Source organism: Centropristis striata, chromosome 14 (genome assembly GCF_030273125.1).
Source record: "Centropristis striata isolate RG_2023a ecotype Rhode Island chromosome 14, C.striata_1.0, whole genome shotgun sequence".
Lineage (NCBI taxonomy): Eukaryota > Metazoa > Chordata > Actinopteri > Perciformes > Serranidae > Centropristis > Centropristis striata.
Window position 1 is genome coordinate 31,039,254 of NC_081530.1, and position 72,089 is coordinate 31,111,342.

At 36.2% G+C, this 72,089-nt stretch overlaps 1 protein-coding gene across 1 annotated transcript; it reads right to left on the reverse strand.

The window, feature by feature from the left end:
- Positions 1-23,797: 23,797 nt before the first annotated feature.
- Positions 23,798-37,917, reverse strand: LOC131984345 (voltage-dependent calcium channel gamma-6 subunit-like). Its single transcript, XM_059349212.1, has 6 exons — positions 37,714-37,917; positions 34,434-34,544; positions 34,115-34,223; positions 27,421-27,495; positions 24,791-24,928; positions 23,798-24,021 (listed from the first exon to the last, which is right to left on the reverse strand). The coding sequence occupies exons 1-6, from the start codon at positions 37,915-37,917 to the stop codon at positions 23,798-23,800; spliced, it is 861 nt and encodes a 286-aa protein (XP_059205195.1).
- Positions 37,918-72,089: the final 34,172 nt, after the last annotated feature.

A 72,089-nucleotide genomic window follows, 5' to 3' on the forward strand; every position in this document is an offset into this window, starting at 1 on the left:
TATTTGGTAACTTCAGTAGATATCAAAAGTGGGTCCCCATGATGGTGACCAATCAGTATGATAATAATATAATATATTCACTGTATTGACCTTGACCTCCAATGTAAAAATGAAAAATTTAGAAAAAAATATGCAAGAAACAGTCGTATAAACAGTTATTCTTTAGTGACGAGGCGAACTTGACTATGACGGCATATTAGGGCCAAGTATGAATAAAAATACAAACCAGGGAGGGGGAAATTGTTTCAAGAAAAAAGTTGCAAATTTACCAGATTAAAGTGGCAAATCTACAAGATAAAAAGTTGCAGATTTACAAGAAAAAAGTGAAAAAAAGCAACTTTTTTCTTGCAGATTCACCACTTTAAATCTCATAAATCTGTGCATTTTTTTCTTGTAGATTTGCAACTTTAATCTCGTAAACTTTTTTCTCAAAATATTACCCCCTCCCCCAGGTCCGTATGGTTTTTTTTTTACACATTCTGGCTGTATGTAATATCCTCCAATATTCTCTAGGGTTGAAATTTGGAATTTGCAAGTATTTCAATGAGTGCCCGATTAAGGGTTAAAAGTTTTTAATCCAACACTATAGTCAGATGAGCATCTTAATACTGGACAGTACTTGCAGGTTTTTTTATTAGAATGAACTTTCCGTCTCACTACATAAAGAAAACCCCTCTGCAGCATTGTCCAATATTTAAAGATTCTGGGCCGTTTTTATCTTTGCACATAATGCAACACAAAGAGTTATGGTAGCCTGGGAACTGGACAAATCTGCCACGCTCATGTTTTATTTGCTCTGACAGATTCTCGTTCAGACAGACTTCCAGACTTCATCAGACAATCACAGCTCACAGGACTCAGATCAAACTGTCAAACTAGGCAGCGCTGATCAAATATTTAGTCAAGAACTTGTTCCTGCTCAAATGTTTTCAGAAATATATTTTAGTGCCACGTTTAGCTGTTTAGTTTGAGAAAGTTCACGACCAGGCCGAAAGGTTTCTCCTGCTACTTTTTAATTTTTTAAAGATCGAAAAGAAGACTCCACACCCGGCTTTAATAGGTTAATAAATCAAATTGCAACACGTGCCAGTGATTTAAGCCAGTCACCAAAAAATAACACAAATGGTGGGAAAAAAGACAGTAGTTTCTGGGGGGAAAACGTTCTTTTACACCCAAAAATGTCAGCAGCTGCTCAAGATTTATGATCATTTAGTGTCAGAAGAGTAGAAGTGCTTGTAAAGATGGACTATAGTGTGCTCAATGTGCTGTTTAATCTCCATTCCAGGGTTCGTATGACTGTTTATGAGGTGTTTCGATGCCGAAGGCTCCGAGGAAGAGTCCGCTGAGAGTCCCTGCAAAGGGCTGCAACCGCAACAGGCGACAGGGTGGGGGTCAATTCACGTTACACTCAGGGGGTGGAGCTTTAGTTAGATCAGAAGGTAAACATTTAAACTCTAATATGAAATATCAACCACTATATCAAACCTTGACTTAGTCTTAAAATATAAGCACATTATTAACTAAGTTATCTTAACGGAAATTCTGAGTGCAGTTTATATTTTTGAGGACATTTCGAGGAGAGAAAATAATTCTTTAATGGACACACTGCTCAACATTTTGGACTGAAACCGTTCACATTTGACTATCTGACTATCGGACTCACAAACTGAACTGTGAATGCACTTCTGGATCAACTAAATAATGAGTTCGGAGGAGGAGGAGGGAGAAAGAAAGGAGCACATCAGCTTCCCTCTGTCTCTCTTTCAGCTATAACTATATAGTATTTCACAAAACTAGAATAATAAATGTATTATTGAGTATATTATCGATCCATCCACTTCAACAAAAGCACATAATGTCTGTAAATGGTAATCTTTGGGTTGTCTTTTCATTCCGAGTGATTGATGATCATCTCTAGGTTACATGGGGATTGTACCTCCTTGAGTATTAATATCATGTTGCTGGTGTTTCTATGATCGTAATGGTTATTGCAGGGTATTTATACATTTTAAAATATTTTTCCTTTTTTGTAATTTTTTTATATTCCTTTCAAGGACTTTTTTTTCCCTGGTTTTCTTTCTCTTGCTTGTGTACACTAAAGTCAGTGGTGTCACGTGGAAAGCATGTGCACAACAGTGAGAGGGTGATAATGTGTAAATTCATCGTTAGATTTTTTTTTTTTTTTTGTCATTATTGTATAAATGTTTTATTTCATTTATTTCTGTGCAGGGAGAGTTGACTGAGCGTGCATGCTCTTTATTCAGCAACACCCTGCTCCGGCTTTACTCACACACTAAAAACAGGCACCCGCCCAGTAAAACCAGTCTGGTTCCTGAGCAGCTTCCCTGCAACAACTGGGAGCTCCGTGCCTTGCTCAAGTGCACATTGATAGTGTTTGCCATTTTATTTTCTTCCATTTTGGTCGTTCTAATGTGCAGCCTTGTCTTATTTCTTTCAGATATGACTTTAAATTTTACTGTGTACATTGATTTTTAATGTGAATGTTATTTTTTCGCTGATTTTCTTTTCTATTTTCGTGCACTTATTTATTTTTTTACCTATAATTTCTCTCTCTTTTTTGTATCCTGATAATTATATTTTTGTGCTGATTTTCTTGTCTATTGTTCATATTTATTTATTTATTTAGAATTATTAGTCTTTATGTATTTTTTATTTATTTTTGGTTTTTATTTATTTTATATTTTTCCTTTTTCCTACCGTTGTTTTTTTCTTGGGTTTTTTTTGTATTTATTTCTGCAATGTCCGATACCAATCATTTTTTTTTGCACTGATTTTCTTGTCTATTTTTATGAAATTAGTCTCTTTTTTTTTCAAATTTATTTAATGTTTTCTCCATTTACTTCCATTTTCTTTTTTCTTTTTTTAAATTTATTTCTGTTATGTTTGTATCCCAATAATGTTGTTTTTGCACAGATTTTCTTGTCTATTTTTATGAAATTAGTCTCTTATTTTTTTCGGAATAATTTCTTCTTATTTCTTTCTTTTTTAAATTTCTATCAAATTCATTTTATAGTTTTCCCATTTCCTTCCATTTTCTTTTTTTAATTTATTTCTGTTGAGTTTGTATCCCAATAATGTTATTTTTGCATAGATTTTCTTGTCTATTTTTAAGTAATTTTTATATTTTTAAATAATTTCTGTCTTAATTATTTTTTCATATTTTTATTTATTTATTTAACATTTTTCCTTTTTTTCCTACTGTTTTATTTTTCTTCAATCTTCTCCATTTCTAATCATTATCGTCTTTTAATTTGTGCGTATTTCTATTTTTTAATCAGCTTTTTTCTTGTTGCTCTCTTGATATTTAAATATTTCTTACTTCTGCTCTTCCATCATCATTTTGTTTTCCTTTCCTTGCAGGCTATTGTTTACCTTTAATTTATTTTCTAAACATTACCAACGTAGCCTAATAATCAGTGTTTTTTAATGTTCTGACTAGTGTATAACTGTTGGCGATAGAATTTATATTACTCTATTTATTTTCGTGGTGGTATGTATAGATATTCTCAATGTTCTATTGTTTCCTACACCTGTAACTTTGGGCTATAAAGGTGTTGTCAGTAGCCTGAGTGCTGGGAGAGTGGGCTCAATGTGTCTGTGTTGCTGTTGTCAGTGGTTTTTACCTGGTAAACAATAAGTACAACATCAGTCTCATGCTTCTGACAAACACGTGAGTTGTTATAAAAATCACTAAACAAGTCCTGAGCTTCTATTTTACCTTTTGTAAAGTGTTTGTGAGAACATGCTCGAAATGTTCTGTTCCTTTTATTTTCTGTTTGTATCCTGATGTGAAAGCCATTTTTAAAGCCAGCGTGAGTCACCGGCTCCTTTTCCCAACACTTCGGCTACTGATGACAGTCAAACACACGGAGAACTGGTTTATTTCCACTCAGCAGACCGAAAACATGTAAAGGACAATAAGGAAAAGGGGAAGCAATACAATATACTGATCCTCGCTGGAAAAGACAAAAAATATAAGGTATATATACATATATATAAATATATAGATATATTCATTAAAGTTCTATATGAAAGTTGTGTTGTGTCACGTGAGTTATTGAGTTCTGTGTTCATGCACCAACAACTTCATTACAAGAAGGTTAATGAGTGATTTCTGACCTGACTCATACAGAATGAAAGATCAGATTTTATGTTTAAATGACCACAAAAAATGACTAAAATGACGGTTAAAAACTAAATTACTTAAAAAAAAGACACAAAATTACCAAAAAAAGACATAAAATTACTAAAAAAGACACAAAATTATCAAAAAAAGACATAAAATTACCAAAAAAAGACATAAAATTACCAAAAAAAAGACACAAAATAACCAAAAAGATCAGATTTTATGTTTCCTTAGTTTCTTTTGGGTTCAAAATTTTAATCAAGTAAGTCGAAGTTAAAAAAATAATTCTGTGTCTTTTTTGGTCATTTTGTGTCTTTTTTTTTTGGTCATTTTGTTTCTTTTTTAAGTAACAAGTCCTGAGCTTCTATTTTACCTTTTGTAAAGTGTTTGTGAGAACATGCTCGAAATGTTCTGTTCCTTTTATTTTCTGTTTGTATCCTGATGTGAAAGCCATTTTTAAAGCCAGCGTGAGTCACCGGCTCCTTTTCCCAACACTTCGGCTACTGATGACAGTCAAACACACGGAGAACTGGTTTATTTCCACTCAGCAGACCGAAAACATGTAAAGGACAATAAGGAAAAGGGGAAGCAATACAATATACTGATCCTCGCTGGAAAAGACAAAAAATATAAGGTATATATACATATATATAAATATATAGATATATTTATTAAAGTTCTATATGAAAGTCGTGTTGTGTCACGTGAGTTATTGAGTTCTGTGTTCATGCACCAACAACATTACATATTATATTATATATATTATATATAATATTTGCAATATTTAAAATTCTGTGTTTTGAAACATAATTTTCAAGATCAAATTTTATGTTTAAAATTACCAAAAAAATGAGTAAAAATGACACAAAATGACAGTAAAAAACTAAATTACTTTTTTAAAAAAAGACAATATTACCAAAAAAGACATAAATTGCTTTTTTTTTAAAGACACAAAATGACACAAAAAAGACACAGAATTACCAACAAAACTAAATTACCTAAAAAAGACACAAAATTACAAAAAAGACTCAAAATTACTAAAAAAGAGACACAATTATTAAAAAAAAAAAAAAAATTACCAAAAAAAACCTAAATTATCTAAAAAAGACAAAATTACCAAAAAAGACACTATATTACAAAAAAGACACTAAATTATCAAAAACCTAAATTACCTAAAAAAGACAAAATTACCAAAAAAGACACTAAATTACAAAAAACTAAATTACCAAAAAAAGACATGAAATTACAAAAAAAAGACACAAAATTACCAAAAAAAAAAGACACAGAATTACTTAAAAAAGATGCAAAATTACCAAAAAAAAGAGACACAAAATTACCAAAAGTGAGGTTGCACTGAAAAACCTGATAGATAGATAGATAGATAGATAGATAGATAGATAGATAGATAGATAGATAGAAGAATCTTTTGTCAAGCGGAACCTAAAAAAGGAAGCAGCAGACGGTGACAGGCAGTAATTAAGACTGTGGGTCTCTTAGTAGTGCTGAGACGTCTTCTCCTGAGAGGAACACAGGGAGGGACTGTAAGCCCAGGGGAAATGTGACAGTTTTTAATCCCGCTGACAATAGATCTGCTGGCAGAGCACACTGGAGACGGAGATGTGTTTGGTTGAAGCAGCGAGGAATGTGATTTGGTGTCAAAGTTTTAATTAGTTGGCCTCTCTGTCTGAATCCTCCTGACGCTCCGGTGTCGTCTCCGTGTCTTTGTGCAGCAGGAACAGGCAGCAGGACGCTCTGAACAGGCAGCAGGACGCTCCGCATTTCTGCAGGTCTCTGTAACCATGAACACGACTCAGGAACACTGATCATTCTCACTGCAATGGCTGGTATTTTCTAATGCACACCTGCTTATTGTCCTCAGTGCAACCATCAGTGTTTCTGAACATCAGTATTTCAAATTAGTTTTACTTTCTGCCTGTTTGATTGACACCTGTCCCTCCTTTCACTAGTGCTCCCTTTGCCTTTCGTCTGATAATTGCTCCATGTGTTAGAAGTTCTGCCTGTTCTCCCACACTGCAAAAAAAGAAAAGTTGGGTGAACTCAAACTTTCAAGGCAACAAACTTTTGATAACATTTTAAGTTGGACAATTAAACTAAATATTTTAAGTTTTGTTTTTGAGTTTGCTCAACTCTGAATTTCTCTGGCACGATTGTAACACCGCTATGAAATGTCAGCTAATGTTGTGACCACAATTTTGAGTTAGCATTGATACGCTAATGGCTACTCTTGTAGCTGTAACAAGCAGCACTGCTAGCATCAGTTAGCCGCTAGCGACAGTTAGCCGCTAACGTCAGTTAGCCGCTAGCGTCCGCTAATGACCGAATTTCATAACAAAGAAATAAGAGTTAGCAGAACTATTGTCCCTTGTTGTGAACCCCAACTTAAAGATATAAGTAACAACAACTCACCAACTTGTTTTTGAGCAGACAACTGGCTTCCTTTGTTGTGCTAACTTACATTATTGCCTTAAGTGTCAGTAATTTATATTTCCAAGTTTTACCAAATTAAATCACTGTTTTAGGCCAAAAAATACAAGTTGGCTTTTTTTCAGTGCAGTGTTTCAGAGTTCCTGGCTTTTCCTGGTGTCCTGATTTTCAGTTTTGCCTCTGATACCTGCCTAAAGGTAAAAGACTAGTGGTAGTTTGTTGTAGCAAGCAATACTTTCATATTTCTTGTTAAAATCAATCAAATTTTGGCTTTATTTGCACAAATAATTTTTCCACCATTAAATCATTGAGTACTGCTGCCACCTCATCAGTTTTTTCTGCATTTGGGTTCAAACCTGCAAATCCTTTCATTTTAATTTCCAATGATGCTGGGATTGAATTTATTTAACTTTTTATTTATCTAACTGCCTCTATATTACATTTCCATTATTAGTTGTTCTATATGATGTACATTTATGAAATATTACTGCTGTATAATGATACCTGAGAATCATCTCATGATCACGTACCAAACTGTATTTGCAACTACAGCTGCATCTCAATAAATTAGAATAGCATAGAAAGTTTATTTATGTCATTAATTCAATTCAAAAAATGGAAATAACACATTATATAGATCCATTACACACAAAATGAAACATTTCATGTCTTACTTTATTTAATTTCTTCTAATTATAATGATTACTGCTTACATTTAATGAAGACCTAAAATTCAGTTTCAATTCAATTCTCAAATTTTTTAAAATCAATTTAATTTAATAAAGTATGTTTATTATAGAAAAATTGGCCTCTGAAAAGTATGTCCAGTTATATGACTCAATACTTGGTTGGGGCTGTTTGACTTGAACTACTGGAAATTGACTTTTCCATCATATTCTAATTTAATGAGATGCAGCTGTGTGTCTTTCTATGCATTTACCTAAACATCATAATTTGAACATTGGTGTTTTTTCACAAAGAAAGCTATTTTAATCAGAATAAGGGATGAATCAATTTAACCTGTGTTCATGCAAAACGTTCTCGTCGACTCAGCAGTTTGGATACAGGTTCCCTTTAGAGAAACACAAGGTAATTATTATAATAATGATTAAGGCGGCTGAGGTTAAACTGCGCTGCTGGTCACGTGGTCGGGGTGTAAGGTTAGTTAACCACCAGCTGTGCTCTCATTAAAAAGCTAATTCACCTGGTCACATGTGAGACAGCAATTCAAAAAGCAGCCAATGAATTATTGATTGCTTAAACCAATTAAAATGTGAAAAAAGTGAGCATGCAGCACATTGTGTGCAGGTTAGCCCCTTACATATAATGAGGTGTACTGTCTTAGACTGAAGGATGAGCGTAGAATAAGATATTATGATACTGATAAACAGTTTATCTCTGTGTTTTCTGTCAGCTTGCAGCATGTGGAGAGTTCACCATCCTCTTTGACTCAAATTTAAATTCTCCAGAAGTGTGAGTTGTTATCTTACCCCACAATGAAACTGTATTCTTAACCCTCTGGAGTCCACAAAAGCGCTCGACTTCTTCATGACGTCACAACGTAAAAACCAAGCAGCATGTTTCCCTGCTGTCAGCTGAACTCTAAAGTTTTGGCTTTTCCACAAGTTTCCATGTCCCATTTAATGCATCAACCCACCTTGAGGTGTATTCGCATGATTTTACTTTTTTTTTTGATTTTTCTAATTTAGCTTTGTGCATTTAGCATTTGTAATGCAATCTTTTGTGTTTACTGTTTGTTTTTGTTTTTTGCAATTTCTTTGTGTTTTTTTTTTTGGTGTTTTTTATGTGTGTGTTTTGTAATTTTTGTGTGTTTTTTGTATTATTTTTTTTTATTTGTATTATGTTTTTGGTGTGTTTTGAGTGTGTTTGTATTTGTTTTTTGTAATTTTGTGTTTTTGTGTGTGTGTTTGGTTAGTTTTTCATGTTTTATGTGTTTTATGTGTGTTTTTTGTAAGAAAAATAAAATAAAATAAAATTAAAAAAATGTGTTTTTGTGTGGTCAAAATGTTGATCCATCAAGTCAAAATGAAAAAAATAACCAGGTCATATAGGTGAGGTTGTGCTGAAAACAATGATACCAACACGTCATGGTAAAGATTTTTAAGTGGTTTATATACAGGCAGAATGAAAAGTAGTCAAAAACCGACAAAAAAGCCTCAAACTCCAAAGGGTTAAGTAATGTGAATGCCTAGACTTCTAAGGATTAATTACATTTCAATCAAGAAAGACAAGCGAATGAAGTGAAGATAATGGTTCATTACAACAGATGTTTTGTCATATTGAGTCTTGGGGGCTTGGACTCTACAGGGAGAGTCCTAATTGAAGGCAGCCGCCAGATAAATCCCCCCGTGGAGGCCAGACAGTGGTGGAGGTGCTGATGATCCTGAGACTGATACGCTGATGAGGTGGAGAAATGAAGAAGCTGATGAAGCAGCGTGAGAGAGTCGTATTAGAGAGAGGCAGCAGTGAGGTGGCGAGGTGCTGGCTGAGTCTCTGTGGGACGGGATGGATGAGACGCTGATGAGAGCAGCTGATAACGTGACAGACGGCCGCAGATAATGTCAGCAAGGAAATATGAACGAGCAGGCAGGAGAGGAGTGACTAGCTGAATGAGTGAGGAATAAAACTACAAGCCAAGGCACGTAAAACAGCAGTTCTCCTGTAGAGAAATGTATTATCTGGATTTTAAACACATGGCTGACATTGTGAAAGTTAACTACCTGGTTAGGTTTATGAGGAGGTCGTGGTTCGGGTTAACCGGAGCACGATTTCTTCATGACATAAAAACGAAGCAGCATGCAGCCCTGCTGTCAACTTTTCTCAGAATTTTTGCCTTTTCTAGAAGTTTCCATGTCCTTTGTTTCAGCAAAGGTAAAAAAATAAATAAATAAAAACACCTCGACCAAGTGTAGTAACATGATTTTACTATTTTTATTTTATTTTTTATTTTAGATTTTTCTAATTTTGCAGTATGCATTCAGCCTTTTTCATGCAATCCTCTGTGTGTACTGTTTCTTGTGGGGGGGTTTGTAATTTCTTTGTGTTTTTTGTATTTTTTATGTTTTTGGTGTGTTTTGAGTGTGGGTTTTTTTTTTTTTTTAGTTTTTTTTAAATGTTTTTATGTGTATTTTTTGTGTTTTTTGTGTTCAAAATGTTGATCCAGTAAGTCAAAATGAAATAATAATAATAATCAGGTCATATAGGTGAGGTTGTGCTGAAAACAATAATAGCCCCAAACTCCAAAGGGTTAAACTAAGCACGTTTGTTACATAACTGTTGGCTAAAACAAACAACAGTTGACATAAGCTTGTATCGTGGATCAAATTAGCTGGTGAAGCTGTTTAGCAAGTTAGCTAGTTTACATATCCACTCAAATAATATGTTGCACCAATAGCACTACAGAAAGAAGAAGCAAGCTAAGGAACAAAAGCCCCAAAAAAGGTAAATAAGTTTTCTTCCGAGCTTTAGGTAATTTTTAATCAATGAAACCAAAAAAACTCTGCCTCATTTTGAATCGCTCCTTTCGCAGAAGCCGTGATTCTATTAAACTCTAATCAAATTTGAAGCAAGATTTTTGAAATGTTGCATTAAATAGAATGTGAATTAGTTTCCATCAACTGGTTTTGAGCAAATAAACAAAGCTGCAGTAACGTACTTTAGTCAGAAGATGGCAATGTAATGTGTTGCTGCAGGCTAATCCTTCAGTAAACAGAAGAAGAAGAAGAGAGAAAACAACAACAAAAAAGAGGCTGCCGATCTGACACATCTGGCCCCACGAGGGAAGACCAACAGCGGAAACAGCTTCTTCTTCTTCTTCTTCTTCTTCTTCTTCTTCTTCTTCTTCTTTTGGGTTCTCCAACAGACTGGAAACAGCTGATCAGTCATGTGAGTTAAATGTTTGCTACGTCAGAACTTATACGTAAAAAAGAATTTCCACCGTTTAGTGCATTAACTATTTTTCAGAAAAAGACAAGAACCACCCCAAGCAAGCGTGAAAACTTTTATGCACATGTTTGCACAAGTTTTATAAAATTTTAGTGTTTGTTTCCATCAAGCTTTCTCGTGCAAATCTTCAAATGCACAGAGAAATTAGTTGATGGAAACATGGATAGTGTTGCACATTGTAGAGGAGCACAAAGAGACACAAGACAAGAAGAGGTTCATCATAAATATTACATCCTTTTAGATTTTCCCAGCAAAGCCGTTACAAGTCCCAAGGTCTCTAAACCATTCACAATCCATGCAAACATTAGCAATACAAAGCAATATACACTACCGGTCAAAAGTTTTAGAACACCCCAATTTTTCCAGTTTTTTATTGAAATTCAAGCAGTTCAAGTCAAATGAACAGCTTGAAAGGGTACAAAGGTAAGGGGTGAACTGCCAGAGGTAAATAAAAAAAAGGTAAGGTTAACCAAAACTGAAAAATAATGTACATTTCAGATTTATACAAGTAGGCCTTTTTCAGGGAACAAGAAATGGGTTAACAACTTAACTCTATGGAGTCTTGGGCTATTTCGTCCATTTTTTAATTCTTTTCATGTCTTTGTAAGTCATTTTGTGTCTTTTTTTGGTCATTTTGTGTCTTTTTTTTAGTCCTTTAGTCCAACATAAAATGTGATTTTGAATCTTTTTTTTACTTTCAAAACACTATTATGCTCAATAAAGAATTTTAAATTGCAATTTAGTTGCAAATGTGCATTAATTTCAGAGTACACTGAGACATTAAACTGCATAATTTTCAATTCAATTCTGGAAAAGTTGGTGTGTTCTAAAACTTTTGACCAATAGTGTATATATATATAGAGAGAAAGAAAATGTTACACATACTCTTCTCTACGTGAACCTGTGGGGGTTTAATTAGAAACCAGAGAAAATACGTCTCTGCCAGAACATTATTGACAATCCAAAACAACATCCTGTTATTCATCTCAATGTAAAGACTGGAAGGAGCAGGCTGATTGACTGTAAGAAACAACGAGCATTGACTCGAGGAAACAAACCTGGAGGAGAAAAATAATAATAAGTGTGTGAGCTTCCTTTGATGGATTAATAGGCACCATATTGGAGTTATTAAATCCTTCCGACAACCCGGACACAGAGTGGATCTGTGGCTGAGGGGAAGAAAACACAGCCAGATATCACTGTGTGACCAGTGTCCAGCATTTAATAAAAGCCCAGAACTCTGTAACCCTTTGCAGCAGAGTGGTGTTTACACTGGGGTTCTCCCATGGTGCACCTGGCTCTGCTGTATTATTGTGTCTGAAGCTAGCAGCACCGTTGTCGTACATACAACACGCTACAATAATAGCTACCCCCTCGTGTCGGCTTTCATGAGTCAACAGGAGTCTGCCACCTGTGAAGACATTCTGCATTTTGTGTCTTTTTTTAGTCATTTTGTGTCTTTTTTGGTGATTTTGTGTCTTTTTTTAGTAATTTTTTGTCTTTTTTGTCATTTTGTGTCTGTTTTAGTCATTTTGTGTGTTTTTTTAGTCATTTTGTGTCTTTTTTGGTGATTTTGTGTCTTTTTTTAGTCATTTTGTGTCTTTTGTGGGGGGCTTTTGTCATTCTTTCTTCTCATTTTGTGTCTTTTTTTAGTCATTTTGTGTCTTTTTGTCATTTTGTGTCTTTTTTGTCATTTTGTACCTTTTGTGGGGGGGTTTCTGTCATTCTTTCTTCTCATTTTGTGTCTTTTTTTAGTAATTTTGTGTCTTTTTTTGTCATTTTGTGTCTTTTTTTTAGTCATTTTGTGTCTTTTTTGGTCATTTTTCAATCAATCACTGTGTGACCAGTGTCCAGCATTTAATAAAAGCCCAGAACACTGTAACCCTTTGCAGCAGAGTGGTGTTTACACTGGGGTTCTCCCATGGTGCACCTGGCTCTGCTGTATTATTGTGTCTGAAGCTAGCAGCACCGTTGTCGTACATACAACACGCTACGATAATAGCTACCCCCTCGTGTCGGCTTTCATGAGTCAACAGGAGTCTGCCACCTGTGAAGACATTCTGCATTTTAATTTCCTCTCTTCATTCAGGCTGGAGCTGGCTGTCTGGCTGCGTCTCCTCCCGGGGCTCTTTGGTGGGAAAAGAGCGCATGCCTGCAGTGGCTGATAAGAGCTGCAGGCTCGCTGACAGACGTCCGTGTGCCGGCGGGGAGGTCTGTCACTCAAGATTACACTCTCATTTCCTCTCGGCCTCAAATCCTTCCTCACTCCCAGAGAGGGAGATCCCGAGACAGGAAACCTGGGCTGTCTGAGCAGCACCGTCTGCACTAAAAACTCACTTCAAAGACAGGGTTCAAACTTTATTTCAGATCCAGATGATTTCATTTTTCAAATGTCCGAACTGCAGATTACAAACATTTTTAGGGTATCACAATCACCAACAACTTTAAAGACTTGCAGGGATTTTTCTGTCATTGATTAAATCATTATGCAGCAATAAACATTTCCATTGAAACAAACAAATTGTTGGATCTATTCATGCAGTGGCTGAATCTGAAATGCCACACAACAATCAATCAAGGTAAAAGACGTCCAACAGGCTGATCAATTTTATCCCAACAGGGAAATTCAATATTGCATGTTTTGTGTTTAAAAGTCAAACACTCACTCGTAGAATAGTGATTTTTAGAAAGCAACAAGCATTATCCTAAAGGGTCCCGGAGTGTTTGTGTCCTATTTACTTAATTCTGTCTAAGTATTAATTACAGCTATGTATTTATATATTTGTTGCTCAGGGAATCTGACAGTAGAGGTGTTCAGAACCTGAACAAACAAGTCTTTGAGAATGAATCTTCGAGGGGTATCTGACTTCTGAATCATCTTTTGTTCAAAATCACTGTTTTAATCCGTAAAACTACTTCTAAAGTCATTGGTTAGTCTAAAAGCAAGCAAGTAAAAAAGACCATTCCAGCTGGATTTCCATCATTCTTGCATTCATTTTCTGGTTTTAATCTGTGTTGAGCAAATCTAAGTTTTCTAACACATTATGGAATACTTGCTGCTTTTTTTTTTTTTTTTAGGTTTTTAGTAAATGTTCTGAAACAAATATCTAAATATAACTTTAAGTCACAGAGTGAGAGACAACTTCAAGGCCAGAGATAACTGTGGGAGCTTCTTTAGTTTACTGTGTCTCCCAAAAAGTATAAACTTTGTATGAGCCAAGAAAAACACCTCTGTTTTCAATCCATTTTTCAGCAAATAAAATCTTTTATTAAATGGTTTTAATTTGTTGAAAAAGTTCAAGAAGAAAAAAGATAATTTCTTTCAACATTCAAACTATTGGACAAATCAGACAGCAGAGGAAGATGATTGTAAATAGAGATACAGATTTTTCTTCTCCTGTATGTGTGTGTAGTTGTTTATAAATCACAAAATATAACCCTAATCACACTACATACAGTCATATTGTCCGACTCAGCAACATAGCCTCACAAACAGGTTCATATGATGTCCTACAAAACATGACATTAGCATTAAAAACAAGGCTTTGAAATGAAACTTTTCGATTAAGTTTCGGCAACAAAACTACCTAGTTCAGGTTAGGAAAGAAGAAAAGGGTTTTGGGTCAAATAATTACCTCTGTGCGTAGATGACACAGAAGGTGACGAGAACGTACAAATAGACGAAGGAAAGTTAATTTAGAAGTTAACTTAACTTAACTTTAAAGGTTACATAACGACCCTAACTTTTACTATCCTCTTGGGTAAAAGTCTGAGCTTCTGTACCATAATAAATACTAAAAGTGAATGAAAGTCAGACTTGTTTACCTCTGCAGAATGACCTGTGTCAGTAAACCGTCCTCTACGATCAGAGCCTGCCTGCTCTGTGAGTATATTTATTTATAAAGTCATCTGATATTCACTCATACATGAAGATGTATTTGTAGGTGAGCTTTAAAAGGTGCAATAAAAGTCTTTTATTAGCTCATTACTCATTGCGCTTAAAATTTACGGCGGTCGTCTAGACGTGTGCGACATTCTTTAGATCTTAATTTAATATCTCTGTGATACTGCAGACATGTGCAGTAGCCGTCCGGGCGGTTTCAGCTACTAAAGCTGCAAATATTTAAGAGCTTGATATCAGTTTTCCTCGAGTACTCTCTTTACTCGTCCAGCTCTCATATTTATTGGAGGAGTGTACTTTCTTTCCGGTGGATTGGATGGCGGTGAGAGTGAATTACTTACTCAAATCCAGGTCTGACTGTGCAAACGCCAACTCGCCGACATTACATGCAAACATCACCGTTTCAAACCGTGTTGCTGTGCAGAGGTCACATGGTTCAGTGTCAGTTAGCAGATCTAGTAGAGGTCTTGCACTCAGCGCCTTGATATGTGAGGAACATGAGACGGAGCTCGTCTATCCTCCATCATCCAAAACATCTGCACTCTAAATGCAGGTGCATCGGTCAAAAAGACACTCAATCATACAGACGACAAGAGGAAGCAGCTTTCAGATGCATATGTATCAGAATATTTGGTAACACTTTACAATAACTATCATTTTTAAATGGTAAACAGATTTAATCATCATTTATAAACCATATAAAGGCCATTTACAATGGTAAATACTCATTTTTATTAATGTTTAACTAACTAAATCATTTATAATTGACAAATAGATGGTATATTAATGTGTTTCTAGTTTCTTTACCATTAACAAACAATTAAATTATAAATAATAGTTTATTAATAGTTTTAGTTATACTCATAACACTTTTAACACAATATTAAGTATGTTAATGATTTTGAAATGATCAATATATACCTTTAAGAAATTGGTTGAAAACATTTATAGATTAAATATGTATAGCACTTTGTAAATGGTTAATAATTGGTTTATAAACCATCTATAAACATCACTTAGTTGGTTACCGTGTTACCGAATATTTATTTAGATCATTCTTCTTTCTGGTATTTTAACCCTTTATAGGGCATTCCTGGGAATTGAAAACATCAACCCTGAAGTGTTATTGGAGGATATTACAAGACTTTTTGCAAAATGTTTCATTTTTATATTGCAAATCGAGGTCAATTGAGTCATTATTATTATTATATTTATTATAGTCTCTTTCCCACAGCAACCCTAAATAGACAATAACACATCATTTGCATCCATCACCACTTTATCTTTTACCTTTAAACTATTTATCATGTTTTTAGACTACTTATTACATATGTGTAATGTCTGAATGCACACGTAAATTTAGTTGTATACATTTTAAATACAATGACATTAAAAGAAAGCTTGAATCTTGTATGATTTACTGATTGGTCCGATGCCACAGTGTTACTATCTGTGATGTAGAAATCCATGTGGTTCTATGAGCTCACAGAGAGCGAGGAGACCTGTTATTGAAGTCTCAAGACTCAAGTTACCAAATACACTGCAATAAATTATTCTGTAGTCATTTCATTTTACTTAATATATTTGATAAAATGTATTAAATATAAATGCGTCCTTGATTTTGAGGCAGTTGTTTAAGTAACTTTATTATAAAAATGTTTGAGATAGAATCCACTTATTTTGATCACATTAAATATAATCTTTATGTGTTTGTAATTCTAAATCAAGACCATTTTGAATGAATCCAACATAATAGAATTAGTCCGTTTTTAAATGACAGGCACTTCCTGTTAAGTTGTTATTAACTTGTAACGTAGTTAGATTTAATTAATAATATTGTGTGCAATCTGTTGCCTCAATTTTATTGAGTAGCTATTGTTTATCTTTTTTATAGTGTATGGTTCTTTGCCTGATAAAGGGTTAATGTAATTGCATATTAAGTTTATGGCATAAGAAGTATTCTTAAGTTATGGTTATGCAAATAAAACACTCAGTTGAGGTGAGGGAGAGATCATGTTTACAGTGTTATTAGATAGGAGCACTAATTTCAAGTCTGTGACGCAAACACTCCTTTATGAGTGTCGGATACGTTACATACTTATCTTCCCCCCGGCCACAGACACCTACTACAGTAATGGTTATAGATCTCTAGAGACACTGGGTTTGGTATTTGCTGCTGCCTTTTTTATCCCATCAGTAATCAGGTTGCTTACAGTAACAAGACCCTCTGTTAATGTACATGGGTTGTATTTTGTTTTGAGAGTTTCTTTTGGGTGACCAGCACTGTTTCTATATTGATTTATTTTTGCTATTTTTTGTGTTTTACTCATATTCTGGTTGTTTGAATGAAGCTTGAAGATTTGAATGTTTTCAACATGGAATAATTAAATGAAAAACCTGTGGAGCTTATTTAAAAAATCAAGAACTGGACACATATTGTGACTTAACAACAACTTTTTTGCTTACCATGTTGATAAATCTGATTGAATTGTGCTTTGATGCTCATGATTTCTGTAAAATGAACTGATTGATTGAAGTGGGGGGAATCTAACCAATCTAATGATGTGTAGCATTTCCATATTTGCAAAAGCGTAATCATTTATACCTTAATCCTCTGGGGTCTTGATCAGATCATGCCATGTTTTCAAAGTGCCGTAAAAAAAAAAATAAAAAAAAATAAAAAGAGGTCACGTGGAGCACTTTTGTCAACTTCACTCCAAATTACAGACTTGAAACTTTTATCAATTCTTTGTTTGATGCTCCTCGGTCATGTAAAACCAAAGATATGAGAGTATAAATCTGATAGTACAAAAATATTAATTCAAGCGTAAAAGTAGGATGGGACGAGGCAGGCAGTGCATTTTACAAAATGGAAAAAAGTGATTGAATCAGCTAACACTATTCCTATAAATATACATGTTTTTATGGGAATTTCTTGTATATAGTATAGTATAGTATATTTATATGCTCATATATGCAACCTATGTTTACATTTACAGGTCCAAAACAGTTCAAAGAGCATATTTGTGGGTTTTATTGTAATTAATAGTATAATTTTATTTCAGATTTCATGACTTTTGTGTATTTTTTGGGCTCAATATGTTAATAAAGTAGGTTAAAGTGAGAAAAAAAGTCAGATCATGGTGAAGTTGTGCTGAAAAAATGGATACCAAACATGGGTATAGTAAACATTTTGTATGTGGTTTATAAAGGGCAAATAGGCTCAGACTCCAGAGGGTTAATTACCAACCTGGTCTCACAGGAATCCGTGAAATAGCCACGGATTTGCTTAACTCAAAATCCATGGAATAGCCACGGAATCACTCAAATTTCTGTGAAACTGACACGGATTTCGCTACAATGCAAGTTAATGACAGTCATATCCCGTGGCTATTCCAACATACAAAGTGATTATGTACATTCACTGAGTGAATATTTAGAAAATAAAACATATTTCTTGCTAGAAATGAGATCAAAATCCATTTTTATGCAGAAACTAAGTCAAAATATTGATTTTTTCACTAAAAATGAGAGAACTGTCCACCATGTTTTTTGTTCTGACCGCCGGGACCTTGAAAGTCACGTGACTTGGAACAAACCAATAGGAAAAAATATCCATGGAATAGTCACGGGATATGACTGTCATTAACTTGCATTGTAGCAAAATCCGTGTCATTTTCACTGAAATTTGAGTTATTCCGTGGCTATTCCACAGATTTTGAGTTAAGCAAATCCGTGGCTATTTCACGGATTCCGGTGAGACCAGGTTCTTAATTAGTAATGCAAAGTGGCTTAAAATGTGTGCATGCTAACTGGCGGCTGAAGAAACTCGCCGTGTCTGATTATTCTTCAGACACCACGTCATTGTGAGTGACAGGTGCTGTGAGTAAAACCTCCCTAACACAGGTTTGGTTTGGGGCCCAGGGAGTGACATACTTTGCTGACACAAAAAGAAAAGTTGTAGCTCCGACAACTTGAGATCTGCTCACTTCACTTGACGACTTCTCATATTATTTCCAGGACGATAATTTGACTCTCTGCAGTCCAGTGAAGTGGATTGGGTGACACTGGGAATGTATGACGTCTCCAGTTCAGTTTAAAGCTGCTTCATACTGTGAACACACACTCTGTGTGTATCATCCGATTTGTGCAGTGACACATGTGTATTTGTACAAGTGGATTTTGAGTGGGCTTGTGTGCACAGCTTGTCTCCAGGTTTGTGTTTCTCCTACCACGTCAGTCCTATTGGCCACGGTCTATATTTAGACAGGAGGTCGCAGCCAAACAGCATGGGAGACGCTTCAGAGAGACGTGAGCCTGGAAGGAGGTCAGCATGGTGACTGAGATGTGCTTGATAACAAGATAACAGGAACCGAACCAGTAGTAACTTTAGGGGATGGAGAGGGAGCAGTAACCACGAGTCACACTCACCTAAAAACATTCTCATCAGTTTGTAACTCTTATAAATTTACCTCAGTGAAGTTCTGATTGATGTAATGTAACCAGATATCTGTAAGCGTCCTTTATGCTGCCTTCAAATGCTGTCGGAAATATCAGAATCATGATTTGATGACGCAAAGAAGAAGGTAAAAGGGCCATGCCGTTGGTCTGGCAGTCTATCTACGTGGTGTATCGTATAACAGCATGAAACATGCAACTGCAACATCCTGAGTTCAAATTTAGCCGGGACCTTTGTTGTATGTCACAGGCCTCGTTCCCTCCTCTTATTTCCTGCTGCTGTTTACAGTTCACTCACTTTTAAAAAGGTGAATATTTTATATCCAAAGGAGGGTTAAGGTGAGGAAAGATGGAATTTGTAATGATCATGAGATAGAGGGGGTTTATTGACCAATGTTAACAATTATAATGTTTATTTATTATGTATATCTTTATATTTTGTTTATGTTTTTTATTTGTTCACACCTGGTTTGTTTTCTTGTTTGCTTAGCCTCGTAGGATTTATTACAAAGAAAGCCGGAGCTGTAAAAACATTGGGTGTATTCCAAAAACCTGACCGGCTCTGGGCCAGTTTGGGCCAGGTGGGCGTCAGATTTTTACTCCATTTCTTTAAAAGCACGTATTTTACATGGCTCATTGTGGCTAAATCAAAATGGAAATGTACTCTCTCTCTGTGCCAAAATTGTAAAAAGGCTAAAATAAAAATAAAAGGTTTACCTAAGAATCTCTACCTGAGAAAAAAAATTACACTCATTACATTACATTCATTGTTTTTAACAACTTAATGTTTTGAATTGAAACAAAGCTTCTTGGTTAGGTTTTTTTTTTTTTTTTTTAAAGTCCCCATCCATCCTGATGTCCTCCTGGAGTTACCTGGACTTTGATTAGCAATGCAATTGTGTTAAGTCAAAAACATACATCATCTGGGCAAAAATACTTAACACATTATTGAATATACAGTTTTATTGAATGGAAATTGTAATTTTGGAAAAATGTGCGAAAAAATGAAGCCAACACATTAGTGCCAAAAATTGCAGTTCCGCAGGTAACCACTTGAGGCAGACTTGAGCAAGTACATTTTAGCTGCATCACAACTACAATATCCTAACTTCCCAAAAAATGTTAGTTTAAAATATATTCTGGTCTTCACTGGGTAGAAAGTTTAAAAAAAAATGTCCTCACTTCGCTAAATGTCCTCACTCTGTTGGTTAGAAAATTACTTTGGTCCACACTGTGTGGTACATCCAAGAACTTACATACACACACACACATCCTTGTACTTCTATCTTTTTGAGGACATAATGCATTCCTTTACCCTAACCTTACCATCAAAACTAAATGCCCAATCTCAACCTTAAAACCAAGTCTTAACCCTCAAGCAGGCCTTTGAAGAAGTGAGGACTGGCTAAAATGTCCTCACTTCCCAAAAATGTCCTCACTCAGTTAAAACAACACAGTGCTACCCCATTTTGATAAAGCGTACATCAAATTCTGGAGACTGTGTTTTCAACAAAAATAACTTTTTGTTTCAATTTGTTATATTTGGTGGATCAAGAGGAACTGGAGTGGAGGAATAAAGATAAATATTTACTGGGAATATTACTGGTGGCCTGTAAAAAATCAATAACCAAGAAATGGCTGAAGAGGGAGGCACGTCGTGTTGATATTGTGTACAGCATTTTTATAATGGAAAGAATTACTTTCAATTTAAGAACACAAAAGGAGGTATTTATTGAAAATTGGCAAAAATGGGTCTCTACCATAAAACTGGATTTCAGGTAATCTCAGATTGAACTATCAGAATACTTTCATTTCTTTGTACCTTTCCCTTTTTTTCCTTTTTTTGGGGGGGTGTTTTCCAATCCCCTTTTGTACGCTTTAACTTTTCCCTTGATATTTTCTGTATTTGTCTATAGGACTTCAGGTTGATTGTTTGTTTGTTCATTTACATGTAAAGTCAAAAACCAATAAAAAAGTAAATGACAAAAAAAAACAAAAAAAACAATACAGTGCTCATTATGTAGGAAGTACAAGAAAAAATGTCCTCACTTCCCATAATGTCCTCACTCTGTTGGGTAAAAAATTGTTCTGGTCACCACTATGTAGGAAGTACAAGAATATACTTACACACACACAGATCCATCTCCACGCTGACGAGGCTGAAAGTTATTGTTGAACTTTTGTTCTGTTCGTGGTATCTTATTACATTTACTTTATGATTTATCATTCTTTGTTCAACATTTAAAACCAATTTAAGATTTTGAAAGAAATTCCAGCGGACACCAGAGGCGGACGTATCAACTGTGTGTCATTTTTCTCATGAGGTGTGAAGTGAGACGGTTCATAAAAACAGCGATTGAGGAGGCAGCCACTGTAAGCTGAGAACGTGTTGAGAGTTCAGAATAAGAGACAAATGGAACCGGAGAGCGGATGACACTAAATATTCATGTCATGTTTAATAATAAAATGAAGTCATTCATACTCAATCGATTCAGATCACACACAAAAAAAAGTTGCAGAGACAGTTCACCTTCCATTCAGGCACAGAGAAGCACTTTGTTTTAACATTAATAATCCGAGGAAAACACTGAAGGTAGAAACATGGCAGCGTCTCACACTTTCAGCTGATTCGACACTGTGTACCACCGACTCCAACATAAATCTACACAATGTTTTCTCTGTGGATCTGCTTCTCAAACAATTTATAAAGTGTAGCACCTACCTTATAATTCATTTAGAATATGACACATGTACTCTTCTTTCAGTGCATCTACTATACAATGCATGTGAACTCTGATAATGATAAAAAGATATGACACAGATAATAAATATATAACTTTAAATAAATGAATATATAGATGATAAATGAAACAAATCTGCATCTATTTGTACCATAATTAAATTAGAGTCCTATCATGTCACTATGAAGATGTATTTCTAATGAATTTGTATCTCAAAGTTGATCGATGAACAAAAAAACTACAACAAAACATCCAAAAACAACAACAACACAGATGTTCTCGATCGTCTCCAGACTATAGAGAATGAAGGTTACTCAGAGAACCAAAGTTACAATGTAACCCTACGTTCTCTATCGTCTGGAGACAATAGAGAGCAAAGGTTAATCAGAGAACTAGGTTACAATGTAACCATACGTTCTCGATTGTCTCGAGACTATTTCTCCACTCCGTTACATATCTTGTATGTATGCAGTAGCCTGAGAATAAGTCTCTTCACTCAGAGAACCAAGTTTACAATGTAACCATACATTCTAAAACGTCTCAAGATGATAAAGAACCAGGGTTACTCAGGGAACGTTGCAATGTAACCGTACGTTCTTGATCGTCTTGAGACCATCTCTCCACTCCGTTATATATTTCATATGTACGGGATAGCTGGAGAATGAGTCTCTTCACTCAGAGAACCAAGTTAGAATGTAACCGTACGTTCTCGAACGTCTCGAGAAGATAGAGAACCAGGGTTACTCAGGGAACCAAGTTACAATTTACCCGTACGTTCTTGATTGTCTCGAGACTATCTCTCCAGCTACCACGTACATATGAAGTATGTAACGGTGTGGAGAGAAAGTCTCTTCACTCGGAGAACCATGGTTACAATGTAACCGTACTTCATAAAGGCAGCTCTGCAGACAGAACAAACATATCATTTGTTTTTTCACACATCACTGAGAAAAAAAGGAGTTTCTTTAAAGAGGTTCTCAAATTGGAGGTCAATAAACTGTCCAGTTCATTCAGTGTAGTTTTTACTTATGAGGGCATTGATGCAAACATGCTGCAGCATTTAATTGGCCTTTTATCTTTTATTTCTAATATTTTTTTCTTTATTTCCTAAGGCAGGGATAAGGAGGGTAGCGAAGAGGTCTAAAAGAGAAAAAATAAGCACTGTAAAAGTTTTTGTTTTGTACTTATCTGATATAGATTAGTTTAGTTTTTTAAAGTTAGCATATACTTCATTTGATCAACACTGAGTCCAAATAATTTGCTTTCTCAGAATGAACACACACAAAATGAAAATCATAATCAGCCCACAATCAATGAATAAAGGTTAATTAGTTGGTGGCTTGCATCACCAGCATTCATATTAAATGTACTCAGATAAGTTACATTGAAACTGTTGACTTGAACTCTCCTTTAGCTGCTAAACTATTTAAAAAAGGTTTTTGATTGTTATTGTTTGACAGTGAGTTCATACTTAGTGAAAAGTTAGTATTAAAAGAAGAAGAATAAATTAATTGTCACTGTGATGACAGCTCAGGTATATTTATAGTCTTATTTTGAGTTTGATTTTTGCAGATTTTGGATCACTTTAGTAGAAGTGGTTTAGTTTCAGGCTCAAATAATGACACTGAGGGTGTCAAAACTGTGCAAGTTTGACCCAAACAGTATGTCAAAATCACCTTATCTTGTTATTTATTGAATGAATGAACAGTAAATTGCCTCCAAACCCTGCAGGATAGTAAGACAATACAGGACTGTTTCCCAACCACATCTGAGCATTAAGATCGCCTTAACTGATCAAACTAAGAAGGGTATTTCACTGTTTAGCACCTAGCTGTCTCCATGTTGGTGAACAGGATGAACTTTAACAATATTATGTTAGATTACGGGTCACAAATCAAAGTGTAGTTATTATTAACAGTTGGGGATCCAGAATGAGTCAATGAGAAACAAAGATATTTCACCCTAAACAAGAAGATAATAGGACAGCTTTGTGGATGTCAAACATGATTCCGTTAAGTTCCGTTAAGAAAAAAGCAGATCTCTTTGCTAGGACGTCTTTGGGAAACACCCGCGCCCCTCTGCACCCCCCCTCCCGTCAAACAGGAAGAGCAGATAAAGTGCATCTCCACCTCGGGGCCCCTAGCTGCTGCTGTCGTCCCTGTTAGGGAGACACCTCTGCCAGGGGCTGTAGGGCAGCGCCAGCAGCAGGAAGAGGACGCCGCCGACGATGAGCACGGCCCCCGCACAACCGATGCACGACACCGACCAGGAGAGCTCGTGGTGGAGGGGAACCGTGTGGTCGGTGGCCAGGAACGCCAGGACAGACTGGTGGAAAACCATCAGAGAGGAGAGCACCAGGACACCTGTGGAGGACGCAGAGGTTGTAATTAGGGCCGGGACTTTAACTAAAAATTGACGCATTTTAATCTCACTTATTTTTGCACCGCAGAACGTTTCTCACTGGATGAGTTTCAGGAGGACCGATTATACTGGAGCACCAACTAGCGTTGATGAGTTCAGACAACAACAAACCACAGTGAACATGAAGGAAGAAGCTGATGAGACCTTTGGTTGGCCCCGTGGATGATGGGACATTTAGTTACTAAAAACCAACGGATGGAAGCATCCATAAGAGCATGGTTGTGTTGCTATGCAACAAGGAATTCACATGTCACCGCAGCACATCCAGCCTCAAGTATCACCTCAATGCTAAACATATAGCAGCTAGCGGTTAGTGTGGTAGCTAGCGTGGATTGTGTTTTACTTAAAAAAACAAAGTATTCTAGTTTACAGAAGGTCTACCTACCTATAGGCTACCTGGATTTATGAAATGTACTATATTACTACTACTACTACTAAATATGCTATTGCTACACTTAATGGCAAAAATTGCATTGGTCTGTTGGACAAAATAAACAATATTTTTGTTGCTTAAGCTTATGTATTCAGTCATTATTCAATGGTATACTAACAATCCATGTGAAAAAAATTACTTCTCGCTGTTCTCAGGTCAAATATTTATATGCGATTAAAATGTGATTAATTAATTACAAAGCCTCTAATTAATAAGATTTTTTTAGTTATAATGTCATGTGCAGCTTTTTGATTTGAACACATTTACTCTTTACTGACCGGACAGAATGAAGCAGATGGACGCTGGCTTGAGGAAGAACAGGATCTCTTTACTGAGAGACATGGTGATGCATATGGCCCCCATCACCATCAGGAACAGGCTGAACAGAGCCAACATGGCCGCCGCAACGTTCAGATCTGCAGGGAAACACGACAGATGTTGTCATAAACTCCAACATTTACAAGATTAGCAACTCTTGTTGTGTTAGGACCTGGATAGATGCAGTGGTGGAATGTAAAAAAGTACAAGTAAAATTAATTTACTTAAGTAAAGTGCATGTATCTTCAAATTGTACTTGAGTATTTTCCATTTTATGTAGCTTTATATGTCTACTCCACTACATTTTGAGGCAAATATTGTACTTTGATTATGTTAAATGGATCATGTTTTTCATTGAGCTGAAAAGTAATTAAAGTTGACAAACATGTTTATAAGTTAAATCACATAAAATCAATTAGTTAAAATTAAATCTACTTGGACAACAGTAAGATGCTGTTTACATAAATGCAGCAATAATAAAAAAAATCCAATAATATATTTCGAATATATAAAACACCATTCTGCAAAACGAGTACTTTTACTTTGGATACTTTTAGTACATTTTGATGCTAATACTTTTGTTCTTCAGTAAGTTTTGAATGCAGGACTTTTACTTGTAGTGGAGTAATCTCACAGTGTGGTATTAGTACTTTTACTGCAGTAAAATATCTGAATACTTTTTCCACCACTGGATAGATGAGCCAGATTAAAAGTAAGTTTGATTTATTTTCATGTTTAATGTTTCAAGTACTGAGCATTAACATTTCACATCGGGAACAGATTTTACTTTTGTTATGCTAAAACTTTATTGGTTTATTTTGATTAATGTCTTTATAGATGAGCAGTAAGTTGGTTTAGGCTGTACGAGGCTCTGGGTGGTGGTGGCATTGACTTATTAGCTGCTATCAGTGGCGCCTGTGTGGAGAGGAATTGGGGATTTCTTTTAGTTGGGAAGGTCGCCACGAGGAAGACGGCAGAGGCAAGAAATGTTGGAGATAAAACACTGAGAAAGTGGTTGTGGGAAGCCAGAATGGTGGCTTGGCAGTGAGTCAATTACACACACACCAGATAGGAAAAACTAAACTCACCAGGGGAGGTTTTCGATCATATCTTTACGTCTAATGCATCATGTAAGGAGAGGCAATTAGTTACGGGTTTGTTGGTCTTAGCTTGGTAGGATTTACCACAAGCCTGGCTTAGAAAGCAGCTTAGCAATTCCTCAAAACTCCTCAAAAGTTCTAGGAAACTGCATTTAAGGCTAATACATACCATATATGTGTTCTCCCTCCCAGGCCTGCAAGAACAGAATTACATCATTCTTGTTCAATTAAAAAAATTCTCTGTTCTTGACACAATATCTGGGAAGAACTTTTTTCTTGTGTGTTGTGATTGGTCAGAAATTCTAATTTGACGTGTGCTGCTGTGGGATGGGCCCTATGAGAATTCCCCAGTAGTTCTGCACTTGATTTTCTCATGAAGGATGAAATGTCCTCCCCAAAACTAACTTTGTTCTTATTCTTGCCACCTTGAGAAAATGCACAAATTTCTCTGTTCTTGCGGAGTATGTATTAGCTTTTAAATATGTGCAAGAACTGGAAGTTCACTTTGTAACGTGAACACTGCTGCAACAATTTCAGATGGGCATTTAAGTGATTGCTCCTGCAAAAACACTGTGAAATACTGTGTCAAAGCATTATAAACTTCTGATAAAACTGAAGAATCTTGGATATACGGCTCGAACTAGACTCTGTGCATTGCATTTCATCTCCTTATGCTGCAGAGATATTTTCAGAAATGATACTTCTGCAAAGACACATAAACAACTCTGTGAATCTCTGCAGAGAAGAGTGTTGTATAGGCTCTGGAGGCTGCAGAGGCGCTGATGCACAAATCTCCAAAATCTCTGGAATCAAAATTGGTTCATCAACTAATACAAAGGGATAAAAGAAAACATGACAGCCATATTTGTTTACTTATGCTCAGAGTTAAGGATCTGAATATTTTAGTTTGCTCATTTTTATAAAGGTCGTCCTGTGTTCATTAAAAGAAGATTTACATGACGTAAGATATCTCTGATCTCAAATCACAACAAGTAATTCCATTGCTGTATTTTATACACTCACAGCTGTATTTATTAAATCACTGATGTGGAACCAGAGAACAATAGCATCTAAATGTACGTCTGTCTTCCTTCATTCAGCGTAGGGCACTGTGTGATCTTAATACATTATGGAGCTGCCAGTGAAATGAGAGGTTAGACGGCAGCTTGGAGACACTTGAACGCAGCGTAGGCGGAATAGATTTCAAACACTCACAGAGCAGACAATGGCCAACCTGAAAGAGTGCAGCGAGGAGGTGAAGGGAGACGGGAGAGAAAAGGACAGGACAGAGAAAGGCAGGGAAGAGATGACAGACGGGGGACTGAAGGAGAAAGAAAGAGAGCATCAGAAGAGGAAGAGGAAGGGGCAAAGAGGGCGCAGAGAGAGAGAGAGAGAGAGAGAGAGAGAGAGGTGGAGGATAAAGGAAGGAGGGAGTGGGCGGGTGAGGTGGGACAGCGGTTCAGAGAGGCCAGAAGAAGTACGTGACTCACTCTTCTGTGTTGTCTTCTGAAACAACACGGCATTTTCCCCCGTGGTGAAAAACTTGAAGTAGGTGCAGTTTGTTCCTGCAGGAAGAAAAAGATGGAGGAAGATAAAACAGCTACTGTAAAACGAGAGAAACATAAACATTGACACATAATCTTGATGAACATTTGGTAACACTTTACAATAACCAACTAAGTGATGTTTATAGATGGTTTATAAACCAATTATTAACATTTACAAAGTGCTATATATATTTAGTCATAAAAAAATTTCAACCAACTTGTTACAGTGTGTTCAGACCGGACGCGTAGCGAATATTTCGCGCGACAAGATTACATACAAAGTCAATGCAAACACGCGAATAGACGCAAATTTTTGCCGGCTGCGCGAATCGCGGGTTTCGCGCGACGCGAATGCCGCGATTGACACGAATGTCGCGGCGCGAATGAAACAACGCGAATTCGCGTGAGTTCAATAAATTCAACTTTGGCGAAATATTCGCGTGATGCTGTGTCGGGACAGCCTATCAGCGTTGAGATTCTGGACGACAGTGACGTCATGCATCCCGGGAACCCGCCTGTTCCGGAAAAATGGAGGAGAAACTTATTGTTGCGGTCTGTGGGCTTCCCGAGCTTTTTGACACATCATCACCCTCCTACCGCAACCGGAACCATAAAAATCTTGCCTGGAGGAGGGTGAGTGAGGTCACCGGTCTGCCTGGTAAGTTGTGACAATGTGATTTCAGCTATCTGTTGTAGCTATTTCTCTACAAAGTTAGCATTAGCATTAGCAGCCTTCGCCGGCCGGCATATATAATTCGCGAGTTATTTACTCGCGCGAGTGACGCGAGTAAATTCAACTACTCGCGCGATCAACTCGCGCGAGTAACGCGACGCGAAAATTCGCTACGCGTCCGGTCTGAACACACCGTTAAAGGTATGTGAATCATTTAAAAAAATGGTAACACTTTACAATAACCATCATTTATAAATGGCAAACAGATAGTTTGTTAACATTTAATCATCATTTATAAACCGTATATAGGCCATTTAGAATGTAAATACATATCTTTATTTATGTTTAACTAACTAAATAATTTATAAATGGCAAATAGATGGTATATTAATGTAAGTTTATAGTTACTTTACCATGAACAAACAGTTAAATTATAATTAATAGTTTATTAACAGTTTTAGTTGCACTCATTATAACATTTTAACACCATATTAAGTATGTTAATGATTTTTTTTGGTAACACTTTACAATAACCAACTAAGTGATGTTTATAGATGGTTTATAAACCAATTATTAACCATTTACAAAGTGCTATACATATTTAAATATTTAAAAACACTTTAAATGTTTTCAACCAATTTCTTAAAGGTATATGAATCATTTCAAAATCATTAACATACTTAATATGGTGTTAAAAATGTTATAATGAGTGCAACTAAAACTATTAATAAACTATTAATTATAATTTAATAGTTAATGGTAAAGTAACTATCAACTTACATTAATATACATATATATATCAATCAATCAAACAAACTTTATTTATATAGCGCTTTTCATACATATGAATGCAACACAAAGTGCTTTACACAAAAAAAATAAAAACAGACAATAAAAATGACAAAACCCACCCCTCCCTTCCCCACATACACATCTGTATGTACACATACACATACATGCACACACACGCACATAGACACGCATGCACACAAATATATATAGATATATATATAATATATTTGTCATTTATAAATGATCTAGGTAGTTAAACATTAATAAATGATGTATTTACCATTCTAAATGGCCTCTATATGGTTTATAAATGATGATTAAGCATTAATAAACCATCTGTTTACCATTTATAAATGATGGTTATTGTAAAGTGTTACCGAACATTTTATTGACATTCACGCAGCCTCGTCGCTCTCGGGCCTGCACCCTTTACTTTCAACAATCCTCCATCAAACATAATCAGCTGTGATCGACAATGACGAGCTCAAGGTGACAATCCGACGCTTCCCGCACAATTAGCATCGTTCTGCCGTCCTGATGATGATGTGTTACAGCAATTAGGAGATCGGCCGTCAAATAGAATGTGACACCTCTATCTGTTTCCTCGCACATTTACACACACACACACAAGCGAGGAAAGCACGCACACACATCAGTCTTAATTAGTGTGATCAAGGCCCGATCCTCAGAGTGTTCTCTTGTTGTTTTCTTCCCCCACGACAGCTTTCAGCATCAGCGCTCTGAGAGAGGCTGCACTCACATCCCATTGACAAAAACTCAAACCCAATCAACAAATAAGGGGTCTTTGTAACTGGCCACTTGGGTGATAATTGGATTTTCTCTTTGTACTCAACAATGGCATGGTCCATAGTCAATTGGTGTCACTAATGGAAATAAAAAAATAATTCTGGGGGACACTGAGGCCTAGAAACATACAAACCCAACAATTCAAAATATTGAGATGGTGGACTGTTCTGCTGGACTCTCAAAGAGGCAGGTGCTGAAGTGGAGCAGGTATGTTTAGACAGCCAGTATGTGAAAAAACACCAGAACAGGTTCATGTCCCGTGTGGAAACAAAAGTAAACGACTTTTAACATAACTTCCATTTCTTTGCTTCAACCTCGTAACTAAACTCCTCAAAAAAAATTTTGGAAATGTTATTTCGGTCAATTATTTATTACTTTAATATTATTAATTGGTGTTGTATTTCATATTGTTAGATAGCCTGATTATTCACCTTTACAACAAGGTACAACTTGTAAGGATCGTGCTTCTGTGGAATGAGCAACACAGCTAAACGTGTTGGTAAAGCCCACAACAAATGTGCCAAAATCCCCTGCAATATTCTTAAGTTGCCCTATTGCACAGGCCGTATCTTGAAGGGACAAACAATGGCACGTTGAGCATACACAAACTCAACAAAGTTGCAGGACCCATGCACATGAGTCCTGTCAATATCCATCAGGTCACGCGCCTGCAGCACCTCAAAACAAGAACACCAAAAGGAGAAACCTGCAGGGCATCTTGGCACATTTTTTGGGCACTACCCACACGTTTAGCTGTGTTGCAGCTTCCACAAATGCACGGTCCTTACAGTTCGTACCTTGTTGTAAAGGTGTGTCAAAATCAGGCTTTCCAACAATATACAATCGACACCAATATGTATTAATAAAGGGGAGAAATAATTGACTGAAATAATGTTTCCAAACATTTTTTGAGGAGTTTAGTTCACTTCCAGCTTTTAAGTACATTAATTTACAGTTTAAACTGTCGGTTTTGTAGTCTAAATTCACATAAACACACACAACTGCAAACCGAACGTGTATGTATAATGACGTGTGCGCTGTTTTATAAAATGCTCCCGTTTTCACAAAACTACGTGAAATTACGACAACTTCTTGACCAAATCCAAATGTTAAGAAGTCCTGGTAATTTCACCTAATTTTGTGAGATCAGGTTGGAAAAATCATGTTTTATTCTAAACATTTAAGCATGTTCTGTCCTGGGATGCCCACTGACCCATGGAGGTGGTGGGAGAGAGGAGGACGGTGGCTCACCTGTCATCCATGCTGGAGAATGACTCCCATCCCTGCAGGACATTATAACACTGGAGACTCTTCAGCGATACACTGCTTCACCCAAAGTGTGAAGGAGTGACATCACAGGTCACTCCTTCCTGCAGCAGTCAGACTGAACAACCAGCAATGACCCCACCAGACCACACACACAAAAAGTGACAATAACTGCACTGTAATGTACATAAACAGGTATATTATCACTGTGCTATATCAGTATTTTTCTCTGCAATTTTCAACTGTTCGGTGGGTCCGTCTATATTGTATAAAGTGTTATAATTTTATTGTTTAACCCTTTGATGCACAACATATTGACACCCCTTCTAATGCACAACATGGGTCAAAATGACCCACATTCATTCCCCATGTTATTTAATGCTGCTGTGTGTTTCTGTGCTTGATCTTTTTATGATTGAATATTCCAAGTATTCTTTAAATATCTTGTTTTTGATAACAACAGATCGTTATTTCTATTTTGCTTCTCATACTTTATGAAGAAAAAGGTTTTTGTATTATTACATAGCTAGCCACTTGGCTAAGTAGCTTGCTAAGCTAACTACTTAGCCAAGAAGTTAGCTAAGTAGTTAGCTTAGCAAGCTACTTAGCTAAATACTTAGCCAAGAAGTTAGTTAAGTAGTTAGCGTAGCAAGCTACTTAGCCAAGAAGTTATAGCTAAGCAGTTAGCTTAGCAAGCTACTTAGCTAAAAAATGGGCATGGGTCATTTTTCACCCATGTTGTGCATTAGAAGAGTAGCGACACAAGAAGGGATTTTATTTTTTAAAAATAATAAAATTAGGATGTATGATGATCAAAAACAAACTAATTTGGGGAAAAGCTGGAATACTGAATGATGAAAATAATTTAGATAGAAATAGATATAGAACATAAAAACTCTGTCGGGTCACTTTAGACCCATGTTGTGCATCAAAGGGTTAAAGTGTAAATTATTTTTTTATATTTCTTGTTTAAATTGTTAATACTTGTATATATTTCTTGTTATATTGCTTGTTGCTATTTGTTGTGATTTTATTGATTTATTTCTATTTTTGCAGAACCCTTTTTGCTGCTGTAACACTGGAAATTTGTAGAAATGTAGTAGAAACTACAAATACAAGCTGAAAGTGAGCATAACATGTTCCCTTAAGGACACGATGTGAAAATGACTCCTACATTGCCCCTTTGCATTCGAGGGATCCGGTCTGACAAAAACACACAGAGCTCTTGGTGAACATTTGTCAGTCTGCCTCTCTTTCACTTTTTATATGAGTCATTCTTCTAAAGGGAAGCACACTCAGGTGAGTCATGGCCAAGGGGAGCAATACTGCAAATAGCTTTAATAATCTTCTTCCTCACTCATTTGAACCTTCCATGCTTCATTATTTTTATTAGCTGTTCTTGCAACTGTAATAAGAAACTAATAAAAATGAGACTGTAACAACCTAAAACCGGAATATGATGGTGCACAGCAGAAGAACTGCTTTCAGACAGATTTTTGTTGCCATTTTTCCCCCTTTCAGAGGCTTCAGTGGGCTCAATTTAAGGCTTATATCAATTGGTATCATGCCATGATATCTTGTCGGGTAGTGAGTGTAGTAAAGCACCAAAGTGGTCTATTTTAGTGAAGACATGTCGATTTTTAAATCGTCCCTCTGACCTCAAGATATCTGAATGAAAATGGGCTCTCTGGGTACCCACAGGCAGTTTAAGGTGAAACCATATTGTTTTCTTGTGCATCAGAATGTATTTTCGCCTACTGTATTTGAATATTTCTGCATACTTGGGCCCCTTAACAGTTCTGTAATTGCATAATCATGATTATTACATGTTTAATTCAATTAAAATGTGCATACAACTTTTTACCCTCGCTTATAAAAATGTGTTTGTATATGAACTTTACAGAAACTGCCTATGAGTATCTTTAAAATATTTTATTTTGTTTATCGCGGGATCTCGCGGTCTCGCATACGTTTAGGATTATCGCCTGATCTCGCGTTGACGCCGAGCAGAAGACGGAGCAAAATGGTGGCCGTTCCGTTCCGCGCCCGGTGTAAATCCCCAGTTACGCCGGGATTCCACTGGATGCGTAACGACTCCGAAAGGGGTCCGTCTGCAACGGCTGCGTATCTCCGCAGTCCGTCAACACACACCGGATCCGTCTGTGTCGGAGCTGTTGCGGACTCCCGAGGACGCACGAGATCTCGCGAATTCACGCCTAATCAATTGATATAACTGGAAGATAATCAACATCTGCTCGTTAATGACTGGAGACAAATCCGGCAACTCCGTCTTAACGAGCGCTAACGAGGTCGGCCGGCTCGTTAACAAGAGCCTCTTGTTAACAAGCCTTAGTGATCTCTGTTTGTTTACAACAAGCACTGGAGTGAGTGGTGTCAGTGGGGTGAAAAGACGAGTGAAAACCTCTAACCTGTTGATTTCAGGTCTTCAAGTTATGAAATACTATCCGCAGTGAACCCGAGGTATTTTATTTTGAAAATATACCGGATGTTTTATTTTGTGTCTGTGCACGACTTCCTGTCCTGAACGATCTTTTCTGTGCTGAATTTATGCGTCGTGCTCCGTCGTCCGACAAAAATAGAAGCTCTGCGCAAGTGTTGAGGGCTGTCGGATGGCCCTGCGTCGTCGGACTCATTACGCAGCGGATCTGCAGTCGGTGGAATCTCACACATTGATTATAATGGGTGCGTAACGGCTCCGACGACGGATCTGCAGCCGTTACGCATCCAGTGGAATCCAGGGGTTAGAGCTGAGGACTTGTGTCCCATGACTTGACCCAAAAGCAACTTGTGGTCTCACCCTTTCACTCACACACCGTAACAATGACTCATCAGTTGTTCAGCCATCAAACAGTGAGCAAAGCATTATTTGTGCAGCCAGAGAATTAGGTAAAGCTCTCATCTCATTCATGCTAATTCTCTCCCTCGATCTGAGGCGTCCAACAAGCTCCAGAGTTTGTCAAACGTCCAGTCAGCCAGCAGGTCTGTCAATCACCAGCTCATAGCTCCAGTCAGCCATCACAGCAGTCAGTCAGTCAGACAGCCATCCAGCCAACCAAACGGCCAGTAAAAGTGAGTCACCTCCGGGTAATTCAGCAGGTCCGCAGCTCTCTCTCTCTGGGTCGATATCAGACACCCACAAGGTCTTTGTGCAGCCCTTCCACAGGCCGTAGTGAGCTGTCAGACACGTCTGCAACACCACACAGGGTTTTTATAAAGACAAGATCAGCAGTAATATTATTTTTCCATCCATCAGTGTTTCGCTTTAGACACCAAACAGTGATTCATGTCTGGCAGGAAATTGCTCTTTAGTTGTGGGTTTTGTCCCCATGGTTTTTGTACTGCAGGCAGTATGAGATAAGTCATGAACAGAAGTTTATTGTTGACTGCAGGATTTCACCTGGTTGTTGTAGAAATTCTTGGGTGGCGCCAGCTCCACCCAGAACTCTGTCCCCACCCCGAGGACGGTCAGGACCACGCCCACGATGGCCACGAAGAACGCCAACTTGATCTGGTGAAGATACAACACAATATATTACAATAAGGTACAACAACAGTGTTGTGCTAGTTCACACTTCACAAAAGATTGCTCAAAGATCAGTTCACACAGATTAAAATTAACTTTAGTTCCTGTTCTTTGCTCACAATTTCAAATTTTCAACTAATTTTGCAGTTCCAAAACATTCACTACTTCGTGCTCATTTCTTTGGTTCTGCAGCTGTTGTTCTTGTACAGTTTGTTCTTGTGATCATTCACTAGCAGATACTTCGACTAGATTAGACGGATGCTTCAACTTGTATCATTTCAAATGTATTGCTGGTGTTGGTGATGTTCTAACGGGATTTTCAGTCACAATTTGCTTTTAAAAGTGGGTGTGTTCATTTTTAAATTGAAATCTGAGGTGATTTCTTCAAAAAACTTTAAAATATTTATATGAAGTGTTGTCAGCAGTACCGGTAGCTGTGTTGTCTGAATTGCCAGTTCCACTAGGCATGCTGGTGTTATTGTAGTCTGGCCCCACATAAATAGTGTTTCCCACCGCTTAAATGTGTCCTGCAGCACCCCATTACATGGTTAGGGTTAGGGATGAGATTTTGTTCAGGTTTAGGTAGAGGAAGACTGTCTTCTCCTAAAAAACGAAGCCTTATGTCGTTGGTACAGCAGCTTATTACGACAAATATTAACATTTACCTCTTGTGGCCATAATAATTATGTAAGAATACTGAGTATGAAGAACAATTATAGGTGGCTGATTCAAGCAAACACAGAGCTTTCTCAGTGTTCATGTTCATTTAACCCATTTAAGCTGGAAAACATTACCGCATTTCTACCATTAAAACCGGGGGCGCTCCTGCGTTTTTCTACCATTAAAGCCGGGAAAGCGGATACGTCGTTTTGTAGTATTTGTAGTTCTTTCCACCTATTTTCAGTCTCAGAATACATGTGGGAGTGTCGCAATGCATCACGGGACTTTTCCAGAACTGAAATCATGGTGGAAGACGACTATAGCGGAGGAGCTCAGATATAACAGCTATAAGCTCTCAAATACTTTTTGAATTTCATTATTATTATTTTATTTATTATTATTATTATTTTAAAATCAGCCAGAGGTTTTACAGGCATTTTCAAAAGGCGTTTTAGGCCTAAATGGGTTAACATGTTGTTTTAGGCTCCATCGGAACTATAACTGCATTGCATAGCTATGTCGCATTTTGCGTCACACATATGACTAACGTAACTACCTCACATTTATTATTATATGCTAAACTATCTTTTCCTAACCATGTTATTTTGTTGCCTAAACTAAACCAAACTGTGACCAGTTCACAACCTTAACCATGTGTGTAAAATTATGTTTTACGTATGAGGACATCTTGATCTCCTGCTACAGGTAGCAGTGCTAAATGATTCGTATTCGAGATGGAAACATGCAAATATAACTTCTTGGTTTCAGTCAAGTAGTTGGAAAAGTGATACAATCAGTCTAGCATCCCCTAAAATATGAGCATATTCAATGAGCGCTCTTTAAGGTGTTTATTTGAAACTGAAATCTAAATTGCAAAAAATAAATCACAAAGAAACTAAATGAATTTCCAAGAGGTTTACATGCACACAGTTGGAAGAACTGTGTAGCTGTTTTCATATCTAACTTTTATCTGAATATACTCCCTCTGTCCAAGTTAAGTTGATTTAACAAACTGCACCCTCCTTTTATTTCAGGCTCCTGCATTATTTTAGTGTCTGTGGGAGTTCAGCACATAGGGGACGGACATTAAAACTGGACCATAATGTGCTGTGATATACACACAGAGAGAACAAGAGAGCTGGTTAATTAAGATGAGCTAGGAGTGGATATCCTACTCTAAAGAATAATACCGAAGGGAAAGAATAATCTGTTGTTTTTAATGTCCTCGCCAGATGAATATCTCCCCCCCACCGAGCAGCAGGCAGAGATGTGTGGGTGGACTCTTGTGTGGAGATGTTGAGGGTAAAGATGTTTTTTGAGAGGGAGAACGTTCTGTCCTGTACTGTGAGGTAGATTAGAGCATCAGGAAGAGTGTTAACTCTGTGGAGTCTTATAGGGCTATTTGGTCCATTTTTGAATCCTTTTCATGTCTTTTTGTGTCTTTGTAAATCATTTTGTGTCTTTTTTGGTCATTTGTGTATTTTTTGTCATTTTGTGTCTTCTGTGGGGTTTTCTGATCATTCTGTCTTCTCATTTTGTGTCTTTTTTGGTCATTTTGTGTCTATTTTTGGTCATTTTGTGTGTTTTTTAGTTATTTTGTGTCTTTTTTTGTCATTTTGTGTCTTCTGTGGGGTTTTTGGTCATTGTGTCTTCTCATTTTGTGTCTTTTTTGGTCATTTGTGTCTTTTTTTTTGTCATTTTGTGTCTGTTGTTGTGGTTTTTTTTTTAGTAATTTTGTGTCTTTTTTGGTCATTTTGTGTCTTTTTTGTCATTTTGTGTCTTTTTTTAGTTGTTTTGTGTCTTTTTTTGGTCATTTTATGTCATTTTCTGGTCATTTTGTGTGTGTTTTTTTTCTTTCAAAACACTACCATGCTCAATAAAAAAAATTAAATGTTGCAAATGTGAACAAAGGTTGCAAATATAACATATGAGAGGGTTCCATCCAGTCCTATCATTTTATACTAAATATATTTGAGCTTGTCTCCAGTTTTACTTGATATATCATCATCAAACTGAAACTGGCCTCATGGAGTTTACAGCCAGAACTTTAGAGGTAAATTTACAGTAGGGCTCCACGCTGCTTTGTTTTCTAGTCTGGATGTGATGAAGAAGTATGAATGATTTGGAGCTTTTGGAGACTCCAGAGTGTTAAAGTCCTCTGAACAATTTGTAAATGTGTGAGGAAAATGTCATGAAGCGATGAAATTGAAGAGCCTGAAATCTCCGCCGGCTAAGTCATCTTTCAGCAATTATACCCCACCTGCAGATTAATCTCACGCTTCTTTAACGTCGGTTACATAACATTTTATCCCTGTAATTTCAAAGAACTGCATTTGATATTTTGCAAATACTTTCATGTGCTCTGGTGGAGTGTTTCCTGCCCTGCGGACGAGCCTGATCTGGGCTGAAAAGGCAGCTGGATGACTGATTGGTTCCATTAGCTTTCAAACAGCCTGAGGGAGGACACACAGCCACACAATCTGAAGCCAGTCACCTTCCCTTCTTGGGCCTCACTCATGGCGTGTCCGGTCGACGTCGTCCTGCGGCGTTTGTTCCCCCCAAACGTGCTGCGTCCGGTCATGAGGCCGGTCAGCGCCGCAGCACCCTGGGGTTGTCCTCCCGCCACGCCAGCCGTGCCGGGCGCCGCCGGCCCGATGGTGCGGCCCTCCTCATCAGTCACAAAAAAGGTCGACCACATGCTGTGACAAACTGGAACGACTAAGACAGTCAAGTGGGATTCAGTTTGGCAGCCGAGCTCTGAGCGTAATTATAAAAAATTGAACACGGGAACAGAGGAAAAACTGTCGTGTATTCTCAGTTTGTGCCCATAAAGAGAACAGAAAAACACCTGAGGCTGGATTAGAGTAAAAAAAGAGTCAAACAGGTGTATCTGTACAGGAAGACAGAGGTAGAATGATGAACTATGTGATAACTACCAGAGAAAAACCTAAAAAGTGAACACACAACATCTCTGAAAACTTTATCAGACGAAGGCAGGAATCAGCCTTTTCTTCAGGAAAAGCCTCAGGAAAAATGGCGGCTTTGACGATAGATGCAAAACGGATAAATGAATCATCGTGAAAAAAACTAAATAAGTGTAGGAAAGTGTAGCCACTGAGAGTGTGGAGAGGTAGAAGTCAGGCGTGGATGAAGTGAAGCTTCCTGGAGATGAAAAAGGAAACAGAAAAGAAAAAGAGGAGAAAGTAAAAGTAAGCAAACAGAAGGTCTGTGGCAGGATTTCTGCACAAACTTGCACAAACAGAAATGTATCGAAGCGGGAAGGATGCAGGCGTTGAAATTGCTGCACATTTCACGGTACAGAAATAAACTAAGTAGCAGAGCATGTGCATTGGTAAACAGAGTGCATGCACTATCAGCACAAGCTCTGTTAGGACTGAGAACTCTCCTCTGGTTTATTCACAGAGCACAAATCAAAATGTACCTGCAGAGATGAAGAATTACACTGTCTGTGTATAAGGACATGCTCCACATGTGCACATGCCCACTACTAATCACAATAATATTTTTTTTTTTTCATTAAAACATTTATTTGTATAGTGCTTTAAAGGGTACTCAAAGACATTTGCATCATAAAAAATTGCAAGAAACAGTGTAAATAAAATATATTTTTTTTAAAACAGCAACAACAACTAAGCACAGTAGAAGCAATAGTAATAAGAACAATCTCTGTGACAATATCAGTACATATATGTTTATTAAAACTACAAAAAACAGTGAAACCTATAACAAGAAACACCTGGTAGAGCGTGTACCATAGTGGCATTGTCCTCGCAAGTGGGCGGCCCGGGTTCAAATCTGGCTCGGAGCCCTTTCCCCTCTTCACTCTGTCTCTATTAATAAAGCCCAAAAATGGCCAAAAAATATCTTTAAAAAAAAAACTTTACTCATTTTAACAACTGTAGTGTATTTTCTTCTACAGATTTATATTACTCTAATACTAAAAGTTCTGCTTTGTTAAAAGGCCTCAGTATGAACTTTTGTTCAGAACAGCCAGAGTCTCCAGGTAGAAACTGGTTCCAGCCAGTATAATGACCATTCATATCTGGGAGTTGTCAGACAGTAAAGGCATTGGAATTTGAATATAAACAAGTATATATTTTATCCTTTTAAGGTTAAAAAGTAGACTTAGCAGCGTGCTCGTGCACATGCATGGGCTGTAACATTTGAATTAAAGGATCTTACACACAGACAGAAAAGAGAGAGAACACAGGAAACATTGGACTCGGGACACCTTTCATTCAGCAGCCTCGAAATTGACAAAGTTCTGTCTCCGCTGTATTTAGGCGAACCTGGTCTCACAGGAATCCGTGAAATAGCCACGGAATATCTCAAATTTCCGTGAAACTGACACGGATTTCTCTACAATGCAAGTTAATGACAGTCATGTCCCGTGGCTATTCCATGGATATTTGTTCCTATTGGTTTGTTCCAAGTCACGTGACTTTCAAGGTCCCGGCGGTCAGAACAAAAAACATGGCGGACAGTTCTCTCATTTTTTGTGAAAAAATCAATATTTTGACTTAGTTTCTGCATAAAAATGGATTTTGATCACATTTCTAGCGAGAAATATATGTTTTATTTTCTGAATATTCACTCAGTGAATGTACATAATCACTTTGTATGTTGGAATAGCCACGGGATATGACTGTCATTAACTTGCATTGTAGCGAAATCCGTGTCAGTTTCACGGAAATTTGAGTGATTCCGTGGCTATTCCACGGATTTTGAGTTAAGCTAATCTGTGGCTATTTCACGGATTCCTGTGAGACCAGGTTGATTTAGGCAGTGCTCTGATTGATTGATAATGAAGAAAACTAAAAGGAACTTCGACTTGGTTTTTAATCCACTCTTCTCACTCAGAGGGGTGGTACATTTACACTACACAACATAAACTACTGAAAATATTAAGATGTTTCTCTCTGTTTGCTGTAGACTCTTACATGCAATCTATGTCTCCATGTGTTTTCTGGATAAGGGGGAACCAGCTGCATGTGACGGAGAGTTTTCCAGCGTGACGTGCAGCCTATATGACATTACATCATGTTTTCTCCATTAGAGGACAGCTGTTAGTGCACCACTTCTCACTTTCTGCCCTGGAAAGGCAACTTAAGACCTGCAGGACACCTCAACACATTCTGTCTCCCACAGGGGAATCCAAGAGGACCCTGAACGCACCACAGCAGAGAACACCTGTTAGTTCAGGTGGATGCTTCACATGTTGATTCTGGATCTGAGCCAGTTGTAACAAGGTCAAAGGTCACTCACTTGTCCTGGTATCTCCACACTAGAGCATCATAGTTTCCCTTCACCTGGGAACATTGTTACATTGTTACATTGTCCTGTTATAACAGAGACTAATGTAGATACACTGTAAAAATGTCCCGTTGCTTTTACAGAAAAAAAACTGGCAGCTGTGTTTACCAGAATATTTCCGTAAAAAATACAGTACATATGTCAACATCTTTACAGAACAACTTGTACATTTTACATCCTATAACTGTAGTAATTTAAAAAAAATAAAAATAAATTAAAGTTGTAGATGATACCATCCTTTACTGCTAATTTAACAGGATGATGCTGCTTTTATACTAATTATTTATGCAAAATTTACATGCCGATTTTGCTTATTGAATACCAGTACATTAACATTCAGTTATTATTTATTGTACACTGAATACCAGTAAAATTTACAAGTTCTGTAAAGTTGTTTACATTTGTACTGTATTTTTTGCAGAATTATTCTGGTAACCACAGCTGCCATTTTTTTCTGTAAAAGCAACGGAATCTTTTTTACAGTGTACAGACTGCAAAAATATATCACAAAATAACTTCTTAGGAGCTTTTTCACGATTCCCACTTGGACCATTAGTTTAGTCTCCCCTACCTGTCAGAGTTATGACAGTTCTGGACTTTTAGTCATGTGTCAGCTACTTCCTGCCTTTGTTCATTTCCTGCCATTTTCTCTGTTCACCTGTGTCTCATTTTGTGCCAATCAGTATTTGAACCAGGGATGAGCAACTGGAGGCCCGGGGGCCACATACGGCCCGCACCCTCACTTGAAGTGGCCCTCAGTACAACTACATGCATTTGAGCATGAAATCTTAAAAGTGCAGTGTTAAGATGCACAAAATGACTTCTTGCATTAATGTTGGTCTGCAGTTCTTACACTGAAAAAAAAAAGAAGTCACAGTAAGTGGTTATATTTTATTTGCTTCAAACCTTTTGTATTCCTATTTATAATGGTTATACATGCATTTGAGCATGAAATACGTTAAGTTACTGCACTGTAAACATATTTAAAATTGCAGTTTCATCAAAGAAAAAAAAAAATCTTATTCTTTTCTCTTCTTTTCTTCTTTAACATATAGCACTCCTTTAGCGATGACAGTTAGCTCTTAAAGTTATGTACTTACTTGATTCCTGTGGTCTATGTCTAGTACCATCAGGTTGAATGCACCTATTATAAGTCGCTTTGGACAAAAGCGTCTGCTAAATGACATGTAATGTAATGTAGTGTAATATCTGGTTAAGTGCACGGTCCTATATGTGTCCATGAAAAGTTGCCCATCCCTGATGTAGACCATAGAACCCTATGTAAACTTCCTCAGTGTGAACTTCTGAGTGTGAACCTCCTCCAATCCTAAACAGTTATCTGTGTTCTACTTTCTCCATTAGTGCTGAGCAGCAATATAAAAGCACTTAGCATAGTGAAATCACAATCAATTATCTATTTTGAGATGTTGTGTGACAGCAAACACGTTGAAAAAAAACCAGTCAGCATGCTGAAATCACAACCTGCGATCTATTCTGAGACGCTTTGTGGTTCCTCGGCGGCACAAAAACACTCATCATGTTCAAGCCATAACCAATTATCTATTCCGAGACGCTCGGCGATGGAGAAGTCAGGCAGATACGCCGCGGATGAATTGGATCTTAAAGCCTTTATGTCTGTGGGGTGAATGAAGCAGCTGTCCTGCTGCGTTCCTGCAGGATGTGGTGACAACAGACGTGACACGCAGCCCTCCCTCTTGTTAGCAAAAATGAAACGCATCCCCCCGGGAGAACACATAACTTTACTTTCCCATCAGCGTCTGTCGCATTAACAAGAGACAAACAAGTGAAAGGGAGGCCGTTTAGGCTCGTTTTCCTACAGAGTTCTTTTAAAAATGATGCAAAACGGCACAAAACTATGCATTAAAAGTTCATTTTCACACATTCAGCAAGTTCCTCATTAACCCTTTGCAGTTTGGGGCTATTTTGTTGGTTTTTGACTCCTTTTCGACTTAAAAAGTCTTGACCATGCCATGTTGGTATCATTGATTTCAGCACAATCTCACCTATATGACCGGCTTATTATGTTTTCATTTTGACTTACTGGATCAACATTTTGAACACAAAAACACACAAAAAAAACATAAAAACACAATAAAATTACGCAAAATACATAAAAACACATAGAAAACACGCAAAAAACATACAAAAACACATAAAAACACAATAACATTCCGCTAAAAACATAAAAACACACAGAAAACAAACAAAAAAACATAAAAACACAATAAAATTATGCAAAATAAATAAAAACACACAGAGAACATGCAAAAAAAATGACAAAAAACACAAAAAATACCAAAAACACACAAAAATTGCAAAAAAATTACAAAAAAACAAATATAACACAAAAAAAACATTAAGCACAAAAGATTGCATTAAAAATGCATTGAAATGCTGAATGCACAGTGCAGAATAAAAAAAAATCTCTGCAAAAACTTCAAGGTGGTTTTAACCTTTGCTGAAAAAGAGTTGGTCCGTTAAATTGGACGTGGAAACTTCTGGAAAAGCCAAAACTTTTACAGAGTTTAAAAGAGAAGCAGATAGTACTAATGCAAGTATCTATTAAATAATAAATGACGCTGCAGTAGTACATGATGTGAAGAAATATACCAAAACATACTGATTGTCAATGATAAGCAACATGCTTTATGCACTCATCTATGAGCATTTATTAACTTTTTCACAGACATTTAAGCCGAGCAGTCTGTATATTTATGTATTTGTTATAAATACTGCGTAAAATCTAGAAATATTCACTTTTTATCTTGTTAATTTGTTGCTAAAATGAGTCGGGACATTCAGTTTTATTCTTCGAACATATTTAAATAAATGAAGAAGGAAGACACTGATGATGCCTTTGAGAAAATGGAAAAATAAATGAATATAATAATCTGATAAACCCAAATAATTAAATTTGATGAAAGATGATTAGCAATCAACTGCTTAGCAAATGCCAGCATATCCATTCATCATCAAAAGGTTTTGAATATTCACACTAATTCGTCATTTCAGTACAAATATGGAACATAACTTTAGTTTTATTATCACCAGTGCTGGCAGAAATAATGGGAGGGATGGAAATAACAAAAGAATATTTAACAATGACAGATTTAAGCAAATGCACAACAAAGTTTTTGTGAGATGCATCAAACCTGCAGCTTTTCTGTTACATAAGAACAAACAAACAACTGTCATATTTCACAAAAAACACTAATTGCATTATTATGAACCAGGCTGCATAAAGTTCTTATCATACAGGTTCTGTTTTTTCCAACACTGAAGCAGAGGTTATATAAATGTATCGCCTTAAATAACAAGAAAAGCACATTTCTTTGCATGCAATTTGCCAAAGTGGCAGTGATGATAATAACAGGGTTATTTATTTATATTTATATATAAAAACACAGCAAACAGAACAGCTTTCACATCTGCAGCCATAGAACAAGTCAGTTAGTCTTAACATTATGTATACTCACTATTATTTAATGTCTATAATTAAGCAGTTAAATTAAAGTTCAAACCTCAAATCGTGTTTTTCGTGCATCAATAACTTTGTGAATATCATCGTAACAGTTCAGAAAAACTGAAGTAAAACACAGACAAACTTGAATTTCCTTAGTTATAGTTACATGATCTTATATTTACATATAAGACAATAAGGAAATGGGCTACAAAATACTCGTGATTCATCGTCCCTAACAACAAGGTGTATAAACAACAACAGTAAATAACCTTTCAAGCAAATTTCAACTTGAAAAAAGATCATTTTTAACCCTTTGATGCACAACATATAAACACCTTCTAATGCTCAACAAGGGTCAAAAATGACCCACATTCATTTAAAATGTTGTTTCATGCTGGCTGTGTGTTTGAACATCTTTTTTTTTTATTACAACAGATCATTATATCCATTTTTCCTTTCATACTTTATGAAGAAAAATAGTTTTTTGTATTATTACATCCAGTTTACACACATGGGTCAAAAATGACCTTGTGCATTAGAAGCGTAGTGATGCAAAAAAGGGGTTTTTATTCAAAAAGTAAGAAAAGAAAAGAAAAAATTAGGACGTATGATGATCAAAAACAAGTTAATTGAGTAAAACCTGGAATACTGAATGATGAAATTAATGTATTGCAAAGATAAAGACAATAAAAACTTAGCCGGGTCACTTTAGACCCATGTTGTGCATCAAAGGGTTAAGACAACACAAGTTAAAGTTGAAGAAAAGCAGATTTAGTGAAATAAAAACTGTGCTGTCCTTACTGCTGAACACTGAACTCTCCTTATAAGGCGTCCAATTGGCCTCGCTGGAAAAGTAGCAATGAAGCACGAGGAAGGAACTCATTAAAGACCGGCAACAAACACTCTTTAACAAGTTCACTCTCTTAAAATACCGTCTCCTAAAATAAGCCGAGGTGGAAGCAGCTCTGAGGAGAAAGTTCCTGTCTGATATCAAAGCAAACTGGACTCCATTAACACTTATGAACAGGCAGAAGACGTCCAGCTTCATCCCCCCTCCTCCACCCCGCACCGCCCGGCAGCCACAGCAAATATCATGCTGAAATTAGACACATTAGTTTTATTTTTTCACTCTTTAACACGTGCTGCTCAGGCCGCCGCTTCACAAATATCACAACAATGATATTAACAAGTTGCTGACCTGGTTTTTGTGTGTGTGCTTCTGCTCGCAGTGGCGGAGGGCGAGGGAGTGAGCGAGGGAGAGAGGAAGGTGGGCGCGTGAGGAGAAGGGAGGAAAAAAAAAAAGAGGGTGGAGGTCGAAGAAGGAGTCGGTGTTACGTTTTGGGAGGCGGCGGGGGTGGGGGGGGGGCGTTGAAGAGCGTGCACGTGTGTGGTAGTGAAAAGGAGCATCAGCTGAATGTGTGTGTGTGCAGATATTTGTGTGCGTGTGTGTCTGCACGTACATATAGGGTGACAGGGAAACATATTGGTGTGTGTTTGTCTCTGTGTGTGCATGTGCATGCCTGTGTATTAGCTTGCAGGCCCGTGTGTGTGTGTGGGCCAAATAAGTGTGTGTGTGTGTGTGTGCGTGTGTGTGTGTGTGTGTTTTTGACTTTGTGTGTACGTGTGTGCGTGTGCGTTTCCATGTGTTTTTGAGTGTGTGTGTGTGTGTGTGTGTTTTTGAGTGTGTGAGTGCGTGCGTGCGTGTGTGTGTGTGTGTGTTTTTGACTCTGTGAGTGTGTGTGTACGTATGCATGTGTGTGTGTGTGTTTTTGAGTGTGTGTGTGTGTGTGAGTGTGTGTGTACGTATGCATGTGTGTGTTTTTGAGTGTGTGTATGAGTGTGTGCATATGTGTGTGTGTGTGTGTGTGTGTATGTGTTTTTGAGTGTGTGTGTGTGTGTGTGTGTGTGTGTGCATATGTGTGTGTGTGTGTGTATGTGTTTTTGAGTGTGTGTGTGTGTGTGTGTGTGTGTGTGTGTATGTGTGGTGTTTTTGAGTGTGTGTGTGTGTGTGTGTGTGAGTGTGTGCATGTGTGTGTGTTTTTGACTGTGTGAGTGTGTGTGTACGTATGCATGTGTGTGTGTGTGTGTGTGTGTGTGTGTATGTGTTTTTGAGTGTGTTTTTGAGTGTGTGTGTGTGTGTGTGTGTGTGTGTGTGTGTGTGTGTGTGTGTGTGTGTGTGTGTGGTATTCAGTCCCTGTAGCTTCTGAAAGTGAATCTGTTTGTTTATGCTAACGTGGACAGTTGTGCTGGACGAGTCTCTTGGCTTTAAAGACTGCTCTTGGAAATGTGTCACACACACACACACACACACACACTCCTAACCTGTGTGTGTGTGTGTGTGTGTGTGTGTGTGTGCATGTTATGCCTTCTTCCTGTCTATTTTTGCCCCCCACCTGTTAATGACATTAAAGCCGACCCGGGGGAAGGGCCGGCCGGGTCGGGGGGGTTGTGTCAGCTCGGCTCTGGCTGTGAGTCTTCATGTCGCTCCGTCCCGCTGATTGAAGAGGGAATTGTAGATTCGTCACCTCGAAAACAAGCTCCACCGCCGCTGAGCTGCCCGTTGGCCGGCGCCGAGCTCACATGGTCGGATGTTGGAGATCGATTCCAGCAGTGAAAGCTCACACACCACCCGGCCTGCTGACACACACACTTTGTTCTAACTAGACTGTGTTTCATTAAAGCTTGGAAGAAACTTTTTAATGTTTCCAGCTTTGTGCTCCAAGTGGACCAAAGGGATCAACACTTATAGAAGCACATTATAAAAAGATAAAGTTGTCTGCTTCTCTGGAGGATTTCAGTTGATACTTTATTTCACCAACTTTTTGATGGGATGACTCTTTGACCTGAATAATCCCCTTTCTGACCTGCCTGTCAGTGTGATGTCACCTTGTGGGGAAAGGGGCGGGGCCAGTGCTAAAGCCAGCCAATCACAGAGGTAGTTTGTAAACAATAACACTGTTTCTTTAAAGCTGGGTGGAGAACACTGGAAACTAAATACATTTTGGTCAATTTCAACAAACTTTGTGGAAAAAATAAAATACGAAGGCATGCAGCGGTCACAAAAATAAAGAAAATGTGGTGTTTTCATAAATAAATAATTGAAATATAGCACAAGCTCCAACTTTATAAGCGGTATAAAACTTAATAAATGTACATAAATACTGGAAGTGAAGTAGTTACGTAAAAAAAACGTGATGCACGGAAATTCAGTGACGTTGTTCCTACCAGGTTCGGGGTCTGACCAATCAGAGCAGACGGTTTTTCTTTAACCCTTGTGATGTCCCTTAATGTTCTCTTTTCAACGTAAAATTCGATGACTTAATAGAACGACCCCAACGTGAGAAAAAGTAAAACATTGCCTTTGTTCATATTTCAATGACAAATCTTGTCCTAGGGGTCATTTTTGACCTCAAAAACCATAAAAACCATAAAATCCATGCATGCATGTGTGCACGTATGCATGCATGCTTTCAAAAAAACTTATGTTGAAACCTTTACCTTTAGCAGTAAAAATAATTTTAAAAAACCTTCTTTAGTAAAACAGCAAGCCAATTATGATGTGTTGTAATAAAAACGAGTGGATTCCACTGATTGATTCCAGTTTTTCTGAACTGTAAAGATGAAAAATCTTGATTTTCACAAAGTTTGTGATGAATGACAGGTTGCTTCTTCATGCAAAATAGATTTGGGTTTTAAAATTCAATCAAACTCAAATTACCTGGGGGCTGCTGGAGGCAGTATCAAAATTAAAAAAAAAAAAAAAGACACAAAATGACTGAAAAAAACACTAAATTGCTAAAAAAATAAAAATAAAAAAAAAGGAAGACAAAATTATTTTAAAAAGACACAAAATGACCAAAAAAGACACAAAGTGACAGAAAAAAACGAAATTACTTAAAGAAGAAACAAAATGACCAAAAAAAAATACACAGAATCACCAAAAAAAGACACAAAATTATTTTAAAAAGACACAAAATCATTTTAAAAAAGACACAAAATTATTTAAAAAAGACACAAAATTACCAAAAAAAGAAATGAAATGGACCTTCCACACACAACACGGTAAAGTGCCATTCATATAAAACTCACATTAAGCTTTCATATCAAGGTGGGGGCCACAAAATATCGTCACGAGGGCCGCAACTGGCCCGCAGGCCACGAGTTTGAGACCCCTGATTAAGGGGTTTAGTGAAGGTGGGTAATTTTTTTAGGATAAATGGTGTATACAGAAAGTTAAGACAGCACAAGGGAAGGATCGTCAAGGACCCTATGTAGAACTCTTATAGGTATACAGTACAGGCCAAAAGTTTGGACACACCTTCTCATTCAATGTGTTTCCTTTATTTTCAGACTATTGACATTGTAAATTCATCAAAACTATTAATGAACACATGTGGAATTATGTACTTAACAAAAAAGTGTGAAATAACTGAAAACATGTCCTATATTCTAGTAAGCAAAGGGTGGCTACTTTGAGGAATCTAAAATACAAGACATGTTTTCAGTTATTTCACACTTTTTTGTTAAGTACATAATTCCATATGTGTTCATTCATAGTTTTGATGCCTTCAGTGAGAATCTACAATGTAAATAGTCATGAAAATAAAGAAAAACGCATTGAATGAGAAGGTGTGTCCAAACTTTTGGCCTGTACTGTATATAATATATACAACATGATCTCACAGAAATCCGTGAAATAGCCACAGATTTCGCTTAACTCAAAATCCGTGGAATAGCCACGGAATCGCTCAAATTTCCGTGAAACTGACACGGATTTCACTACAATGCAAGTTAATGACAGTCATATTTTTCTGGCGAGATCTTCACCACAAAGTGATTATGAACATTCACTGAGTGAATATTTTATATAGAAAATAAAACATATATTTCTCGCTAGAAATGTGATCAAAATCCATTTTTATGCAGAAACTAAGTCAAAATATTAATTTTTTCACTAAAAATGAGAGAACTGTCCGCCATGTTTTTTGTTCTGACCGCCGGGACCTTGAAAGTCACGTGACTTGGAACAAACCAATAGGAACAAATATCCATGGAATAGCCACGGGATATGACTGTCATTAACTTGCATTGTAGCGAAATCCGTGTCAGTTTCACGGAAATTTGAGCGAATCCGTGGCTATTCCACGGATTTTGAGTTAAGCGAAATCCGTGGCTATTTCACGAATTTCTGTGAGACCAGGTTGAATATATAATATATAATTTACATATAATATACAACAGACACACAGTGTGGCTTTGCTCGGTCATATCAGGATTCATGGAGTGGTTCCTGCGTCCCTGTGATCAGCTGGTCCTCCTGCTGCTGACAGAGAGAGAGTGCTGCAGTCAGATGTGCCTGGCATTGTGATAAATGGTGTGTGTGTGTGTGCAAACAAGAAGGTCAGACAGACAAAGACAAACAGAGAGACAGATCGAGTAAAAGACAAGAAGAACAGAGAGGAAGAGGAGAGTGATGGACAGCGAGACGAGACGAGCTCAGACAGTTACCTCACCGCCGAGCCGGAGCTCAACATTAAGATGCACGGCGCGGCGAGGAGGACGGAGGAGGCTCACACCGCTTTTATACTGATAGTCTACTGGGAGATACTGGTTCAACACCAGTTTGAATGGTTTCATGTTGCTACTGGTGAATAACAAAATGTCTTACTGAAAGGATGGATTGATTTTGGCGTGTTAACCTTCCACCTTCTGTTGGTCCCATCAAGCAAAACAGCTGATTTTCTTCCCAAGCTGAGGAGAGAGAAGCATCTGTTGGTGCTGGAGTCTTTGTTTTAATGTCAGCACCCGATTCAAATGTTATCAGATGGTTGAATTGGTGTTTATCAGCAGCTATCAGCCCATCAGCAAGTAGAGGTCTGCTCCGCCTGCTGGTAGGCCAGTCGGTCGTTATCACACTGCAAAAAAGCCACCGCTCAAAAAAAAAAGAAAAAAAGTACAAAAATTAGGTGTATTTTGCTTAAAAATAGCAAAATTATCTGCCAATGGAAGAAGAGAATGTGGCTTGTCAAGACTTTCCAAAACAAGTGAAAATATCTGATCTTAACTAACCCAAAAATACCTTAGAATTAGTGTATTCATACTAATAATTTTGTGGGTTTTTTAAATAATTTTGTGTCTTTTTTTTATAATTGTGTGTCTTTTTTGGTCATTCTGTGTCTTTTTTGGTCATTCTGTGTCTTTTTTAATAATTGTGTCTTTTTTTCTAATTCTGTGTCTTTTTTTAGTAATTTTGTGTCTTTTTTAGTAATTTTGTGTCTTTTTTTGGTCATTTTATGTCTTTTTTTGTAATTTTGTGTCTTTTTTAGTAATTTTGTGTCTTTTTTGGTCATTTTGTGTCTTTTTTTTAGTCATTTTGTGTCTTTTTTTGGTCATTTTGATACTGCCTCCAGTGGCCCCCAGGTAATTTGAGTTTGAGACCCCTGCTCTACAGTACGCACACGCACACACACACACACACACACACACACACACACACACACACACAAAAACACACACACACACACACACACACACACGGAACATTAATATGCTGTTTTGTGAAGTGATGTAGAGGAAACAGGTTCCCTGCTTTCTTTTGTTCCTCTGATGTGTTGTTGCTGCTCACACATGGGAAACATACAGCCTCGGGGCCTGTAAACCATCTGAATGTGAATAAACAACCTCCACATCAATAATAGAAACAGAACAGAACACGTCTCACATATTTATGTCGTTTAACATAATTCATCACTGTGTTTCATGTTCCAGTTCGGACTGAAACAGTAATCTGAGTCAGTATGGCCTTCCTCCTGCCCTCACTGCTTAAAAATCACAGGTAAAGTGAAGTACGGCTTAACTTATTATTCAAACAGGGAGAGGTGACTTCACAGGAGACTTCACAGTTTTTCGACTGAAGGTTGGCTGCTTTGTTCAAGGACAATTGGACGTTAAGTGTTCTGGGAAAAAGAGCATTATTTATTCACTTTCTCCTCCCAGCTCACTCAGCCAAGCAGACAGTACAGAACCACAGGAACCTGTTTCTTTAGTCCGAATCAGAGTGAAAGTGATACATTTGGTTCGTATTGTATCAAGGTAAGTCAAGTCAAGTATAGTTTATTTGTCCCAACTTGGGCAATTTGTTTGCAGTCTAGGTGTATAAAATCCATAAAAAACAATACATTCCAACACACATACATACAGCAGATCACAGCCTCATTATATATATATATCTAAAGATAAAACAAACAAAACAATAGTGCAACAGAAGGCAATTCCAGGTGAAGTGTCAACCACATAAGTCCCCAACCTCAACATCAACAACATCATCCTCATCGTCAATATCGAACTCATCGTCATCATCATCATCACTATCACTATCAACATCACCATCATCGTTCAACCAGGTTCAGTTCCCTAATGCAGTAGTTCTCAACCTTTTTGAGTCGCGACCCCCAATTTAACATGCATGTTGTCCGTGACCCCCACTCACTGAACACAATCTCACATGCACAGTTCAGATCACCCAAAAAAGAAACAAAATGACCAAAAAAGACACAAAATGACCAAAAAAAGACACAAAATGACCAAAAAAGACACAAAATGACCAAAAAAAGACACAAATTGACCAAAAAAGACACAAATTGACCACAAAATGATCAATCAAATGATTTGGCGACCCCCAGAAATCATCTCGCGACCCCAATTGGGGTCCCGACCCCAAGGTTGAGAATAGTTGCCCTAATGGAAGTGGGGATGAATGAATATCTGTACCTATTCTTTTTCACCCTCGGGGCACATAAGACACACCAGATGGTAGCCAGACAGACTCAGAGCTGAGAGGATGGGTACCGTCTGAACAGATACTCCTAGCGTAAAGGTCACGTTTATTTCTAGAGCACCTTATACACAACCAAGGTTGACCAAAGTGCTTTACATAAATGAATAACAACAAAAAATCTAAACGATACATAAATGAATAACATTAAACTGAGAGATAAAATTAAAAAAGACAATTTCATCTAATAATATTTGATATGAGATGTACAATACAGCACACAGAAACAACTTTCTTCTCACACAGGTTCCAAAGCCTAAAGAGAAAAAAATTGTTTTAAGAGAAGATTTTAAAATGTCCAAAGTCTCTGACGACCAGATATGCAGCAGTAAACTGTTCCACAGATTATTGGAGACACTGCAGAAGATCCATCGCCGTTATTTTTTAGCATTTAGGCACATCCAGGTAGGACTCATTTAGACCTCAGAGCTCTGCTCGGTCTATGAACATGTATGTTGTATTTAGTCTGGTTTATTTCACCGTGCAGAAATGTAAGCGGACCAAAAAAAAAACTGTGAAGCGAAGTTTAATAGGGCGGATTCCCACAGACCGGTGTTTGTGTCCTGTGTGAAAACAAGTTACGTTGTGAAAACACTTTACGTAAGTTATGGGAATCATGTTTTTGAACGTAACTTAGGTTTTTTATTTAAATTGCGGTAGTCATGTAACGCTCGTAACTACTTCACTTCCAGCATTTATGTACATTTATTTACTGTTTAAACTGTATTTTATTAACGCCTAACCAGGAGGTTTTTGCCCTAAACCTAGGTCAGTGGTTTCACAACATAAACCCAAAGAAACTGCAGCCTTTTTTTTTTTTAAGAAACGCGGACGATACATGTGTGCTATTTTTAGAATGCGATGTTTGGTCATTTTGTGCCTTTTTTTAGTCATTTTGTGTCTTTTTGTGTCTTTTTTTAGTCCTTTAGTCCAACATAAAATATGATTTTGAATCTTTTTTCTTTACTTTCAAACACTATCATGCTCAATAAATAATTTTAAATGTTGCAAATGTGAACAAAGGTGTCAAATCTAACATATAAGAGGGTTCCATCCAGTTCTATCATTTGATACTAAATATATTTGAGCTTGTCTCCAGTTTTACTTGGTATATCATCATCAAACTGAAACTGGCCTCATGGATTTTACAGCCAGAACTTTAGAGGTAAATTTACAGTAGTGCTCCACGCTGCTTTGTTTTCTAGTCTGGATGTCATGAAGAAGTCTGAATGATTTGGAGCTTTTGGAGACTCCAGAGGGTTAACCACCAGAGTTCAATTAAAACTGACTAAACTTTGGGTTGTGAAAGCGCCTTGAGTGATCTTTAAAGTAAAACCACAGTAGTAAATCCACCCGTGCATCAAGGTTATTATAGTTAACGAAAACTACCGAAATAACGAAAACTAGAATTGAAAAAACATTTTCGTTAACTGAAATAAAAATAAAAACTAGGGTTTTTTTTAAAAAAAACGGTAACTAACTGAAACTGTATTATGTGGTTACAAAACTAACTAAAACTAACTGAAATTATAGTGAAAATGTCCTTAGTTTTCGTTTTTGTCAACTTTTTTCATTCATAATTCAGTGTTTTTATTTGAACATGCAACACATGGTAAATATGTTTACTTAGACTGGGATGTTTACACTAGAACCAAAATTCAAAACACCAGAACTGTAAGAGTTAATAACATTATTGGGGCTGAGATGAATAAACCAAAGGAAATAAAGGCAAAATTTATTATGACCTCTTTGAATCTTTGCACCCAACATACAAAAAACTAAAACTAGCACTAAAACTAATAAAAACTCAACTAAAACTAAGCATTTTCAAAAACTAAAAACTAAACTAAAGCTAGAAAACTCACTCTAAAAACTAACTAAAACTAACTGAATTTGAAAACAAAAATTCACAACGAAATTAACCCTCTATGGTATGCATTGTGTGCCAGTTAGGAAAAACTGTTTGGAGTGTTTTTTTTTTGTCTTAAAATAGACTAAATAAACAAAATCTGAAGAATTTCATAATTATTTCTTTAGAAGTTTTTGGGGTTTGTTGTTCGTGGGCAACATTGTACAATAACAGTGCACAAGTGAAAAATAGTTTTTTTAAATTAATTTAATTTAATAAACATTTGTAAAAGATTCAGTAGCTTCAACAGGGTACAATACATAAACATTTTAAATTTAAAAACATTATAAAAGGAACTTTTTTAACCGGTTTCTTGTCTGAATGTTGCCTGTAAGCAACATTGTACCATTGAACCAACGACCCATTGAAATGATTGTCTTGAACAGTCGAGGTGTATGAAACTATCAAAAATGAAGGTTTACTCACCTATCAGTAGGAATATATTTTTTCCAGATGGAAATGGGCCAGGAAATGATGTTTTGAGTGATTTTTTGTGGCGCAAAATAGCAAAGCTGTTTCCTTTGGAAAAGTCTGCAAAATAGGGTTTCAATATGGCCGCCTGGAGGTCATGTGACAAATTAAAGCATTGCTATTGGTTCCCTATACTGTTCCTCTTTTTTTTTTTTTAGAGTATTGCATCACTCAAAAACATGCATTGTAGAAATTTGACAGGCCAAAAAATGGGCATGTTGCCTGAGGGCAACACCGTACCATAGAGGGTTAAAACTAAAACTAATGAAAAATACAAAACTATTATAACCTTGCCGTGCATCAGTCCCCGGTGCAGTGAGGAGCCCTGACCATGAGGTGGCGCTCTGTGGCAGCGAGGCGTGGAGGCGTGGCGGCGTGACACTGAGCCGCTCTGATCCGTCAGACATGCAGCGAGTCAGGAGGCTGAACCCTGAACTTGTGTGCTGCAGGGAGGTCTGATGGGATTACAACAAGTCGGAGCTGCAAGAGGATTCATTATGGTGTTGGGGAGGAAACACATGCTGGTTCAGGTTCATGTTTACAGACTGAGAACAAGGTTATCATAGTTTGGGATGTTTCATTACTTTTAGTGGTAACACTTATACTTAATTATTCACATATTAATCCATATTACACACATTTGTAATGATGTATGCATATATGTAGAAATGTGTGTAATATGGATTAATATGTGAATAATTTTTTGTTTTGTTTTATTTATTTTTTTTATTATGTTTTGTGTTTTTAACTGTATATTTGATACTGTTGGACCCCAGGAAGAATAGCTGTGGCTTTCCTGCAGTTAATGGGGATCTTAATAATAAACTAAACTAAAAACACTTTACAATAACCATCTAAGTGATGTTTATAGATGGTTTATAAACCAATTATTATTAACCATTTACAAAATGCTATACATATTTAATCTTTAAATGTTTTCAAGCAATTTCTTAAAGGTATATGAATCATTTTGAAATCATTTACATACTTAATATGGTGTTAAAATGTTATAACGAGTGTAAAACTATTAATAAAGTAATAATTATGTTTGTTTATGGTAAAGTAATCTATTTGGCATTTATAAATTATAGTTCAACATTATTACATTTTCTATTCACCATTCTAAATGGCCTATATAGGGTTTATAAATGATGGTTAAACATTAATAAACTATCTGTTTACCATTTATAAATGGTCTATTTACCATCTATAAATGATGGTTATTGTAAAGTGTTACCATTTTAGTTTTAATTTCGTTTTGAATTTTTGTTTTCAAATTCAGTTAGTTTTAATTAGTTTTTAGAGTGAGTTTGCTAGTTTTTGTTTAGTTTTTACTTTTTGAAAATGCTAAGTTTTAGTTTAGTTTTTATTCATTTTAGTGTTAGTTTTAGTTTATTTGGAAGGGGCTTTGTAATACGAGATTCAAAGAGGTTATAATACATTTTTCCTTTTTTTTCTTCGGTTTATCCAACATCCAAAGAGTGTTGAGCTGGTGACATGTTTGCTCAAGCACACTTCGAATAACTGAACAGATTACGCTATCGGAAAATTTCCAATGTTTTCTGAAAGCTGAAAAGTTGCTCTTTACAGCCAACATGGTGTCATTACGGTAATTTCACTGGCGCTTCTCCTGAAGCCCACAAAGCAGGAATAAACACAATCAGCGGGGGAGAAATAGAAACACTGGATTATGATTGGAAAAAAGTTGATAAAGATGAAAACGAAGGACATTTTCACTATAATTTTAGTTAGTTTTGTAACCACATAATACAGTTTCAGTTAGTTATCGTTTTTCTAAAAACTCTAGTTTTTGTTTTTATTTCAGTTAATGAAAATGTTTTTTCAATTCTAGTTTTCGTTATTTCGTTAGTTTTCATTAAATATAATAACCTTGACTGAGAATCAATGCAATTCCTGTCATATCTTGTCATATACAAACTTTTCAGACCAGTTATGTGCAGTTTATAGTTTGGAGAGGGAGTTTCGCAAAAATGTCTCTGCCTCTACAGCACAAGGCCAAGTTTGTTTGTTTTTATTGCTTCCTATAACAGATGCAATCCAAAAAGCTTTACAGCATTGTAAAAATACAATGAAAATACAGAAACATCACCCCATTAAAGGCACAGGGAAACAGGGGTAAAAGGTGTAAAAGTTGATAAAGTTGCCTGGCTCAAGGACGCTGAAATGTTGCCTCTTTCTTCAATATCTTTGGGGTTTTAAATTAGGAGTTACTTGTGGAAAAAAATAGAGAAGCAGTCAACCAAACAGCTTTATAGGATTAAGAATGGTAAAGAAAGTTCCATAAACACAGCAACAGAAATGTCTTTTTTGTGTCTCTTTGGTCATTTAGTGTTTTTTTTACAACATAAAATGTGATTTTGAACACTATCATGCTCAATAAAGAATTTAAATTGTTGCATATGTGAACAAAGGTGTCAAATCTAACATATAAGAATAACATATCATTTTGTGTCTATTTTTGGTCATTTTGTGTGTTTTTTAGTTATTTTGTGTCTTTTTTTTGGTCATTTTGTGTCTTTTTTGTCATTTTGTGTCTGTTGTGTTTTTTTTTTGGTAATTTTTTTATCTTTTTTTGTCATTTTGTGTCTTTTTTGTCATTTTGTGTCTGTTGTTGTGTCTTTTTTTTAGTAATTTTGTGTCTTTTTTTTGTCGTTTTTTGTGTCTTTTTTGTCATTTTGTGTCTTTTTTTAGTTGTTTTGTGTCTTTTTTTGTCATTTTGTGTCATTTTCTGGTCAATTTGTGTCTTTTTTTGTCATTTTGTGTCATTTTCTGGTCAATTTGTGTCTTTTTTTAGTTGTTTTGTGTCTTTTTTTGGTCATTTTGTGTCATTTTCTGGTCATTTTGTGTCTTTTTTTTACTTTCAAAACACTATCATGCTCAATAAAAAAAATTAAATGTTGCAAATGTGAACAAAGGTTGCAAATATAACATAAGAGGGTTCCATCCAGTTCTATCATTTTATACTAAATATATTTGAGCTTGTCTCCAGTTTTACTTGGTATATCATCATCAAACTGAAACTGGCCTCATGGAGTTTACAGCCAGAACTTTAGAGGTAAATTTACAGTAGGGCTCCACGCTGCTTTGTTTTCTAGTCTGGATGTTTTGGAGCTTTTGGAGACTCCAGAGGGTTAATGAACCATTTACCTTTGAATTTACAGTTTTATTTCCTTTTTACCCTGGTTATTAACATCAAAGGTTACTCCCTTAACCTAGAAACTGGTAACATAACAATTATACATACAGATACAAATACTACACTGATTCAGATCTGATCCAAACAGATTTAGAGGAATTCTTCATCAGAATGAGCTCAGTGTGAGAGGGATTGGAGTATTTAATAAATGCATTAAAGTATTTCCCAAAGAAGTTAAGATCAGTGTGTTGGAGTAAAGCTGTGTCAGCTCCTTTTCTTCCTGCCTCAGACTGAGTTAAGGCTGCAGCTGATACCGAGAGAGAAAAAGGAGATTACCATCAAAGGACAGAATTGGAGAAAAGTGGAAAGATATGGAAAAAAAAAGTTTGCAAAGCAGAAAAGAGGTCTTTTGAAGAAACAAACGGAGATGATGGCGGCCTGCTGGTGTGTCTAATCAGGCTCGTCTCTTCTCCTGATCATCTCTTTCACACTGTGACTCATAATGTACACATGTAGGCAGACTTTTCTCTGCACACGTCTTTTTGTTCTCTCTGCGACCCCGTTATTCATCCCCGTCAGCGGCTCTCCTCCATCTTTTAGTTGTTATTGTATAAAAGACAATTACACGTAATTATCCACCTGTGCCGGCGCTGACCTGCAGGTCACGGTCCAAATAACCGAACGTAAAGAGCGTTCCAGTGTCCCGATGGTGTGTTACGGTAGTTATGGATGGAAAAAGCTCAGACAAAGGGAGCGCTGAGCAGTGGTGCAAAAAGTATTCAGATCTCTTACTTAAGTAAAAGTACTAATACCACCAACATGGTCTCACAGGAATCCGTGAAATAGCCACAGATTCGCTTAACTCAAAATCCGTGGAATAGCCACGGAATCACTCAAATTTCCGTGAAACTGACACGGATTTCGCTACAATGCAAGTTAATGACAGTCATATCCCGTGGCTATTCCAACATACAAAGTGATTATGTACATTTACTGAGTGAATATTTAGAAAATAAAACATATATTTCTCGCTAGAAATGTGATCAAAATCAATTTTTATGCAGAAACTAAGTCAAAATATAGATTTTTTTTTCACTAAAAATGAGAGAACTGTCCGCCATGTTTTTTGTTCTGACTGCCTGGACCTTGAAAGTCACGTGACTTGGAACAAACCAATAGGAAAAAATATCCATGGAATAGCCACGGGATATGACTGTCATTAACTTGCATATCAGTGGCCTTAATTCAATAAAACTACAGCCTTTTTTACAATCCAAAACTGTGTGCTTTTTTTTAGAAGCGCTCATATTGGCCTACGGTGGCCCTGAGAGCTCACAGCGCTGCAACTTAAATACACAAAACACAAGCAAACTGAGAAAACATCTTCATCAATTTGACAACACAACCGCAGCATTTAGAAAATGAGCTGTAAAAATCACAACACAATAGTTGTGTTTCCAGAGGACACTTAAATGTGATGCGCATGCAGGCTAGCGCTAGCGTGCTAACGTTAGCTAGCGATTATAGCATGCTAATGTTAGGAGCAACACAAGCTATTGTCTATTTGCATCACTTTTTCTTATTGAGTTGTGTCGTGGTCTTTGCAGCGCGTTTTCTAAATGTTGCGCTTGTGTTGTCAAATTGATGAAGATGTTTTCTCAATTTGCTTGTGTTTTATGTTTTTGCATGTTTCTTCTTAAGTTGCAGCACTGTGAGTTCTCAGGGTCATCACCATAGAAATGACCTATTCTGTCGTTTAGCTTAGAGATCTTGTTGGACTTTCTACTTCGTTTTGACTCTTGTCTGCTTTTTTAGCTAAGTAAACTTATCTTAGACTCCATCTACCAGCATATGTTTTTGCTTCAAGCTTGCTTTCCTTCTGAGCCATTAAACCACAAACTGAGATACAAAAGTGCAAAAATCTGCTTACATTAAATTCAATGCAACACCACACACACCAAGTTGTACATCCCTTTGTGTTTCTTTTTCCTTTTTCATGCATGTGGTTAACAAAGCAATTTCCTGATTAAAAAAAACCAAAACATAATAATTGAAAAGGCCACGACTGAAACACATCACACTTCTGCACAAAAGTAGCTACTGAATCATACCTGATTCATTGCCTTCCACTCAATCCCTTTTTCTTTCTCCTTTTTACCTCTCCATTCTCAGTTTGATTATAATTTGAGTGGAAAATTTTATTTAATAACTCACAGGGTGCGGATAACAATGAAAACATTGTATTTCAGTCTGTGGTGTTAAATTATGGAACAATATGAAGATAAAACTAAAGCAAACATGAACCAGTGTACAAAAACCTGATTCTCATGAGGTACAAGGCTGCAGAACAATCACCAGGTGTTTGCAGGATTCTCTTTATTTTGCATTGCACTTACATTGTGTTTACATATAGGCCTACAGTTATATATGCATTTTTTTCTTAACTTTCTTCCTATTTTCTGCGAACAATGTAAATACTAAATTAACTAATTTCTTGTGATTTCGATAGCATTATCTGAGAGAGAAGGGATTTAATAAGTTTGCTTCCTTTTCAGATACGTAATAACTGATTTAGGCAGTGATTAATTATTTATTTTGTATGAAGCTTTTCATTGTTTGAAACTGCTACTTTTCCTTTTTTTCTCCTTGTTTGACATGTTCTTCAAAATGATTAACTTTTCTGAACTCAAATCTACATTGGTGTGATCTTTGTTAGTGAAAGGGGAAGGGAAGCATGTTTACTTTTCCATCCACTAACGCTGCTTGCATTAGGTTGACCGGTGAAAGAGCAGCGTGCATGCATGTGGGAGAAGTTATCCTGCAGGGCACTTTTAGTTTGAAGAAATAAAAAAAAAAAACACAAATAATAGTACTTGATTTCTTGCCATTGTTGCTATATTGGTGTAATATTTGTTAGTGAAAAGGGCTGGAAGTACATCTTCTTTTCCATCCACTAACGCTGCTTGCATTAGGTTGACCGGTGAAAGAGCAGCGTGCATGCAGCCAAGTGAAGTTATCCTGCAGGGCGTTTAACCTCCTGCCAGAAGGATTTAGTAGCAGCAGCAGTTTTTGTAATATAGTGGTATAAAAAGGTATGAAGGTATGAGTTGTTAACAAGGTTAAAAACGTAATTTTCAGACACAGATGTCAGGGGTAAAAGAAAAGTTTTCTTTTTTTCATCACATAAAATTGACGCTTTTAGTTTGAAGAAATAAAAAAAACCCACAAATAATAGTGCTTGATTTCTTGCCATTGTTGCTATATTGGTGTGATATTTGTTAGTGAAAGTGGCTGGAAGTACATCTACTTTTCTGTCCACTAAACGCTGCTTGCATTAGGTTGACCGGTGAAAGAGCAGCGTGCATGCAGCTGGGAGAAGTTATCCTGCAGGATGTTTAACTTTATACCAGAAGGATTTAGCTGCAGCAGCAGTTGTTATAATGAAGCAGTATAAAAAGTATGAAGGTAGGGAGTTGTTAACATGATTAAAAACTTGGTTTTCAGGCACAGATGTTAGGGGTAAAATTTCAATTTCAGAAGGAAAGTTTTCTTTTTTCATCACACTAAATTGATGCTTTTAGTTTGAAGAAATAAAAAAAAACACAAGTAAAAATACTTGATTTTTTGCCATTATTTTGCTATATTGGTGTGATATTTGTTAGTGAAAGTGGCTGGAAGTACATCTACTTTTCTGTCCACTAGACGCTGCTTGCATTAGGTTGACCGGTGAAAGAGCAGCGTGCATGCAGCTGCGAGAAGTTATCCTGCAGGATGTTTAACTTTATACCAGAAGGATTTAGTGGCAGCAGCAGTTGTTATAATGAAGTAGTATAAAAAGTATGAAAGTAGGGAGTTGTTAACATGATTAAAAACTTGGTTTTCAGGCACAGATGTTAGGGGTAAAATATCAATTTCAGAAGGAAAGTTTTCTTTTTTCATCACACTAAATTGACGCTTTTAGTTTGAAGGAATAAAAAAAAAAAACACAAATAAAAATACTTGATTTCTTGCCATTATTTTGCTATATTGGTGTGATATTTGTTAGTGAAAGTTGCTGGAAGTACATCTACTTTTCTGTCCACTAAACGCTGCTTGCATTAGGTTGACCGGTGAAAGAGCAGCGTGCATGCAGCTGCGAGAAGTTATCCTGCAGGATGTTTAACTTTATACCAGAAGGATTTAGCTGCAGCAGCAGTTGTTACGATGAAGTAGTATAAAAAGAATGCAGGTAGAAAGTTCTTAACAAGGTTAAAAGCTTGATTTTCATCAGAGTTGGCCTTTAAACAGGCACAGATGTCAGGGGTAAAATTTCAATTTCAGAAGAAAAGTTCACATAAAATTGCCACTTTTAGTTTGAAGAAATAAAAAAAACCACAAACACAAGTTCTTGATGTTTTGCCATTGTCTTGGACTTTTTGTGAAAATCATAAAAACACTGAACAAATCTCTGCTGAACCTGAAAATGTTTCATCTGTTTTCGTGAGACTGAAACAAAATAACAGCAGCAACAAGGTGCAAACAATCAGTGTAGTAACAGCTGGTATTCAGCAGCAACAAAAGCTCTTTTTATTTCTACAATGCTGCCATCAAACAGCAGAAATCAGGCACATTTATATTCAAAAACTCTTGTTCACAAATCCTCTCTCTCTTAACTAAAGGCTGAGGTTATATCAGGCCATTTGTAATAGCACCGCAGCTTGTGTGAGCTGTCAATCAAATGTTTTATCAGACAATAAAGTTTTCTAACCGGCAGTTTGAAGAGAAATATTTAAATTTATTCATAGCTTCATTCCTGTGTGGTTGTGTTTAAAATGTGCTTATCTCTCTCTGAGAACTATAATGTATCTGTCAGTCCAACAGCCACTGAAATGCTTTTACCACATGAAGAGCTTTGTTTCATTCTGGCATGAATGCATTTGGGGATAAAATAATTTCCTGACATCTATCATTCAACAGCACTAGAAAAATCAGCCGCTCTGTAAAAATAGCCTCATTTTGCAGAGCGTACCTGCTGTCTGCTTTAAAGTGCTTCACTCCCAACATGTAGAATCTATCATCCAACATTCATTCACACATGTGCATGAAACAATAATTAAAGACTAAAAATATATGTGATGGATTCTGATTTCACTGTATACAGTTAGACGTTAACCCTCTGGGCTCTGAGCCTATTTTGGCCGTTTTTGAATACTTTTGATTTTGTCCTTCATGTACCACATAAAAATGTTTACTATACCCATATTTGGTGTCCATTTTTTTCACCTATATGATCTGACAATTATTTTTTCAATTTAACCTACTTGATCAACATATTGAGCCCAAAAATACACAAAAATCATGAAATCCAAGGTGGAAAATTATATTATTTGCTACAATAAAAACCACAAATATGCTCAATGAACTGTTTTGGAACTTGAAAATGTAAACATATGATGTAATATGAACATATAAAAAGGTAAAATTTAAATATAATAAAGCTATATACAAAAAAGTCCCATAAAAACATGTATATTTTATAGGTTTTTTTTCCTTGTTAGCTGCAACTCTTCAAAAACAAACTATGTGCAAAAATACATATAATCATTATTATCTTATCTTTTTATCATATCTTTGGTTTTACATCACCTGGGAATGTCAATGTTGAATTTTTTTTGTTAAACTTCACGTGATGTGATCAGGACGGCATGATCATAGACCCCAGAGGGATAATAATTTCAGAATAAAAGCTCCATTTGTTAACCACTTTCAGCAGTTTTTGAAATCCACTTAATACATACCTTTATTTAAAGCTGAATAATTTCTAATGTAAACCTCACAGAACCACCATAAATGGCTTAAAATGAACAAGACACATGTAACATTTAATATAAAAGCATAAATTGCTGAATTTACGCATCTCAATAAAAAATATAGGACAATAGCAACACTTTAAATTTAAATGAATAAAAATACACTTTGGATTTCTTTACATTTGTTTGTTTTACAGTGGAAGCTACTAAAATGTGAATTGATAAATACAATTTTGCATTTTATGGTTTCTTCACTTTTTGGCCACAAGTGCGCTAAATTTTATGTTGATGTATAAAAGTTACCAGGGCAATTAGGAAGCAGTGTACCATCTTTTTTCGTGCCAAATATATTCAAAAACCTCTCAAAAATGACTAAAATGTGCTGAAATATTGTTGTTTTTTAATCACTATTTGTAGCTAATATTGAGTTAAATTTGATAAGTGTGTGTTAAGTGGAAGGCGTCAGTCAAGACTTTTACTTTGTAGCTCCAAAGAGCGTTTCTGCGTCTTTTAGCTCACTGTTTTGTTTTTTTACATGAGATTTTAGTCATAAAGCTTTCGCCAGCCTTGTTTCCTGCAACAGAGATAGAAGGACAGAGGATATTGGACTTATTTTTGTCAGGCAGACACAAAGAAATCGCTAATAATTGGCACGAAGAAAGAAACAGCAACATCCTGAAAGTAAAACCTCAAAAAGAAGCTATTTAGAATCATAATATTATCAGGATATCATCAATTTCACCAAGGATTTCTCCTTTTTTGATTGATTATGAGACCCAAGGTCTCAGGTTCAACACGTCAAGATCAAATCCTTTGAGACGGTTACATAAAGAAACTACACAATTCTGCCTTTCCCGTAAATGCATTACGTAAGGAGCTTTGCAGACCCCGACTTAAAAGATCTGCAGCAGTTAAAAGCAGCTCAGACGGTTATATGCTGCGGCTTTGTTGGGGCTAGGGTTAATGACTGTCTTTTAATTATTATCCTGTCCTGTTGTCTTTTAGTTTTTATCCTGTCCTGTTGTCTTTTGGTTTTTTAGTTTTTGGAGATGGGAAGGGTGCGTTTTGCCATTCTTATTGTCTGTTTTTATTCTTAATTTTTGCAAAGCACTTTGTGTTGCATTTATATGTATGAAAAGCGCTATTAAAATAAAGTTTGATTTTTTAATTTGATTTGAGTACTGTCAGGTCTTAGAGACTTAAATGGTTAAATACACTTTCAAAATGCCAATTATTTACACTGTTTAAGGTAGCAAAATGTGTATTCCAAAATAAGGTACATGTAGTGAAAAATTACCAAATTAAATGCATTTATTTTCCTATTTTACATGGCAAAGTATGTATACTGTGTATTGACATTTTAATATATATGTTAATGTATGTTTTCTTGTATTTGAAGTTATTTTCTGTAACTTTTAAGCGTCTGTCTTCCTTGGATATGAGGTTTATTAATCTTACCTTGTTAAATATGGTCTAAATAAATAATATTTTAAATGACCAGTGCTGTGACAGACATGGGTCTTAATCAGGGTCATTATCAGCAGAAGCTTGCACACATACAATTATATTATATTGCACTAATGAGTAGAGTAGGAGGCTTTCCTCTAATTGTGCAGCAGACCATCTGTCAGAAATGTGTCGCTGCTGCTAACAAAGACACTAATGGCAGCGATTCGGTCATTTTAAATACATTTCAAAATGTCAAATTAAGGCGTTTATTCTGCACAAACCTTACAGAGTGCCTGCAGAGTCTTGTTTTTTAAATATTTTAATATTTGAGAGCATATTCCACCCATGCACCAAGCCTTAGTCACAGGGTGGAATAAGGTGCATGCTGTGGTTGAATGTTCAGGGACAGTTTAATCAAATATAAAAACACAGCCTTCCTTCTTGAAATGATTAAGTGAACAGAGTGACACTGATTGCACTTCGGATCATTTTAAGTGCTCGGGGCTTTTACTTTCCCTTCTCGAAGAAACAAAAGAAATTGAAGGGTTATACTTCAAAATTAAAAAGCCCACAAAAAGACTGAGTCATGCGAGGATTTTTCACCAATGGAGCAAAACTTTTAAATATATTAGACCCTCTATTAAGATGTTTCTTTTAAGTATTTTGTTAATTCTGTGCTTTGAATGATTTCTTTTGAATATTAGTTAAAAGCTGCAACATCAAATTTTCTCTTTATCATGAGAAAGCATGCGTATAATATCTGCTGTGTTGTAACAGCAGGTTATAAGTAACTTAGAGTGCGTGCCAAGCAGTAAAAACATAACAGGCTGCTTTTTTTTTACTCTGGTGTATTTTTAGCATATTTCTATATATGGAACAAACCTTAGCGGGCTTTACCATGATGACCTGATGTTAAGGTGACAATAACAGTGAGCTGGCTGGCTGGCTGTCACTGTGCTGCTGCCATAACCAGAATAACAGTAAGAGGGGTCAGGAGGAGGAAAAACCTGGATTTAGCCTGCCCCCGGGGTTAGCAGGTCAGCCTCAAACAGGCTTATGAAACATGCTTAGGACCAGAAAAGGTCATGTAAGCTGCAAAAATCACTGCTGACTACTGTGTCGCACCCTGACATGAATCATGGAATATATAGAATGATTACACATGAACATTTGTGGACATTTATTAGGTTATAAATAATGATATGTGTAAAGATGAGGGGTTAAGAGGCTTTAATTTCCACACACGTATGTAATAATTTGTCCCTCATTCTCCTTCTCTTCATACTGTATTATTACAGAGATTGTTGTTAACCCTCTGGAGTCTCCAAAAGCTCCAAAACATCCAGACTAGAAAACAAAGCAGCGTGGAGCCCTACTGTAAATTTACCTCTAAAGTTCTGGCTGTAAACTCCATGAGGCCAGTTTCAGTTTGATGATGATATACCAAGTAAAACTGGAGACAAGCTCAAATATATTTAGTATAAAATGATAGAACTGGATGGAACCCTTTTATATGTTATATTTGACATCTTTGTTCACATTTGACACATTTAAAAAATGTTACTGATCATGATAGTGTTTCGAAAGTTAAAAAAAAAAAAAAAAATCACATTCTATGTTGGACTAAAGGACTAAAAAAAGCACAGTGACCAAAAAAAGACACAAAATGACTAAAAAAAGACACAAAAAGACACAAAATGACTAAAAAAAAAGACACAAAAAGACACAAAATGACTAAAAAAAAGACACAAAATGACCAAGAAAAGACACAATATGACTGAAAAAGGACACAAATGACCAAAAAAAGACACAAAATTACTTACAAAGACACGAAAAGACATGAAAACGATTCAAAAATGGACAAAATAGCCCCAGACTCCATAGAGTTAACCCTTGTGTTGTCTTAGGGGTCAAAAATGACCCGCCACTATGTTTTACAGTAGAGGAAACGCTCTTAATGTTATTGCTTTTACAGTCCTTAGTTGTTGTTGTTGTTGTTGTTGATTCTGATTTTGACAGTGTTTCTTGCATCTGTTTCTAAAAAGCTATACAAAATAAAAAAAGGATTTTTTATTTTCAATATTATTATAATTTAAATACTAACAGAAGAAGAACAACAAGGTGTTTTTATGTTTTCAGAGCCAGACAGTGAGTTCTGCCTCGTGCACTCGTCCTCGCAAATTAGGTCAAAATACTTCCAAAACAAAAGCTTTTTGCCTGAAGCCAAACAGGACAGATTAGATCCACAATAAAATGTTATTTTTAAGCATAAACACACAAACAGGAGTTTGCAGTGGAGGTCGAGTGTGAAAAATATCATGTAGCTAATACAGTGAGTTATAAAAAAAACAAAGTTTGTTTTCCCCTGAGTGTGAGAAATTAATATTAATCATAATAATAAGAATTTAAATTAATTTGAAAATGTATGCATGTTCTCTTAAAAGTTGTGCAACATTTAAAGTCTGGTAAGATGCTTATTTGTGTAACTAGAGTTAGAAAATGTCACGTCAAAGAGAGATAGATACTTTTTAAAGTACTTTTACTTTTTTATATGTGAGCTTAAAAGGGGAACAAATGTATTTGTAATGTCTGTTTGAATCTGTTTGGACGCTAAAGATGTTTTCCAGAAGTTATATTGGAGTTTCATTTCAGTGTTAAACTCAATATTATAATATAAAGTGCAGTAAATGCGTCTCCAACTTGAAGAGGAAACAATAGATTCCTTCTACAACCAATATAGACACTGAGAGAGAAATCCATCGCAGAGACACAGAAAGCTTCTTCGACTCCCACATGCTGAGGCAGAAAATAGAGCAGAACGCAGAACAGACACAAAAACCTGTTTCTGTGTAGTTCTCACACTTTTTCTAGACAGAAACTCACGTAACTTTAACACTTTTGTTCTTACTATCACTGCCTTTCTCCTCCTACATGTGGAGATGTAGGTGGAGACGACTCGATGCAACACATTTAAAGCTGTTCTGGTACAAGGGAACTCTGAGGAAACTGTTAGTGCTGCAGAAGAAACTAGAGACACAGTTTGTTTAGAGAAGGGGTCTCAAACTCTAATTACCTGGGGGCCGCTGGAGGCAGTATCAAAATGACAAAAAAAGACCCAAAATTACAAAAAAAACCTCAATTACTTTAAAAAGACACAAAATGACCAAAAAAAGACACAAAATGACCAAAAAAAGACACAGAATTACCAAAAAAGGCACAAAATGACCCAAAACAGACACAAAATTATTTAAAAAAGACACTAAATGACCAAAAAAATGACCAAAAAAGACACAAAATGACCAAAAAAGACACAAAATTATTTTAAAAAGACACAAAATTATTAAAAAAGACACAAAAATATTTTAAAAAGACACAAAATTACTAAAAAAAAGACACAAAATGACCCAAAACAGACACAAAATTATTTTAAAAAGACACTAAATGACCAAAAAAATGACCAAAAAAGACACAAAATGACAGAAGAAAAACTTAATTACTTTAAAAAAAGACACAGAATTACCAAAAAAAGACACAGAATTACCAAAAAAGACACAAAATTATTTTTTAAAAGTAATTAAAGGGACCTTCTACACACAACACGGTAAAGTGCAATTCATATAAAACTCACATTAAACTTTCATATCAAGGTGGGGGCCACTAAATATCGTCACGAGGGCCACAATTGGCCCACGGCCCGCGAGTTTGAGACCCATGGTTTAGAGGATGGATCTATAATATGATCAAGAATTGGATTGAATTGAGCTAATATAGCATGAGTTTACAGGTTTGTTTGATACCCTGTCATCTGTTTTAATGCCTTATCCCCCAAACCTTTGAATAAAAGTTGTGCAAGGAGAGTTAAAGTTCATGCTGCAGGCACGTACAAAGGGCGGCAGGGGTGCATGAGCACCTGCACCTTTATTTTATTTTATGTTATGTTACGTTACGTTACGTTACGTTACGTTATGTTATGATGTGTTACTTTAAAGTATTCATTGTTTAGTTATGTTATGTTAATTTGTTTTTATTGTATTTTTATTTATTTTTTATGTTATGTTATTTTATTTTATATTATTTTATTTTATGTTATGTTAAATTATTTTATTGTATTTTTATTTATTTTTTGTTATGTTATGTTAAATTATTTTATTTGAATTTATTTTATGTTATGTTATTTTTGTTATGTTATTTTTTTTTTAATTTGATGTTGTGTTCTTTTATTTGATGTTGTGTTGTTTTCTTTTCTTTTCTTTTCTTTTCTTTTATTCATTACAATTCTATTTTTTCATTTATTTTTATATTGATTTCTATTTTTATTTTACGTTATTTTTTTGTATTTTTGTTTTGTTGTGAAAGCCTACCCGTGGCCCTTATAAAAAATACATTTAATTATTATAAATAATTTCGCTATAAATAAATAAAAAATATCAGTTAGTTTACGTCACATGATGCCCTGCGGCAGGTAAAAGATGATCATGTGACGTAGCCTCCGTTCTGCTAACGTGCAGCTGTGACGCAGGACGCTGCAGACACGCAGCGGGACGTTAACACGGTGAGTTTGTGTGATTGATTATCACGTTTTATTTACAGTTTAAGCGTCTTTCTGCGTCCTGACTGCTCTCAGAGACTCTCCTGTATTACCTCCTGGCTGTGCAGTGTCTGTTGTTGTGTAGCTGATTGTGTGTTATTGTTGTTGTTGTTGTTGTTGTTGTTGTTGTTGGTTAAAGCTGCTGTGTTACACTGAGTCTGCACAACTTCACTCACCTGTTGATCTGTGTGAGTCTGTGCAGGTCTGCCAGCTGCTCTGAGGACTTTTTCCTGGATTACAGTGAAGTTTTATTGTCTAATTGTTTATTGTTTATTGTTTATTGTTTATTGTATCCTTTGGATCCCCATTAGTCTTCATAGAGATGAAGACTATTCTTCCTGGGGTCCACATTCAATCAAACAATTATTACACAATTACATCATTACAGCATTTACACAGATAATAACATGAAGTCATTCATCCTAACATGATTATAATGTATATTAACATGATTATAATATAAATGAAGTAGTACAAGGTATGATTATAAAAAGAGTTACATGATTATAGAAGAGTATACGAGGTAAGCATAAATTTTACCATGACGTTCAATGCAGATGTATTAACATGTAATGAGTCATTATCTAATATACATAGTGTTTGATACATGCAGAGAAACTTATTGATGTCGATGGAACTTTTTACAATCTTTTCAGTATTCAGTACTGAAGCTTTGTGGTCCTGTATTTTTTTTTATTCTAAGAATTAAGTCATGTGTCTATGACATGTGCAGTATATGACTAATGATGTTTTTTCCATTTGTACACTGTACACATCAATACACTCATGATGGTCTAATAACCAATAGACCCCTTATTGCTTGAATTTGAAAGGGTTTGAAACAAAATCGGTGATGTTTCACTTTTCTGTACACAAAAAACAGGCATCCTCAACTTTTAAGAAGATTTTTTTGGTTTCTGAAGGACAGTACTGCAGTTTTGAATTAAAACATCCATAAGAAAGTGAGAGTAAACGTGAGAAAACCAGACACAAAATGGCTAATATTGTTCCAGAAAGGAGTACGATAACCGATATTATTATGATTGTAAGACCAATTTATGCAGTTGATATAATGATAATATAAAAGGGTTATAATGCAAGTAAACCCTTTCAAAGAGCAGTGAACTTTTAGTTAAATATACAAATATATATATATATATATATATATATATATATATATATATATATATATATATATATTTAAACTTGCCTGTCATAGACTTCTGCCTGATTGTGTTTAATATAAAACTGTAAAGAAAAACCTCCCCACTTTCAGACTAGTAACAGTTACATTTACTGATTTACTGATTAGCTCCTATTTCTTTATACAATCTTTCTTCGCATTAATAGAGTCTAATCACCAGATTTCTGTTTCTTGTTATACAATTGCACCAGATTTCTAGCAGCAAACTGAGATGATGAAGAGACAAAAACACCACCTGCTGCAGACTGAAGTCACATGTTTGGCTTGTTGTTCTCTGATGGCAACATTAGTAGGTCTGTCCCCCGGCCAAGCAGGTATGTGGGACTATTCCAGTCTGAATCTCCTGCCATGAAGGAGGAGGAAGAGGAAGAGGAGGAGGAGGAGGAGGAGGTGGGGTGGGGGTGCAGGTCCAGATCCAGGTCCTGTATTGTAAATAGGAGGGCGTGGCTGAGGTGCTCGGGCAGGTTCAAGGCTAAAGACTCGAGCTAATCTTCAATTAAAAGGACTTGAGATGTGATTGGAGTGAATTCAAATAGAGTTTGACCCAGCTCTGGGATCTCACAGCGAGCGCCTCGATAATTAAATGTCCATAAGATAAGATGAGATAAGATATTCCTTTATTTATTCCCGGGGGAGATTCAGGTGTTGCAGCAGCACAAGTACAGAGTAAAAGATAACAAGATTAAGATAATAAAAATCGAATAGAAAAATAAAAGAAAAATAAATTGTAAAAAATAAAATAAAGAAAACATAGTAAAAATAGTAAATATATATATATATTAAAATTAGAATAAATAGTAAAAAAAATACAGTTACAGCAAAAACAGTAAAAAATAAATTATGATAAAATAGAAATAAATAGTAAAAACAAAATAAATAAAATAAAGATCAAATTTGAATTAAATTAAATAGTAAAAAAAATAAATTTGTTACAGAGTGACAAAACAAAAAAAACACTATTTATACATGACTATAAAAATTAATAATATTATAAAAATTTGTATTTTTCATCCAGTCAGCAACAGCCATTAATTCACATGATGTACAGTAGTTTGTATGATGAATACTGATGATGGTCGAATAATCTAAAGACCCCTTATTGCATGAATTAGTTTTTTTCATCAGTGCTGAGTTTTTGAGCCGTCTCTAGAAACAAAATCAGTAAGTAAGTAAACTTTATTTATATAGCACCTTTCACAGACAGAAGTCACAAAGTGCTTCACATAAAAATCATACACATAACATAAAAATGAACATACAAGTTTTAAAAGACCAAAACAACAGCAATTTAAACAAGCAGTCCCGAAACAATTAATCAAAAGCCTGAACAAATAAAAATGTCTTCAGTTGGCTTCTAAAAGGAACAACAGAATCTACTGAGCGCAGTGAGGGAGGGAGACTGTTCCAAAGCTTGGGAGCAACAGCCTGGAAAGCTCGATCACCTCTGGTTCGAAAACGGGTGCATGGAACCATGAGCAGATTCTGATCTGTAGACCTCAGAGCCCGAGTGGGGATGTATCTGCAAAATCAGTGATGTATCACTTTTTACTGCACAGAAAACAGGCATCTTCAACTGTTGACTAAAGATGATTTTGTGTTTTTAAAGTGCAGTAAGAAAGTGTTTGCATTCAAACATCCACCGGTAGCTCAG

What these genes read in the sequence shown, in the direction of transcription:
- LOC131984345 (XM_059349212.1), bottom strand. Translation starts at nt 37,917, where the DNA reads ATGTGGTCGACCTTTTTTGTGACTGATGAGGAGGGCCGCACCATCGGG. An exon ending in GTGAGGCCCAAGAAGGGAAG is followed by an intron (nt 34,545 to 37,713) that starts GTGACTGGCTTC and finishes TATCTTCACCAG; the next exon opens with ATCAAGTTGGCGTTCTTCGT. An exon ending in ACCTGCTGAATTACCCGGAG is followed by an intron (nt 27,496 to 34,114) that starts GTGACTCACTTT and finishes TTCTTCCTGCAG; the next exon opens with GAACAAACTGCACCTACTTC.